This window comes from Heterodontus francisci, unplaced genomic scaffold, assembly GCF_036365525.1.
Source record: "Heterodontus francisci isolate sHetFra1 unplaced genomic scaffold, sHetFra1.hap1 HAP1_SCAFFOLD_52, whole genome shotgun sequence".
Classification (NCBI taxonomy): Eukaryota; Metazoa; Chordata; class Chondrichthyes; order Heterodontiformes; family Heterodontidae; genus Heterodontus; species Heterodontus francisci.
Window position 1 is genome coordinate 12,375,133 of NW_027141175.1, and position 72,089 is coordinate 12,447,221.

The 72,089-nt window shown below is 42.9% G+C and overlaps 1 protein-coding gene across 1 annotated transcript; it reads left to right on the top strand.

Moving 5' to 3' along the window:
* The first annotated feature begins 22,116 nt into the window (after positions 1 to 22,116).
* Positions 22,117 to 28,323, top strand: LOC137362412 (scavenger receptor cysteine-rich type 1 protein M130-like). Its single transcript, XM_068026818.1, has 4 exons — positions 22,117 to 22,474; positions 25,009 to 25,390; positions 26,798 to 26,851; positions 28,143 to 28,323. The coding sequence occupies exons 1-4, from the start codon at positions 22,117 to 22,119 to the stop codon at positions 28,321 to 28,323; spliced, it is 975 nt and encodes a 324-aa protein (XP_067882919.1).
* Positions 28,324 to 72,089: the final 43,766 nt, after the last annotated feature.

Sequence of the window (72,089 nt, forward strand, 5' to 3'; positions counted from 1 at the left end):
AAGTGTATTGCGTTTATCAAGCGCATTTCACGACGTCAGGACGTCCCAAGAGCTTTACAGTCAATTAGGTACTGTTTTGTAGTGTTGTCCATACTGTAATGTAGGAAACGTGGCAGCTAATTTACACACAGCAAGCTCCGAAAAACAGCAATGTGATAATGACCAGAATACTTTTTTTGTGTGTGTGATATTGATTGAGGGATGAACATTTGCCAGAGCACGAGGGATAATTCCCCTGCCCTTCCTCCAAATACTGCACCTGAAAGGGCCGACGGGGCCTCGGTTTAACTTCTCCTCCGATGGAAAGCAACTTGCACAGTGCAGCACACCTTCAGTACTGCACTGGGGTGGCAGCCTAGATTTTGCACACAAGTCCCTGGAATTAGACTTGAACCCACCCTCTCCTGACTCAGAGGCGAGAGTGCTAGCAATTGAGCTATTGCTGACAGGAATATTGTTTTGGTGACAGTAAACAAGTTTAGAATATTCTACAACTAAGTACCGGGTATTTTAAATTCCCACTTGAATTTGTGTCGAACACAAAGACCTCGGCAGTTTGTTTTATTTTTCCCCCTGCATTTCTTGAACTGACACAGCCAGCTGGAACTGAAATTCTAATCTGATTATTTAAAGCGAGCCTGATAGAAGTAGAGCGCTGTCTTTGTTTGAATAGAGTTTATCAGAGTCTGGGTGTAAGTTATCTCACTGAGTGTGGAACAGCCGTCAAAACTACATCTACTGCCGACATGAACCGCCACACACATTTCTGTCACAGCTATTTCTCAATACAAGTGTTGTATGCTCTCCCAGTGATACAGTTCATGAAACTAAATATTTTAGAATAATTTGTTCAATGTTGAAGTGTTACCTTCATTCTATAATAACCACTCAACTGGAGGTGGAACCAATATTTTTCAATTCGTTTTCATTATTAGTATAATTATCAAGTGCACTCTGCAAAAAATGATGTTACTAAAAGTTCCTAAATCGTTGAGCAATTTGCTCTGTATTGTTGATCAGTTAGTGATGATCTTCAAAATTAGTATCTTTTATATTAAATTCATAATTCTATTTCCTCCATTTTTTGTTCAGTGCCGAAAGATAGTTAAGTTTCCCCAATCACATATTTTCACACAGTGTCATGTTGTGTGTAAAGAGTTAGCGATATTGTTCTTTATGATTGTTCCAACGGCTCATGTTTGTTGTTTTATTCCATTGATGATTCCATTCTGTTTCTCACTATTTACCGTGTGTGTTTGGTTACATTTATTAATCTCTGTCTATTGGAACTTTATTGGTTTACTGCCAGGACAACTTAGTCCCAGTGTTATCAGATACTTAATGTATTTCACGAATTATATTTCCGTGAGTATTAACGAATTGGATAGTAAAACCCTATGTTGTGGGTTATTTAAATAACATTTTATTCAAGTCACAGAAAAGATAAACAATGAAGTGTACTTGACTCCCTTTTCCTTTTCTCCAATCGCCAGTTGCTCAGAATAACTTTTAAAAAGCAGGCATGCTTTATGACAAAAAAAACAATGTTATTCTTTGCTATCATATGAAGCGAATATTGAAATAGTTTATCTCATTTATGGAATTCACATTGAATACGGATCTTGGTCTGTTGGTTTGAGTTTACATTCCATCAATATTATAAAGGGAGCAATTATCCATTCTTCCGCTTTCAGAAAACATTGTTTTATAATATCTTCTGTCTGATTAACACGTCTACTAAATTCCCAGGTGGTACATGTGCGAAACTTTGATTTAAATCCAAAATTGTAAACAAACACCTTGGCAATTTGTTTTATTTGGTCCTCAGCGGCTCTTGTACCGATGCAATTGACTGGAGTGGAAATTCTAAGCAGATAATTTAAACACAGCAATCTAGCAGTGGAACGTGATCACTGTGAGAGTAGAAGGCCTCGCAGTTTGGGGTCTGGGGTCGATGGTAATGCAGGGATGAGAGAACAGTAGTCAAAGCTAAATCTACTGCTGACTGAACCCACACGGGAATTTCTGTCCCAGTTTTTTCACAGCAGAATTGCTGTCTGACCCTGTGTGGTATACTGAATGGAGCTGAAATAATTTCAATAGTTTGTTCCACGTTACAATGTGGTACATGATCCATAAATATTGTATAATATATTAACGAGAGGCGGAACCAATATTATTTCAATGAGCATTAATTATTACTGCAATTGTGAAGTGCCTCTCCAAAAGATAATGTTACCGAATATGCCAATATCTCTGGAGGATTTTCCATTTATTATTATTTACTTAATGATGACCTTGAAAATTTTGAACTTTGTATTGGAAATTCTCAACTTACTTCACATATTCATATGTGCAGCGTCAAGTAATAATTAATGTGACAAAGTCTCCTTCCACATGCTCCTTTGATGTTTAGCATCGTGAAGTGTTTCTTGAGATGTCATGAATAGTCTCCTTCCACCTGCTCGATATTGTTGCAGAGTTTTTCGCTCGGTGATTCGATTCAGTTTGTCACTGTTTCCAGTGCGGGTTTGGTTACATTTGTTAATGTCTGTCGACAACAAATGCTGGTTCACGACTGGGAAACCCACCCTTAATGTTATTGGATACTTCCATGATGAATTTTCGTTTGTTTTTGTGAAAGGGATTGTATTGTAAAATGCTGATTTTGAAGGTAATTTAAGAATATTTTCTACAAACCATAGAAAGTATGGAATGTAGAAGACTCCCTGAATTTTCTTTTTTTAGCAATCGGCCACTGATCAAAATCAATTTATAGCAAATGTGCATATTTATTTTAATTTGTCATTTATTGAGATCGTATAAAGTGAATATTGAAACAGTTTCCTTAATATATAAATGTTTAATTTAATACATTTAGTAATTTTTGATTTTAAGTTTATCAACTTCAACTAGGGAACTGCTGTCCATTTCTGTCGCATACAGCAAAAACGGATCTAATATTTGTCATCTGATTAACATGTAATTGCTTTTCCAGAGGAAATTTGAGTTAAATTTAGTTTCCTTACCAAAATTGAACATAAATGCAGCAAGATTTGGTTTTATGTTGTTTCCTATAGCTCTCGTACAAATCCAACAGACTGGAGTCAAAATTCTAATCAGGCATTTATAACGGAGACTCCTGGAAGTGGAAAGTAGTCAGTGTTACAATCGAGTGTATGGGAATCCGAACTACAGAATACTGGGATCTGTATCTAGTGGAATCATCCCACATTGTCGCCTGGATTTCTCAGTGAAGTGCCCTGTGATACAGTGAATTAGATGAAATAGTTTTTACAGCATTTGTAATATTCAGAAATGACAATAAAAGTTGTATAATATATTAACTGGAGGTGGAAGCAATATTGCTTCATGTTTACTGATTATGAATAGAATTATCAATTACACCCTCCAGAAATGATGCTACTGCTTTCAGGGGGATTCGCTGTCAGAACAGTTTTATTTAGTCATCGACATTCTTCAAAACTATGCCTTTTGACATCAAATCATGTGTTCTATTTCATACATTTATGTGCACGGTGTTGTGTAGTAATTAGTGTTTCTCAGTATCATTCCACATGGTTCATACATTTGATGCAGTATTTAACATCCAGAAGTGTTTCGGAATCTCTTTCCACATGTCCCATACTTTTTATATGGTGCGATGCGGTGCTTAATGAAAGATCCGGAGTTGTTTCCCAATCTCTGGGGAAAGGTGGTAAAGTGGATCTGGGGCAGAAGATCAGCCATGATCTTATTGAACGGTGGAGTAGTCTGTGTAGGTAGTATGGCCTAATACTACACCTATTAAATGCATCAATGTCCTTCCACATGTCCCATACTCTGGTTACCTTGTGGAACAACTCCTGAATTCGTTTGCATATTTCAATTCAACAGACAATGCCCAGAACAATTAATCTCAGTATTGTAGATGTTTGATGCGGGTTTGGTTATTTCAAACCGCGGTAACGTTTCTTCAGGCACTAGCTCATGCCTTGTAGACATAGATTCTTAAAAGTTTCTGATAATGTTGTTGGCACACAGAATCCGGATTTGTGGTTTTAACCTACAATAACTGTAATTTTATCAATTAATTTGTTTCTGAAATCCACAAGAGCTCACTTAATTGCGAAAGTTGTTCAAATTGGGCCTACAATCGTTTGATATAACATAATCATTTAGAACCTTGACCCAGCTAATAATCTGCCACGAGAATCATGGACTGATAAACTCTCTGTATTGACTGTATATTGTAACACCTAAACCACCGCTCTCCCTGGTCTTGTAACTCATTCAAGAGGTTAAATTCTGGGCTTTGAATATCCCACATATGTCCCGTTTCAGTTCACCTCCTCTGAGTTTAATATTTTTTTATAATTAATGTTTCTTTATTACTCGTTGTGGCAATACGGTTCAATAGCAGGTTAACGTAGGTATAAAATATTAAAATAACTTAACAGTTTGGCACCAAGACCATTAGTCCAAACATCAGGAAGGTAATGGTGCGACTAATGAAATCAGAGGTGTTGGGAAGCGGGAGTCATCATAGACAGTGAGAGCAGGGGAAATGGGCGAACGGGACTGTCCGTGCCAAGATAACAGCGGCAGCAGAGTTTTAGCTCAGTTGACGTTTACCTGGGGTAGGAGGGTATAGTGGGTATATTCCCTGTATATATAGGTGATTTGGATCACGGTTCAAAAAGAAATGCATTCAAACTTTTTAAAGAACAACAATGAGAGCAGTTAGAAATTGTGAGGAAGCAAATGAGAGTGAATGGAGGAATCAGTAGACATGAGGAGTACTGTAGATAAATGGAAACATAGTAATGATTGAGAAATGGGAACGAATGATCATTTCTCTGAGACCGCAAGAGATAAACTTGATGAATAGGCAAGCATGGGATTATCAGTAACAAATTGTTTAGATTTATTTTCGGGTCCTGAGCTCGCTAGACAGGTGGAATTTACTGAACTAACCTACTTAGCCAGAGAGGATGGCGGGGTGGTTTCCTGAACAACTGTCGTCATTTTGGCGATATTGTTCTGCACCAGTGTATTGTCCATCCCTAGTTTCCCGAAGAAGGTGTGCATCAGTTTACTCCTTGAACCACTGGATTATCAGGAAAAAAAAATCCGGCGTAGCATGTGTGGATCCAGGCTGAAATGGTAAATGCAGGAAGTGTACAATAAAAGACTGAGTGGATTGAAGAGGATTCACGGACCCGACAGAAGCACTGAGGTTGGTCACTGGGAAAGGGGAATTTGTGCGAGCTCACTATTATCAGGGAAAGTTGGCAGGAATGCTGAGGCTCCAGGACTGGGAAGAAGTCGCACACTATTTACATTGCATAACTCGGAGCCGAAAGAGACCAGTGAGATTACAGTTGGGAAACTGTAACTCATTCCAGATTACTCGGTAAACACAGCTGAGGACAGCAATCGGTATCCCGTTGTCTATAATATATCAGCAGAGTATATAAAGAGACAATCGTACATGGGAGACATATTATCACCTGGGAGATGGGGAGCAGGTCAACACACCGTCTATAGTATATAATGTTGTGAATAGAAGAACACCTGGAAATCTGTGAGACATATTATCATCAGGGAGATTGGGTAAAGGTCAACGGACTGACAGCATTTTTAAAAAGCTTACCAGTAAACGGGAGGACCATTGATCGAACATCATTAACGGGTAAAAGAATAGGGCACGACGGCGAGGGCAGGTGACAAGAGAATCAGAACCGCAGGAACTTTTTAAGACACAGTCAGCACGGAGTTAGGAGACTGACAGACCATTCATCTTGTTTTGTTTTGTTTGAGGAAGCTATATATTTTATTGAACAGCAGAAAGGCCCAATTACACCTTTATAGAAACTTTGAAAGTTACAGGTTTAAGACTTTGCAGTAAAGTAAAAGGCGTCAAAATTTACCACAAGATCGGAAAATCTTTAATTTAATTTAAATGTTCCCATTCGTTCTCGAACTTTCGATCGGAATGCTCAATTCACTGAGAGTTTAAAAGCAGATCCATCACCACCCTCTTCTTACGGCACCTACACACGGGTCATCAATGGTCAGAGCACCGTCAGCACAAATTTACAGGGCGAAGGGGAAAAGAAGTGGGACAAATTAGACAGCTCTTACAAAGAGACAGCATCGGCAGCATGGGCCGAATGGCATCCCTCTGTGCTGTTTCATTGTAAGATTCTATAAGGGAGAGGACCATCACCACTGCCTTCTCAGAGCACCTTCACACTGGTAATACATGGAGCCCACCCACCGTCACCACAATGGGAGAGTGTATCCGAGTGTCAGTGTGTGTATATGTGAAAACAATGCTGGATACATTTTGGCCCATAACCAATATTAATTTGTTGCAGAAACTGTATTTTCTGTTTTAAGAAATGAAATCACAGATCCTAATATAATTTATTCAGCAAAGGCACGGGAATAATGACCCTGCAGTTCGTTGTATTCGTGTTTTTGCTTTCTGACAGTTTCATTCATTTCTTGTCCCAGTGAACTCTAATTGTCAATTTCTCATTTCAGGCAGACCAGGGAACAGTCAGGCTGACCCGTCAGGTAATCGCCCTTTATTTCCACACTATCTGCTATCTCTCTGCTCTGATCTATCCCATTAAATATTAAGCTTGGACGACACTCTCAGTACTTTTTTTGATCACGGATTAACCCACTGCCCGGTTGCTAGTCAGAAAGGGAGTGTGTCCCTCATTGTGTTAATAAAGACCTTTAATTCCAGCTGAGAGATGGCTGCGGCCTTCATGTGGAGGGACAATAACTGAGGGTCTCTGAAGAGCAGAGTGTGAAGGATCAGCTCCACTCACACTGTTGCCGGTCCAAAGGTCCACCTCACCAATCTGATGTGATCTCCAGTTCACATGACCATCCAGCCCTTTCTTTATTGGCTGTGGTGGTTGTGGCGGAAATTTCCTCTGCTCTTCCCTGTTGCTGGTATCTCACTGTGTTCGCCCAATCAGTACTGAAAACGTAACAATGTGATAATTACAGCCACGCTCCTCTCCCCACTTCTGCAGATTAAATATATTCTGAGCCTGAACACACCCCGTTCCCTTTGGAGCCGTTGTGTTGGTGGGAATATCCGGCTGTCTCCCGGCTCCCTGCTCCTTTGCACTGTGTATTAGCATTACCGTTTCTTTTTTATCATGTGTAATATTTCCACCGGGTTTTATTAGGGCTCTGAATGTAGACGGATGTTCCTATCAATTCATGCCTGGTTAATGGGGAGGGTCCGTGCGCTGGGAATCTGTGGGTTTAACGCAATATGAACGCTTGATAATATTTCTGATCTTTTACAGAGAAGGTGAAGCTGAGATTAGTGAATGGTGGCAGTCGGTGCGCTGGGAGAGTGGAGATTCACTACAGGGGACAGTGGGGGACTGTGTGGGATTCCTACTGGGACCTGCTGGACGCTGCTGTTGTGTGTCGGGAGCTGGGTTGCGGGACCGCGGTCTCTGCACCGGGTGAAGCTCACTTTGGGGAAGGGTCCGGACCCATTGTGACGGATGATGTGGAGTGCAGTGGGACTGAGGCCGCTCTGCGGGACTGCAAATCATATCAATGGGATCACTATTCCTGGTCACACGTCTATGATGCTGGCGTCATCTGCTCAGGTAAAATTCTTTCTCAGTTTCTCATCTCCCGCCGCAGCTAATGAATCCAGGAAGAAGTGAAAGTAAAGAAATCCGGGATGGGCCCTACCCGGAAAGTCAGATGATAATAATTCCATTAAACTCCGGTTGGAATTAATGTTAATATTCGGATCACTATTTAAAATAATATCATTAGTACTATATTGAAGAAACATTCTCCACTGGGAGCAACAAATACCTGATACTCAGCACATTTACAATACAGACAGAGCAGTTTGCATTGAGATTTTCCCTAAAGCCGCAGTGAATGATCTGAACCGCTGGAAATGTCACAATCTCAATCCAACTCTCCATTCATCAACCCAGCTGCCGCTACCGGGCATGTACTGTCAGCCCGGCTGTCCACCCGCAATGATCGCTTGGCCTCAGATCTGATATATTACACAGATTGCGAAGCTGAGACTGGGGAGCAGAGGAGGGAGGGAGGCAGAATTCTCAGCCTCGGGGAGCCAAAGTAATGGGTCCGCTGTTATTGTGGGTATCACAAGAGGAAACTGCTCTGTAACATCCCACGGCTGCCTGCGCATTGCCATTTAAATATTGAGAAAGTGAAATTCACAGAATATTAAACAAAAGAGCTAAGATAATTCAGGAAGCAGTTGCAACGATTAAACTCAACACAGTTGAACTATTTGAAGAAAAGCGGCGAGTTTTCCTGAATTCATGGCCAGTTACTGTAAGGAGGATAGTGATATCCTTCAAGAGGATAAAGAAAGGCTGGTGAAATGGGCGGACGGGTGGCAGATGAAATTTAACGCTGAGAACTGTGAACTGATACATTCTGGTTGGAACACGGAGGAGAGGCAATATCACAGAATCACTGAACTGTTACAGTGCAGAAGGGGGCTATGCGGCCCTTCATGTCTGCATGGGCTCTCTGAAAGAGAAGTTCACTCATTTCCATTCCCCTGCCTTCTGTCCATCACTCTGCACATTCTTCCATTTCATATAACTGCCTAATTCCCTTTTGAATGCTACAATTGAAGCAGCTTCTGCCACGATCTCAGACAATCATTCCAGATCTGAACCACTCGCTGCATGAAAAAGATTTTCCTCATGTCACTTTAGCTTCTTTCACCAAATACTTTAACTTGGTGCCCTCTTATTCTCGATCCTTTCACCAGTAGAAGAAGTTTCCTTCAAGCTTCACTGTCCAGAACCCTCATTATTATGAATAGCTCTATCAAATTACCTCTCCGCCTTCTCTTCTCCAAGGAAAACAGTCCTAACTTCTCCAATCTATCTTCATAACTGAAATTCCTCATCCCTGGAATCATTTCCATGAAAAGTCTCGGTACTCTATCCAATTCCCTCATATCTTTCCTCAAGTGTGGCGCCTAGAACTGGATGCAATTCTCCATCTGAGGCCGAACTAGCGTCTTATACAACTGCAATATGACTCCCTTGCTCTTGTATTCTATGCACTTATTTATAATGTCCAGGACAGTGTACGCTGTATTAAACGCTCTCTCGAGCTAGCCTGCCACCGTCAATGACTTCTGCACGATTAAACCAAGGTCCCTCTGCTCCTGTTACCCCTTTAGAATTGACCCTTCATTTTATATTTTATCTCCATGTTATTCCGACCAAAATGAAACACTTCGCATTTCTCTGCATTGAACTTCATCCGCCAACTGCCCGTTTCACCAACTTGTCAATGTCCTTTTGCAGATCTGCACTATCCTCCTCACAATTCACTATGCTTCCAAGTTTTGTATCATCTGCAAACTTTGAAATTGTGCCCTGTACACCAAGGTTTAGTTCATTTATATATATAGACTGGGACCTGAATATTGAAGGATACATGGCATTTAGGAAGGGCAGGAAGTTAGGAATAGGTGGAGGGGTAGCTCTGTTAATTAATGATGGTATTAGCACAATGGTGAGCGATGACCTAGGTTCAGGAGACCAGGATGTAGAAGCTGTTCCGGTAGAGATGAAAAATAATTCAGGCAAGAAGTCACTTGTCAGAAGTGGTGTCTCGGCCACCTAACATTAACCACACTGTGGGAGGGGGTATAAATGAATAAATAATGGCAGCCTGTCAGAAAGGTACAGTGATAATTAGGGGCGGATTTTCGCCTACATTTAGACTGGAAAAATCAGATGGGCAGAGATAGCCTAGATGAGAACTGCATGGAATATTTTCGGGATAATTTCTTGGAACAATAACTTGTGGAGCCAACCAGAGAGTAGGCTATACTCGACCTGGTATTGCGCAATGAGGTAGGAATAATTAATGGCCACACAGTTAAGGCGCCCCTTGGTAGCAGCGATCATGATATGATTGAATTTTACACTCAGTTTGAGGGAGAGTAGAGTGGGTCCAAGACTAATATTTTAAACTTAAATCAGGGCAATTATGAGGACATGAATGCAGAGCTAGCTAAAGTGAACTGGCAAATCCGGTTAAGGGATAGGTCAATAGAGATGCATTGGCAGATAGTTCAGGGAATATTTTAGATATTCACACAATTTCACATATTTCAACGGGAAATAAACATTCCAAGAGTGTGTCCCACCATCCGTGAGTAAGTAAAGCCAAAGGTCGTATCAAACTTCAAGAAGAAGCCTATAATTGCGCAAAGATGGGAGGCAGGTCAAAAGACTGGACAGAATATTTTTTAAAAAACCAAAGGATTACGAAAAGATTGATAAGGCAGGTAACATTAGAGGACGAGAGAAGGCGAGATAGATATATAAGGAGAGATAGTAAGAGTTTATATATATATATATTTTCTTTTGGGCCTCCTTATCTCGAGAGACAATGGATACGCGCCTGGAGGTGGTCAGTGGTTTGTGAAGCAGCGCCTGGAGTGGCTACAAAGGCCAATTCTGGAGTGACAGGCTACATATATATATGTATATATATATACATACATTTAAAAAAAAGAAAAGAAAAGAGGTAACAAAGTGAGCGTTGACCTTATTAAATGTGAGTCTGGGGAATTAATAATGGAAAATAAGGAGATGACAGATGTATTGACCAGATGTTTGGCATCGGTCTTCACTATTGAAGATAAAAGTAACATCCCAGTTTTAGCTGTAAGTCAGGAAATGGAAGGGAGGGAGGAACTCAAGAAGATTGCAAACACCAGGGAAAAGGAACTGAGCAAATTGTTGGAGCTGCAGGCTGACAAGTCCCCAGGACCTGATGTACTTCATCCTAAGGTGTTAAAAGAAGTAGCAAGTGAGGTAGTTGATGCGTTAATTTTAATTTTCCAACATTCCCTAGATTCGGGGAAGGTTCATTTAGATTGGAAAATAGCGAATGCAACTCCTTTAGTCAGAAAGGGAGGGAAACAGCAAGCAGGAAATTACAGGCCAATTAGTTTCCTTAGGGAAAATGTTACACGCTATTATTCAAGATGTTATAGCAGGGCATTTACAAACATTCAAGGTAATCAGGCATAGTCAACATGGTTTTGTGAAAGGCAGATCATGTTTAACCTATTGATTGGAGTTCTTTGAGGGAGTTACATGTGCTGTGGATAAAGGGGAACTGGGAGATGTATTGTACTTAGATTTCCAGAAGGCATTTGATAAGTTGCCACATCAAAGGCTATTGCAGAAAATAAAAGCTCATGGTGTAGGGGGTAACGTATTAACATGGATGGAAGATGGGTTCGCTCACAGGAAACAGAGAGTAGGCATAAATGGGTCATTTTTTTTGGTTGACAAGATGTAACGACTGGTGTGCCATAGGGATCTGAGCTGGGGCCTCAACGTTTCACAATTTATAGAAATGACTTTGATGCAGGGACCGACGGTATGCTTGCTAAATTTGCTAATGACACAAAGTTAGGTGAGAATGTAACTTGAGAAGAGGACATCAGGAGTCTGCAAACAGATATAATTAGGTTAATTGAGTGGGCAAAGACCTGGCAAATGGAGTATAATGTGTGAAAGTGGGAAATTGCCCACTTTGGCAGCAAGAATAGAAGGGAAGCATATTATCTAAATGCTGAGAGATTGCAGAGCTCTGAGATACAGAGGGATATGGGTGTCCTAGTGCATGAAACGCAAAACGTTGGCATGCAGGTACAGCACGTAATTAAGAAAGCTAGGAGAATGTTATCATTTATCGTGAGTGGAATTGAATACAAATGTAGGGAGGCTATGCTTCAGTGACACAGGGCATTGGTGAGACCACATCTGGAATATTGTGTCCAGTACTAGTCTCCTTATTTAAGGAATGATGTAAATGCGTTGGAGGCAGTACAGAGAAAGTTTACTGGTCTAATATCTGGAATGGGTGACCTGTTATACGAGGAAGGATTTGACAGGTTACGCTTGCATCCTCTGGAATTTAGAAGAGTAAGAGGCGACATGATTGAAACATAAAATTCTGAGGGGACTTGACAGGGTTGTTGTGGAAAAGATGTTTTCCCTTGTGTGAGAATCTCGAACTAGGGGTCACTGTTTAAAAATAAGGGGTCGCCCATTTAAGACAGAGATGAGGAGAATTTCTTTCTCTCAGAGGGTAGTGAGTCTTTGGAATTCTCATCCTCAAAAAGCAGTTGAAGCAGAGTCTTTGATTTGTTTTTTAAGGCAGAGGTAGGTAGATTCTTGATAACCAAGGGGGTGGAAGATTATCGGGAGCAGGTGGAAATGCAGAGTCATCAGTTCAACCGTCAACTTATTGAATGGTGGAGCAGGCTCGAGGGGTTGAGTGGCCTACTCCTGGTCCTAATTTGGATGTTCAAAGTGTAAGTTCATCTATAACAGGTTATATCTAATACATCCTCTTTATTAATTTTAAACCCCTCGAGTATCTGAATTACCTCCTCTTTAACCATTGCCTGTGTTGTATCTTCTTCCTTGGTAAAGACAGACGCAAAGACTCCAGTTAATACCTCAACTATACCCACTACCTCCATATGTAAATCCACTTTCTGATCCCTAATCGGCCCCACTCCTCCTTTTACCACCCTTTTACTATTTCTCTGTCTGGAGAAAACTTTGGGATTTATTTTAATGCTAGCTACCATTCTCTTTTCAAGGGTACAATTATAAAGTGACTGCAGCCAAGAATGACCTGGGAGTATTTCTAATCAAATCGTTGAAGGCAGCATGGCAGGTTGAGAAAGTGGTTAATAAGTCAAAGGGATGCCTTTTTAAATAGAGGCATCGAGTACAAAAGTTATTTAGTTATTATGAACATTTGTGAAACACTGGGTTCACCTCAAAAGGCGTATTGTGTACAATTCTGGGCACGACACTTCAGAAGAATGTGAATGCTTTAGAATGGGTGTAGCAAGGATTTACAAGGAAGGTTCAAGAGATGAAAGACTTCAGTTACATTGATAGGTTGGAGAAGCTGTGGTTGCTCTCCTTAGAACAGAGTACGCTACGAGTAAATTTGACAGCGGTGTTCAAAATCATGAGGGGTCAAGACAGAGTAGATAGGGAAGAAGAGTTCCTCTTGGCAGAAAGGTCAATAACCAGAGGACACAGTTATAAGGTGGATGGCAAAAGAACCAACCGTGACATGAGGAACAAGTTATTTATCCAGCGAGTGGTTAGGATCTGGAATGTGCTGCCTGCGAATCTGATGGAGACAGATTCAATTGTGGCTTTCAATATAGAATTGGACAAGCACCTGAAGAGAACATCTTTGCATGGCTATGGAGAAAGGGCAGAAGCATAGGACGAGCTGAGGTGCTCTTACAGAGGACCAGCATGGACACAACGGGCTGAATAGCCTCCTTCTGTGTTGTGAACATTCTATGATTATATGCTGACTGCTGCATCTTGCTGGTCATAAACTGTCTGTCCAGTTTTTAAACTTAAAACTGTGAATGTGGTTTCAAGATAATTAATTTTATATGAAGGGCTTTGAAGGGTGATCATGACAGACAGTAGAAAACTGGGTACAAAACAATCAACAAAGTGTGGTTAAAGGTAGTTATTCAGACTGACAAAAGGTGAGAAGTATTATGTGATAATTCATGTCAATGGGTTAGCGCTGTGCAAATGCGTTCAATTGTTTGGTCCATTCCGAAGATTACGGCACACAACATTAAGAAGCGGCTGAGCACACAACACAAAGCAAACGTTAAGGGCCCGATAATACTCCAGCTGTAGTACTGAAGATCAGTGCTCTGAAACGAGCGACAACTCTAACCAAGCTGATCCAGTACAGTTACAGCAGTTACAGCACTAGGATTCAACTGATATGGTGCAAAGTTGCTCAGTTACACACTGCCTGGAAAAGCAGGGAAACACTGACTAGTTAGCACCCAATCAACCTACTCCCAATCAACACCAAATCTTTCCTTGTGCTGGGTGTGACTCCCCTTTCAACATATCTCTCATAAATAAACAACAATCTTTTTTCTGTATTTCCTAGAGCTTTGTTAATCTGTATTGATATTTTATTAATTTTTGTATCTGTACCCCGAAGTCCCATTGCTCCTCGATGCAATTTAGATTATCATTGTCCAAGGAATATGGCTTCTCAGTCTTCCTACCCAAATGTGCACGTGTACATTTATCTGCATTAAAATTCATTTACAATTTCGTTAACGTAAAGTATTTTTCTCACAATCTGCCTTTGTATCAACTATTGATCCAAGTAGATGTCATTAGTGAATATTACAATTGTACATCCCCTTTCTGAGTCGAAATCATTTATGTTAAATATGAACAACTGTACTCCAAGCACCAGTTCTTGTCACACAATACTTCTTGCCCAGTTCTAACTGCTGATACAGTGCATGTTTCTCAGTTACAGTGACGGCGACTTGGGAAGTTATAAATAAATAATGGAACATTTTAAACATGATAGTTCTGTTACATTATAAGCAGTAGTGATACTGGAAATCCAGCATAATCAGTTTTGAACAGAATCTGAGAAGAATTTTGCCAGATCTGTGATTAAACAGCTGCGTATTGAAATATAAATATTTGTATTATTGTGATTATTAATGTATTATGCTAATTATGATATAATACGCTTATTCAGATCACAGATCTCCTAGACTAATATCCGGAGACTCCCCATGCTCAGGCAGACTGGAGATCCAGTACGTTGAAACCTGGGAAACAGTGTGTGACCTTGACTGGGATTTGAAAGACGCCAATGTGGTCTGTAGTCAGCTTCAGTGTGGAGTCGCCGTGTCTGTGCCAAGATATGCCCATTTTGGAGAGGGCACTGGGCTCGTACGGACTGATATCTTTAAATGCACTGGAAACGAATCCAGTTTATTGGACTGCCGCCTTTTTCAAGGAACTCAACAGGAGTGCAGCCACAGGAACGATGCCAGTGTGATCTGTTCCGGTGAGTACAGACTTACTGAAAAGCAGACAACTTCCTGCTTAATATTTGGAAAACTGAGAAAGGTGGCATTCCCATGTTTCTATCTGAAAGGTTCATATCGAAACTAGTCATTATAGTTTACTATTACTGCTGAAGGTCTGGTGCAATGTGGTCCAAAATACCCGCAATTACTGGTAAACAAGATGGTTCTAAATCTTAACATTTATTCTGCAAGAAGCAGAATTTTCACAAGTTTGTTTACCACTGCACCGAATGTATATTTAGAATTGAATATTGGCTGCAACAGTTGGGAGTTGACTAAATGAATATGCACTGGCCTGTTTCGATACTTTAATTTGAACACCACGAATGATCCGACATTACAATAGCCTTCTGACCCTCCCTGACCACGTTATTATTCTTATCATACAGCACTGAAACAGGTCCTTCGGCCCACCGAGTCTCTGCCGACCAACAACCACCCATTTATACTAATCCTGCATTACCTACCATTCTCCTAGCACCTACCCACAGTGGGTTTAATTCACAATGGTCTACTTATTTTCGACCTGCAAGTCTTTCGCTGTCGGGTGAAACGCGGCAGAATCCCACGCACTCACAGGGAGAACGTGCAAACTCCGCACAGACAGCACCCAGAACAGAACCCAGGTCACTGGAGCTGTGATGCAAACCACTGCTCCACTGTGCCCACGTTAACACTTACTGAACGGCAGGGTATAAAAGAACGGCTGTACTCTAGCACTGCTCAGTGCAATCAGGCCAGAAGTGAAAGGTTACAAAGTTATTTTATAGAATGTGTGCATTTTACCCGCTAAATATGACAGGATCGGACACATATCCACATTATCAGTACAGAGCTTTCAGTTGCACTAGCCTGTTCGATCATTCAGTTCGATCATACCTGATATGTTCTTCAAGTCTCTTTACCTGGCTTTGAACCAGATTCCTTGATACACCGAGCTTACAAAAAACTATCAATATTAGTCTTGAAAATTTAGATTAGATGTAACATCCACAGCTCTTTACTTTGGACGTTGTTAGGGAATGTTCCAGATTGCCGCTGTTGTTATAGAAAAATGTGTTTCGTAATTGTTCTTTGAGGCCCAACTATCTTCTGGTGCTTCGTCAGTTACCTTCCCACCATCAAAATGTCAGAAGTTGGGCTTTTTGCTGAGAATTGCATGGTCTTTAGTTCCATTCACAATTCCTTGGATTAAGAAACAGTTCATGCCCAATTACATCAAGAATCCAGACATTATTTAGACTTGGGCTGATAGGTAGAAAGTAACACACTCACCACCTCCGTGTCAGGTAATGACTATTTCCAACAAGAGAGACAATATCATCTCCCCTCGCTATTATAATCAGTGAATTCACTACCACCATCAAGTCCTACTGGGTGTTGTCATTGACAAGAAACTGAACTGGACCATTCACAATAATGTAGTGGCGAGTGGAGCAGGTCAGATGATCAGCATTCTGTGGCAAGTAGCTCACCTGCAGAATTCCCAAAGACTTTCCAGCATCTGGAAGACATTGGCTGAGAATGTGAAAGGACATGACTCATACAAATTTCAGGGAACCCAGCCACAGTTTGTGTAATCCTTCTTCATAATGAGGGGAGGCAATGGCGTGGTGCTAATGTCACTGGACTAGCAATCTAGAGTCCCAGGCTAATTCTGGGGACGCTGGTTCAATTCCCACCATCGCAGTTCGTGGAATTTAAATTCAGTTAACAAATCTGGAATTAAAAACTAGTCTCAGTAATGGCAACCATAAAACCATTGTCGATTGTTATTAAAAAAAAAATCTTGTTTAGTCATATCCTTAGGGGATGAAATCTACCATTGTTACCTGGTCTGGCCATACCTGTGACCAGAGACCTGCAGCAATGCTGTTGACTCTTAACTGCCCTCTTACATAGCCTAACAAGTCACCCAGTTGTGAAAGGTAACGAGGCAGGAACAATGAATGCTGGCCTTGCCTGCGACACCCACATCAAATGAATGAATAAAAAACAGAAACATTTGAAGCCAAAAAATCATTCTCGCATCTTTTAAGCTGCACACTCTCCTTGGTCAACATATCCTTCCCAACGCATATTGCCCATAGCTTAACATTGCAGCAGATGGGGCCTGACCAGTTTTTGTTAGCTGCAGCATCATTTCTACGCCCTTGTATTCCATTCCACTAGATATAAAGCACAGCATTCCATTGGCTGTTTTGCTTTTCGTTCCTGTACTTGCCCATGACCCTGAAGTCTCTTTTCCCTGTGCTGCGTCCGGCTTTTCACCATTTAGAAAGTACTGTAATCTTTTTAAGTCCAAATTGGACACCTCACACTCACCAATATTGAAATAGTCATGGAGTCTTTTTTTTTTTTGTTAAGTTATGCTTAAAATATACATGATTACAATATGGCTGATGGTTTCTTTCAATGGCAATACTGAGTATGTCAATTATGTGTGGCTTTCTATTCAGTCATCTAAATCAATAAAAAATATGGTGAATAGTTGAGGTTCCTGTGGGACGGCGCCATCACATCCTGCCAGTTAGAGGATCTGCCCATTCTCCCTGCTGTCTGTCTTCTGCCACGAAACTAACGTCCTAAGTAGGTCAATAATTTTCCCTAAATTCCATGAGCTTCAACTTTAGCCAACAATCAGTTACGAGGGATTTTGCTGAGTGCTTTCTGGAAGTTCATCTGAATAACATCCATTGAGGTTCCCCTGTCCTCTACTTTAGTTACCTCCACAAAATTTTTGATCATGTTCATCAAGCATGATCTACCTTTTACAAATCCACGCTGGCTCTCTCTGATTAGCTGTAACTTTTCAAGGTGATCAGATACTCCATCTTGAAATGTACACTCTAGTAATTTCCTGACAACAGCTGTTAGGCTAACCAGTCTATAATTCCCTCGGTTCACTCGATAACCCTCTTTAAATAGTAGTGTGACAATTGCAATTTTCTAATTACTGATCCAGCAGTTTGCTCTCTTTCATTAACAAAGTGATGGAAGGTGTTGTTTACAGCGCTATCAAGCAGTACTTACCAATAAACTACTCACTGACGCTCAGTTTGGGTTTGTTCAGACCACTCAGCTTCAGACCTCATCACACCCTTTGTACAAACATGTATGATATAGCTGTATTCCAGCTGAGAGTGACTGCCCTGAATGTCAGGGCAGCATTTGGCCGACTGCGGCAACAAAAAACCTTAATAAAAGTTGTGTCCATGCAAATACTGATGCAAAGTAATTATGTATAATTCCTGCCATTTCCTTATTTTCATTTATAATATCACAACTGTCATTGTAATGAGACCACATTGCTTTTAATGACAATATATTTCGAAGTTATTGTAAAAGATTTGTAGCTCTTGCGGTCTGTTTTGTCATCCTTTGCTATTATTTGTATCTTTGCCATTCACGAAGATCTGTGCATTTATTTTTTGCATTTTTGCATGTTTGTGGTCTCTTTTATACTCATGATGTCCATAACAGATGAGGTTGAGTTTGGAATTGGACCATTCAATGGGTGGTCTTTAAGTTGAGCTTGCTTGATGGCAAGCTTGTCCCATTCACTGTGTCAGGGACGCTATGGAGAGCGATAAACACCATATTGTCCCCCTATCAGTGATCTGCTCCTCAGTGAATATCTGGCTTTCTCTACTCAAGAAACGCACCATCACCTACTGTGTAGCCATCAGACCACGACCAGAACAGCAGTATGGATTGACTTGCCACGATAGCTGACCAATCAGTGACAAGAACAATGGCGTGCACTGTCTTATCATGGAATATAATTAAATGACCATTACAGCCAGAACAGGAACATGTAATGACCTATCACTGGTATGATCCTGCCCACATTTCCGTTCTGCACTACATATAAACCGACAGCTTCCATTAGTTCCAATTATTTCTCCAGTATTTGTGACAGTATTTCTAACAACTCTTTTTTCAAGAAAGCAACCACTGTTTTCAGCGCAAATGCACGTAATGTAAAACCGTAAATTGGTTTTACTCAAATGTTGCATCTTTCAATATTCCCTTCCCCTGTAGTGCCTAGATATGCTACAATTACAACTGTGCTCTACCCCCTCACCCCGGCACTCACCAGCCTCCCCTCACCCACTTACTAGATTAAGGTTCCTGTAACAACCCTATTTATCCTTTATTCTAGGACCCTGATCCCAACCGGATTCAGCTGAAACGCATTCCAACACCGCAGTTCTTTAATATCTCAGTACAGGTGCCAGGGTCCCATGAAATGTAACACCTCTTTCCAACATCATAACCTTCAACTACGTGTTCATCTCCCGAATCGTTTCTTTTCCGATGTCAATGTGCAAGCGGCTTGCAAAATAATCTAGAGATTATAATCCTTGAGATATTCTTTTATAATGCAGCTCCTGGTACGCTCTGAAAATAACCTCTTGCCTACTCTTTCGTATGCTGTTGGTCCCTACATGGTCCACAACGACTAGATATTTCCACTGTATTCTTGCAATCTGATCTGAAATATCCCTCACTTCGCACAAGTTGGGCAAATACTGTGTGGGACTCTTATTGCCCTAATTATTGAATCACTTAAAAGTATCACATTATGCTCCACTCCTCCTCCTTTTGAACAGCTTCCTAAACCAATATATCATGCTCAACACTCTGGCTGTTCTTCTGACAGTCTTCATCCTTATCATCACAAATAGCCAGTACATTGTTCCTGTTGGATAGATTCACTTTCTGCATATCCTCGTTCTCCATTACATCTGGAGTTCAATTACTGTGCACTATAAGCTGCAACAAACTCATTCTGATCCTCCCGCTCTCCACAAGGTGTGACTGAAATATGCAGCAAACTGTCCAATACTCCTATAATACAATCTGTCCTAATGCTTTGTCTTTCAACACACCATTAACAGATTGTTTGCCTTTGCTCCGTGACCTTTAGGTCAGCTATGTGGCCTGGTCCAATCTACACCTTCTCCTTTGTTATCTCTTGCCCCACCCCCACCTCACTTGCTTATAATCTGTGACTTTTCTAATATTTGTCAATTCCGAAGAAAGGTCACTGACCAGAAACGTTAACTCTGCTTCTCTTTCCACAGATGCTGCCAGACATGCTGAGTGATTCCAGCATTTCTTGTTTTTATGTCCAATACTCCTCTTACTCCCGTTGGATTTTCTCCAATTGCCACATCAGCTCTATGACCCTGAGCCAGAGAGTTTCTAGGTGGAGACATCTACTACAGACATGTTCTCTCGGGACAGTTCAGTTACCCACAAATTCCTATATCCAGAGAAAAAACTGCTGTGCCAGAACTTAGTCTGTCTTTATTTTAGAGGTAAAATTATGTGCAGTTGCTTTTTAGCTTGAAAGCTACTTTACTGGTTAGCTAACGCCAAAACACAAAGCACTCACCAATTAACTTAATACAGATTTGCAACTTCCCCACGCCCGCTCATACTCTGACAGAACAATTGCTTCACTGAATGAGTTTTCCCCTCTATTTGTCTGGTGTCTGCCTCTCTCAATAGGCTCTGCTGCTGCTGGCAGTGGTGCTGTTTTAAATCGGTGACTCCACTCACTTACTCAAGCTTAACAGGCAAAACAAAGCACCTCCATCCAACCCCAGGCCCTCTACTATCTAGTAGGACATGGACAGCAGGTGGATGGGAACACCAACACCTGCAAGTTCCCCTCCAAGGCAAACACCATCCTGACTTGGAACTATATCACCATTCCTTCCCTGTCGCTGGATCAAAATCATGGAACTCCCTTCTGTGGGTGGAGAAAGAGCACATGGACAGCAGCGGTAGAAGAAGATGGCTTACCACCATCGTTGCCACGACAATTAGGGATGGATAGTAAATGCCAGCCTCGCCAACACCCCATCCCCTGTGAAAGAATTTAAAAAAAATTCCCCCTCTGCACCTAATTCCTACTCTTAGCAAATTCCAACTTCCAAACGTTGTTCCTAATGAATTCAATCAACATTGTGAACAATGGTTACTCTCTGTGCCTTACCAGAAGTTTAATCTCATCGGTCTTTTCAGGCACATTCAAGTTGCAACGGTATCGACAGTTTCCAGCTCACAGTAATTATCTCCATTCGGACAATCACAGCTGATTGATTACTGACTACCAACCTGACTTGCACTGTTAACTGCTAATAGTGAACTGCCTTGCAACCTTTTTTGAATTTCAAGTTAAATTCTAAATGTCAAGGCTAAATTTCAGTCTTACCCACTAATTGCCACATTCTAAACTTCCCACTCTGTTTATAACAGATGCAGCTAAAGGTACAATCAATGCTTGCACACTTTGCCTTAACTCTAACTGCCTTACAGCGATGCAGAAGAACATTCCGTATGCGGACAAGTGCATTTCAAAATGAAGGGCCTGACAACGGTTACAAGGGCAAATAGCGTTGAGCAATAACTGCCACATCTGCCAGAGATGCCCACATCCCTCATAAAGAAAAGCAGCTCCTAAATGGCCTTGTTTTATATTCGTTCTTCTAGTCTTCTACAGCTCATCTATCAAACCCCTTAAACATTCTAAACACATCAACTAGATAAGCTGTACTTCTTCTAAACTCAATCTACTACAAACAAAGTTTATGCAACTTGCGTTCATAATGTAATGCTTTAAGCATTGTTGTCATTCTAGTGACTCTGTTCTGCACCACCTCCAAAGCCAATGGTTTTGTGAAGTGCGGTGCCCAAAAGCGACAACAGATACAACAGAAACATCACATCCTTCTGAGTTTTATATTCCAAGACAAAAGAGATAGAGACCAACAATCGATTAGCGTTTGCAAGAAGACCTGTTAATTGTTGAGTGTTCAGCCAACTTCTTCACGAGGCCCTGTAGTAAGTATTGCGATGAAAGGACACAGACCTGAAACATAACTCTCTTGCTCTCTCCACAGATGCTGCTAGCCCTGCTGAGTATTTCCAGCATTTTCTGTTTTGTTTCAGATTTCCAACATCCGTAGTATTTTGCTTTTGATCTGCTGTGGTAATTGTAATTGTTTTGAATAGATAATTTGTGTAAAGTATGGATAGATGATCGTGGTAGATAAGATTCAACCTTTTTACCCATTCTCTATTTTGCTGTTTCTATGCGGAGAATGATTTATAAATTACTTGGATCTGGATTTGTTTCCAATACAGGGAAATATGGACCTCGATTGGTTGATGAGATGAACAGATGCTCTGGCCGGGTGGAGGTGCTACATGGAGACCTGTGGTGGACTCTGTGTGACCTTTACTTCGATATGGAAGACGCCAAAGTGGTCTGTGAGCACCTTCAGTGTGGGGCAGTAAACTCAATCCCGAGAAGAGCTCACTTTGGAAAGGGAACCGGTCCAGTGTGGAAGGAAAATTACAGGTGTCGGGGGAACGAGACACGATTGTGGGATTGTCCTGTTTCTTCCTGGGAACAGTTTAGCTGCTCACATGAAAATGATGCCAGTGTCATCTGTACGGGTGAGTCATCTCAGTCAATTGAACTGAAATACACCAACTGTTCTACTGTCAAGCATCATTGACTATTTCCACAGGTCGCTGATTCACTAGTTTTTCTGATCGCATGCTTCCTTTGACACTAAGATCCAAAGACGTGTTTGTGGGTTTATTACAGATTACAAATAAATCCAAGAGTTTCACTCCAATAAACATTGAATACATACAATGTCCAGTTGTTAGTACTTCTCGTCATATAATATCTCTTTCCGGGTAAATCTGGGGCATTATTCAAGGGCTATAGAATCAGCAAGATGCTCTCAGGACCACTGCCATAGAATGGAGATGCTGCTGGAGCATTGAAACTGTTATCAATGTTGGCAGTTAAAATATGAATTATCATGGAATTCTCTGCAAAGATCAGCTGTACAATAGAAAACACTGTGAACTTGTTTCCAGATAAGTAATGAGATAAATTTGAATTTCTATTACACCAAGTGCAATAAAATGAGAGTGAGTGAAGTATCTCGTTATTTCACCAATGTGTTATTTCTTTGGTTATTTCACAAACTTGATGTAAATTACAATTCTCCCAGTTTCCAGGATTACATTTATCCACAATCAGCTTCCTCATATAACAGATTATCTGTTCAGTTATCAGATCACTGTACGTGGGACATACGTCAACACAAAAGTTCTCCCACGTTTCACAATTTAAAACATAGGTAATAAAAACAGTAAGTGCTGGAAATATTCAGCAGATCTGGCAGCATGTTTGTTGAGAGTAACAGTATCGATCTTTCAGTTTGCGGATCTTCCATCAGAACATAGAGATTTAACAGCTTATAATGAAAGGGGAAAACAAGGAAAGAACGAAAGGAACCGTCTGTGATATGGTAGATGACAGGAGAGATTAAATGGAAAAAGGGACAATGCAAGACAAAAAGGTATGGAATGGGTCAAGTAAAAAGCACATTTATAGAGGAGGTCTACATTGGAAGGCAAAATATCGTCCCAAAAGAAGGAAAAGGGGGAGGGAATCAGCCCTGAAATTGCTGAACACAGTGTTGAATCCAAACGCTGTAAAGAAGCCCGTGGAAAGATGATGTGCTGTTTCTCAAACTTATGTTAACCTTCATTGGAACTGTGTAGGAGAAAGCTGAGGGAGAGTTCAGTGTGGGAGTGGAATAAAGAATGAAAATGACAGGCAACCAGAAGCTGAAGGTAAAGATTGCAGAGTGAACAAAGGCGTTTTGCAAAGTAATCTCAACTGTGTTTGGTCTCCCGATGTAAAGGAGACAGCATTATGATCTGTCAATACAGTAAATGCAGTGAAAGTACAAGTAATCGCTGTTTCACTTGGAAGAGGTGCTTGGAGGCTTGGATGGTGAGAAAGGTAGCGGTAACAGGGCAGTGGCAGCACCTCCTGCGCTTTCATGGAATGCTCCTGTGGGAAAGGGTGTTGAGAATGATTGAAGAGTGCATCAGGGTACCACAGAGCGAATGGTCCCTTCAGAATGTTAAAAGTGGAGGGAAGGGGAAGATGTGCTTGCTCGTGGCATCACATTCAAGGTGATAGAAATGGTGGAAGATCATCTATTGAGTATGGAAGCTGGTGGAATGGAAGGTGAGGAGAAGCAGAATCCTATCATTGTTCTGGGAGGGGGGAAAGGGTGAAAGCAGAAGTATGGAAAATGGAATGGACGTGCTTGAGGGCCCAATCAACCATGGTGGGTGGATGATGAGGTGAGGAGAGTCCTTGTTTGAGGAAAAAGGAAGACATATCTGGAAGCACTGGTATGGAAGGTTGCATCACCAGACAGATACAATGCAGATCGAGAAAGTGGAAGAATGTGATAGTGTCATTAGAGGAATCGGGGTGTGTGGAATCATAGAAAAGGTAACTGTGAGGGTCACTGGAGTAACTATTTATACTGGTTAATAGCCTATCTCCAGAATCAGAGCCAGTGATGTTGAGGAAGGGAATGGAAGAGTTGAAGATGAACCATGTGAAGATAAGGAGGCGAAATTGGAAGAATCGTTGATGATATTTTCAGGTCCAGGGCGAGAGCAGGAAATATCAGTACATGTGGAGAGGGGAACGACCTTCAGTCCCTCGGGTCAGTCACCTGTCAGCATTAGTGACTACAAATCAAAAGTGTTTCATTGCTTGTGAGGTAATTTGAGACTTCATCGGATGCATTATGTCAACTTAAACTTGTCTGTTTCTCTCCATATGGAATAAAAGGAACTGTCATCTGTCAGGAGCCATTTAGAGCCCCTGCTCCTCCCTTCGGTCTCATCACTTATCAATAGGCGGTATTTGCCGCGCTCAACCACAGTTCATTTTACCTTTTTTGCTCAATTTAGTCAGTGCAAGATATGTCATTAAAATGTATTTACTGAGAAAACGTAATGGTGAAGAATATCTTCTGACAAGCCGTCTGAACAATGATGACAGAAACAGTAACCATTAAAATTAATAACTATTCTGGTGGCAGTAAGTTATGAGATATTTTGCTTCAGTTTCATCATTCTCAATGTGTTTCATACTGTAGATGAAAATTGGTCACTGAGGCTGACTAACGGGGCAAGCCATTGTGATGGGCGAGTGGAGATTTACTGCACCGGCAGCTGGGGGAGATTGCAGGATAGACACTGGACCCTGAATGATGCCAACGTGGTCTGTACAAAGCTGGGCTGCGGTGAAGCGACAGCCAGTTATAACTATTCAAAGGATGGAAAGAGTGAAGGACCCGTCTGGGTGAATGATGTCCAATGTGAAGGAAACGAATTGCAGCTCCAGAACTGCAGCTTATTCACATTGAATTCGTCTCTGACTGACAGTGTGGATGTCGGGGTCCTGTGTGCAGGTGAACAAATTCTTCACCGTTTTTACAAAAACATAAAAGTGAAATGTCTAATCTGCTCAGAAAAGTGGTAATATAGGTCATTTGTTCCTGGGTGTCTCAAACCAGTAATTTCATTCAGGTAGTGGGGGTGAGGATGGTGGGCGCTGAGGGATCTGGGGCTGGATGGGGGTGGTGTGCAGAGAGAGAGAGGACACGGGCACAATTAAGCAACAAGAACTTTTTATGACATAACTTTCAGTAAACACCTACATTACAAAGAGATTATCAGGAGTGTAATCGGACAGAAAACTGACACAGAGCCAAACAAAGAGATGTTGGAGTGAGTGACTAAATTCTTTGGCAGAAGGTTGGATTTGAAGAGCCGGAGACACAGAGATATTTCGGGTGGAAATTCTGACCTGGGGGGTTAGATGGTTAAAGGCAAGACTGAAAGTTGTGGAGATGGAAGTGGGTGATGGACAAGAAGCTGGATTCAGAGAAAAGCAGAGCTCTTGAAATGATTCAAGCTGGAGGAGGTTATACTGATGGCAGGAGGAGAGCATGAAGGGTCTGAACATGAAGATCATAATTGAAAACTCGAGGCATTGGTGGCAGGGAAACCAGTCTACATCAGTGAGTACAGTGGCGCTCCTGAGAGAGGCGTCATGTAGGACAGGCAACAATGCTTCGGATGAGCTGATGTTTATGGAGGGTGCAGGACGGGTGATGGCCCAGGAGAACATGAAAATAGTCAGTTCTGCAGGCAACAAAGCATGGGTGAGCATTTCTGCAGCAGATGGGCTGAGGCAGGAATGGAGCTGAAGGATGATAGAGGTGAAAGATAACGGCCTTGTGATAAATAGAATATGGAATTGGAATCTCAGCTCTGGTATCAAATCCGGCGCCGAGCTTGCAATCAGTTCCATTGTACAGTATATAAGTGGAGGTAGCTGTGTGGGATTTGAGCTGGTGTAAGTTTCATAAGGACGTGTATAAAAGTAGACAGATGTTTCAGACTCGACGCTTGAAAGTTCCATTGTGCAGCATGTCAATGCGGGCGTATGTTCCAGGGATGTTGCATTATGCAGAATGTAAGTATGGACATATGCTTTGGGGTTGTTCCAACGAACATTTATTTACCAATGACAGAGTGGAACTTACAACATCTGAGATAGTTAATGATTCAGATTTGATACCGATTGTTTACAGTAAGTATTTGCTTCGGACACAGCGGAAATCAATGTAGTCCAGCGTTTCACGTCAGAGGTTTACAGTGCCAAATGGTTATTACACACTCAGTCACTGGACACAGTGGAGTATTTCATCTTGTTCTTCAGTTAGGTAGCTGTTCAGCTCCACCCAGCATTTATGTCCACCTACAGAAGCCATGTGCCTTCTCCTTGTCTTCTACTTCTCTATCTGATGGGTCACATCGCTGATTTTTATTCTCCAAAGTACCTGACGCAATTAGTCCAATCATTTTTCTCCACGCCAGTTCAAATACTGGTTTGCTGCTCAACCAGAAGGTCTACACATCTGGAGTTCAATCGTACATCGGCATTTCCTGATCCTGTCCGATATTTTGCAGAGCGATCCTGTTTTCTACCCTCTTTGGTCCGGTCCAACAGTCATATATTGTTATAATTAGTAGTTTAGTACATTGATCTTTTACAGACAATTACAATTGCTAATGTGCCTCACAAGTTTTGTTTGCTCATTGAACATAATAGCACCAGCCTGTCTGGACAGAGAGGTCTGCATATTCTCTGTTCAGACATGCAGTTTACGTTTCTCAAATTACTCAAATATCTTCATTGTCAAAGGCAGATTCCCATCCTTGCAAAAGTAAGTGATTCTTTTATGCAATTAATATTAAATTGATCTATGATAATGTTACAATCAACACAACCCTAGAACATAGTTCTTCACGAAGATACTGCATATTGGAAGGCTGATGTTCAAGGGTAGTACTTGTGGACGTTACATTCTCCAGTATGAAGTGAAAGAAATATATAGGGTGGATTAAACAAATTCTGGCCTTGCCAGTGGCACCCACATCCCCTGAAAGAATTAAATAAAAAACCAGAAAGGCACGGTGACATCTGGTGAACTATCTGGTAATATAATACTGAATGGATCAATTGCATAAAGCATCATCGGGTCCTACCGTTCTTCACTAAAACCACGCGTTAGTCAAAGATCATCCAGGAAGGCAAAGAAAACGCAAATCATATCTTCTCCATCACAAATCTTCCTCCTGAACCACTCCCCTGCCTCGTCCACCCTCAACTCCAAAAATAAGTGAGAGGAGCTCGTGGAATTTATTTTACAAAGTTCAAAAATGTCTGTCTAGTCGCCTTCCACTGCTTCCCTTTCTTCCCCAACCCACCAGGCCTAACTTCCTATCAATTCCCCACCCCCACCCCATACCATCACCCTGATTTGGCATTTCTTGTTTCTCTCCTAGAGTCCTTCACGCTCTCTCTGTATCTGTGCTGTTGCTGAAATCCACATATTGCTGCCTACACCTTATTTCTACTAAACTACCGAACACACACATTCACTTCCTGGTCCCCATGTTAGCTGACAATATTAACGATTCTCTCTCTCTCTCTCTCTTTCTCTTCATTTTCAGCCCCATGTCCTTCAAATCAGCAGTCATCACACCTCCCCTCAAAAAGGAGCCATTGACCACCTGTCCATGCAAATTACTGCCCCGGCTCCAACTGTTCATACCTCACCAAAGTCTTTGAATGTGTTGACGCCACCCAAATCCATGCTCATCTTTTATGGAGTTGCATGTTTCAATTTCTCAAATCAGATTTCTATCCACACCACAGGACCAAAACACCTCTTACCAAAATCACAAATGACCTCCTAAGTGATTGTAACAAATATAACCGGTGCCTTCTGCTCATTCTTGACTTGCATACAGCTTTTGATATGAGTGATCATGAAATTCTGCTCCAAGCCCTCTCCATTAACACCCGGCTGGTTCCAGTCTTATCTACACGGTCATAGTCAGAAAGTTATCTGCAATGGCTTCTCTTCCCGCTCCTGCAAAGTCGCCTATAGTGTCACCAAAGGATCTATCCTTCGACAACTCATTTCTCATTTACATGCTGCCTTTCAGTGACATCCGCAAACACAGCCTCAGTTTCCACATGTAACTCACAGTATCCAACTCGACCTCACATCCAACTCTCGTGATCCCTCCACAGCCTATACACTGTCAGAATTCCAGTCTGGCTTTCAGTACTGCATCAGCAAAAAATTCCTCCAACTCAGTATTGAAAAGATACAAGCCATCAGTCCCCATCGCATCTCTTCCCTTGCCACAAACTCCATTCCTCTCCATACCAACAGTGTGCTACTCAGCCAGACTGCTTGTGACCTTTGTATTATATTTGACCCCGAGGTGAGTTCTCTATCACATATCCATACCATGATTAACACTGTCTATTTTCACCTCCATAACATCACCCTACTTTGCCCTTATCTAGTATTGTCGATTGCTTTGTTCCCTCTAAGCTCGATGATTCTAATGCACTCCTGGCTGGCTTCCCTAGTTACAACCTCTGCAAAATCTGCTGTCTCGACCATGTGCCACTTAGCCATCTGCCCTGTGCTGACTGACCTACATTGTTCAGCAATGCCCGATTTTAAAATTCTCATCCCTATTTTCAAATCCTTTCTTGACCTCACAGCTCCTGTCTTTGCAATCGGTTCCAGTCTGACAGCTCTTAGTTCTGTCTTCTTGAGCATTCCTGAGTTTAATAGCACAGCATCTTCGGCCCTGTCTCTAGCTGCGGAGGTGATACGCTGTAGAATTAATTCCTTAAATCTCTCTGCCTGGCAACCGCTCTTTCCTGCTTTAAGACGCCCCCTAAAAACTAACTCTTTGACTTAGCTTTTGGTCATCTGACTTAAATATATTCTTCGGCGTTCCATGTTAAAATTTCTTTGACATCACTCCTGTATCGTGCCTTGAGATGTTTTATCACAATCACGGCGCTAGATAAATGCAATTCACTTGTTATTCGAAATAAAGGAAATAGGAGATGGCAGTAAATGTCCGTCTCAGGTACCAAATAAGGGCAACATACATGGACCAGGAACAGATACAGTTATAGTACATGAGTATAAATTGACTGTTAATCATGTGAGTGATTGCCTGTACAACAACGCACATAATGTTTAAAACATAAAAGGGGAACTGGAGGCCATAACTTGTAAAGCCAGATGTAGAAGGTTAACTGAACCATTTCTGTTCTTTACAATCAATGTAAGAAGTAAGTGTAAACAATTCAGTTGAAAAGTTTTATTTACCTGTCAACGGCACATTTAACTAGTTCTTTTTTTCTGCTGGTGATGGTACAATGAGTTGTATTGAGTGATGAGGTGAATGTGTATTGAAAGTATAATCCTCCTGTACTATTGTCCAACAGAACACGCGCAGTTAAGGCTGTCTGACGGTGGAAGCCCATGTACTGGCCGAGTGGAGATTTATTACAATGGGACCTGGGGCTCAGTTTGCGATGATTCCTGGGATCTGACGGACGCTGACGTGGTTTGCAAACAGCTGGGTTGTGGAAAGGCATTGGACATGGCACTTCCTACATCTTGTGGACCAGGCTCAGGGCCAGTTTGGTTGGATGAAGTGAAGTGTTCCGGTAACGAATCATTTCTCTGGGAATGTCCCTCAGCATCGTGGGGTAACCAGGACTGTTCTCATAAGGAAGATGTGAGGATCATGTGTTCAGGTAAGGGTGCTTCCATATACCCATTTTCCGTAGTGTTGTGCACGTGGCTTCACAGGGAAGATATTACATCGAACGATATGCAATGGACAGCACAGAATCTGGCCATTCGGCATAACTGGTCAATGTGGTGTTTATGTTACCCACGAGTATCACCCCACATTACTGCATCTAACCCTCTTTGCATATCCACCTACTTCTTTTTCCGTCATGTACCAATACAGCTTTACCTGAAAGGCATCAGTGCTAATCACCTCAACAATTGCATGTGTTCGGAATTCAAAATTCAAACCACTCCCTGGGTAAAAATAAAAAAGTTCTCCTGAATTTCTTATTAGATGTATTCATGATTATCCTATATTTATGATCACTAGCTTCGATCTCTGTCAGTTAACTAGTGATTAGTGTCTCTTATCCCGAGATCTCTTTGCTGCTCGACATCATTTTCACTCTTATTTTGCATGAAGTACGTGGCCTCTTTATTCTTCCTATCAACACTGACCACCTTAGGCTTATCTGTATTCAACTCATTTGGCAATTGTATGCCCATTCGACCTGCTTATTAACGTATTCCCATATTTTGTCTGTCTTACTTAGTGTTAACTATATCCCCAAATTGCTGTCATCTTAACTTTTGAAATGATGTCTCCCTTTTCTAAATCCACATCTTTCATGTAAATATTAAGCAGCAATAATCCCAGCCCTGTGTAACACCACTTCCCACCTTCCGCCATTCTGGGTTACCAGCTTTAACAATGACAGTGTGCTTTGCAGCTAGTTTTCTCCCATTCTTCCACTGATCTCTTGACTCCACATGCTCTGTCCCCAGTCATGATCCTACTATATGCTACCTTGTCAGAGGCCTTTTGGAAAAAAAAAGAACATGAATATTGCGTCGACTGAATTATCACCATTATCTTTCTGTAATTACTTCAAAGCATTCAATAATGTTGTTTGTCCTTCTGTTGCGAAATCTATGTTGATTATTCTTTATTACATTATGGGCTGTCGGTGTATTTCTGTCACTTTTCTTAAATACGTACCGGCAATCAGTGAACACAACCGGAACAGCATGTGTTGAGTTGTGCAGTATGAACATACAACGAGTTATCAATCTAAACAACGGGATATTTATTGTGTCATTGACAGAGCACAAAGAGCTGCGGCTGGTGAATGGGAAGCATCGCTGTGAGGGGAGAGTGGAAGTGTTCTACAATGGCACCTGGGGAACAGTGTGCTCGGATACACTTGATAGAGCTGATGCAGAAGTGATCTGTAAACAGTTAGAGTGCGGTCCCCTCAGTTCTATCGATTATTCCGCTCAGTCATTCGGAGAAGGATCCGGACCCATTTGGCTCGATCGAATCGAGTGTATTTCACACGAATCGTTCCTTTGGCACTGTCAAACAAAACCGTGGGGTAAACACAACTGTGAAGACAGGGAGGATGCTGGCGTTGTTTGTTCAGGTAACACAACAAACCTCTCAATGTGCCAGTGTCATTTAAAACATTGGTGTCTGATACAGTCAGCATGTTTCTCTTCTCAACAGAAGCAAAAGTAACTAAAGAGCAGCCCCACAGATCAAAGGACTGCATTCGAGAATATGATTGTAAACGTGTGCTTTCACCAGGTGCTACTTCCTCTTCATTATACCAACTATCTGACTTGTACTCCTGTCTTATACTACATCAGTAATAATAATTGATTCTCTTTGACAGATTCGGGGTAATGGTTGCGCCTGTTTGGAGGTAACACCAACTGCTCCGGGAGAGTGGAGATATTGTGCAATAACAGCTGGGGCACGGTGTGTGATGACTCCTGGAACATGGCCGATGCCAATGTTGTCTGCAGACAGCTGGATTTTGGTCACGCTCTATTGGCGCCAGGAGGTGCTACTTTTTCCCAGGGTGACGGTGTTATCTGGCTGGATGAGGTGAAGTGCACTGGAAGCGAATCTTTCTGGCCAACTGTCCTTCCTCATCGCCGGCTCAATCTGACTGCGATCATGAGGAAGATGCCAGTGTGATTTGTTCTGGTGAGGGTGGCAGGGTTTGGAGAGTGGGGTTAGGGTTCCTTGTATGGCTAAATTGATTCATTAATTCGGGAAATTAAAAACAGTATTTATCGTTTAAATGGAAAGTGCTGAAATTTCATCTTCCTGAACGTTTTGTACAATATATTCCACAGGGCTCGATGTGCCTCCAAATGCTTTCCCATCCACATCTGCAGGTACTTACCATTATTACTATTCCAGCTCGTGTTAGGGTTTGCATTCGTTGAATTGCTATTGTTGTCACTGTCTGACGATACTATGAGCACGTTCTCACTGACGGGAACATTTGTTTTCCTCACCGCATATTTCAAATGATCCATTTGAAATTCCGCTAATCCCAGTCTCTGGCTGTACCTGAACTGCCCTGTACTCATCAGAAACATGGGGGCACTGTCTCTGTAATTTAGGTTGGCTCACACTTTCCTCTTGTGCAATGTACAACACACATACTGGGGAATCTTCAGCCCGACTCATTGCCCGGACGCAATGGATATAATTATTAAATACGTACTGTAAATACTGTATCATGCAAGCCAGACTTTGTCTGTGTTAAACCTTTCTGCATTGTTGTCATTAAGAACAGGGATATAAAACTACTTCCATCCTAGTTGCGGTCTTCTTCGGAGTTCTGCTAATCTGTGTGTTGATCTCACTGATGGTGATTATACAGAAAACGTCAATCAGCAGAGGTGAGGCTTATATCTTACCGCGGATCCAACACAAAATCCCAGATATTGTGTCATATACTTGCAAAACTCTATGTCCATTGCAGCTTTCTGTGGACTGTCAAGTGGCCTTCTTGGAAATACATTGTATTTCTTTCTGTTTTTTGCTGACTTTCTCCATTCAATGTGCTGCGGAATTAGTAAAATCTGACATTTAAAAGGGAGAGTGATTTGAAGTGTCGACATTCACTGAAGAGTTGAGCACATAATACATGAAACTTTGGAAGAATTTACTTCTTGTAACAATGGATCAGGAAGTTTAATTGACATTCTAGGGCTGTGCATTCAAGCTATTTATTGGACTGTTAATCTTCCTTCATCCATTGGGCAGCAATTCCAGCCCTTCAGATTCTGGCTCTGGGCATCCAATCACGAGCTGTCTAACCGGGTCTGTCTGTTATTTTGACAGATGATACTTGTGTAGGATCTTCTGCATCCAAAACAACGCTTCCAGTCATATTTCACCCACCCTACTCACTCCTGATTTATTATAAGTAATGGGCCTCTTAATAAAAAACACTTTTAGAACAACAAAGAACAAAGAACAGTAAAGCACAGGAACAGGTCATTCAGCCCTCCAAGCCTGCGCCGATCTTGATGCCTGTCTAAATTACAACCTTCTGCGCTTACGAGGACCATACTCCTCTATTCCCATCCTATTCATGTTTTTTCAAGATGATTCGTAATATTATAGAGTTTTTTTTTCTAGAAATAGCACTCTCTCTCTCTTATTAAGAAAGATTCTGTAGCGAGGACAGCATAGGCCTGGTATCTCTGCCAAGGACCCAACCAGAACAGGCTCTGAAACAAGACAGTCCTAAACTGGATAAATCCCCAGACCCAGATGAGATGTGAACCAGGCAGCTATGTGAGACAAGGGATGAGATAACAGGGGATTTGGCACACATTTTCAAATCCTATCTGGTCACAGGAGATGTACCAGAGGACTGAAGGACAGTGAATGTGGTACCATTATTCAAGAGGGGTAGGAGGGATATACCAGGTAATTGCAGGCCGGTGAATCTAACATCAGCAGTAGGGAAACTATTGGAAAAAATCCGGAGGAACAGGATTAATCTCTACATGGAGAGGCAGGCATTACTCAGGGATAGTCAGCATGGCTTTGTCAGAGGGAGATCGTTTCTAACAAACTTGATTGAACTTTTCCTCAGTGAACACGTTTCTCCCCAGTCTGCTGCAGGTGAACATATGAGTATGTAGAAAAATAGACACATAGACAAAAACAAAAATACGCACAACAAAACTACTCCACATTCACAATACCTGGCATTGTCTCTTTACTGTCACTATCTCTGCGATTTGGATGTGTTGGCAGATAATTTACTGTTAAACGCTCGTGGGTTGCAACTAAACTTTAATCTCCCGACCCTCCATCTGACAGGTTCTGTCACTAGCGGCAAGGGTTCACCGGCTGGTTTGTACCAAGCAATTTATGAAGAGATTGGGAATGTTCCACCTGGCAAGGATTCCTATCAGGTCCAGCGTTCAGGTCTGTGCTTTTCATTTCATACCGAATTTTCACGAGACAAATGTCATTTCCACTTAAACATCGCATTTTAATGGTCAGTTTCCTGACTGAACACTGTCAGAAATCCGCTCATTATCCCCATGTGAAGGAGTCCTATCACAGTGCGAGTGTGCCTATATCTGTGTGTAAACTAAAATGAGCAATGGGTTTGGGAAGATTCCCACTCGTCGTTGATGCTTAAATAACGTGATTTATGTTTGTTTGTAATTTGGGCTGCCATTTATCTTTTGAAGTAGTCCAGACCATGACCCAGGCCTAGAGCATTCCTGTGGGCCTCATTTATTACATTTCACTCAACTGGATTCTGGTACCTGACCAGGATTCAGTTTCTTTGGGGATGAGGAGAAAGGAGTTCCAGTGCACAGTACCATCCACCAATCCCACAATATATTCGTATGCAAAGCTTTTATTCCATTTAAACTAGACCATAAATAGTCACTGCTCTCAGGAGGAGACAGTCACATTGACTCAGATTTTATTTCTCGAGGTGACTGGATTTCTGGGTCAGAAACACGTTCTCATCAGGAACTCCTGATCTGAACTTGGTGGTTTCTAGAAAATACTTATTCTAACAATTTGTATTCTGAAGTTTAACATGAAATCTGCAAATTCTGCACCTTGATACTGGGGCAGCAACACTACCAAACCTATATAAGTTCTGTCCTGAGATATATTTGGAGGGCGATTTGACCATTGATATAAATTACTCAGGTTACAACAAAACACACAAAGATGATTTCCCTGGCAGATAAGATAAAGGAGAATCCTAAAAGATTATATAAGTATATTAAGAATAAAATGGTAACTCGGGAGAGAGCAGGTCCCCTTAAGGATCAATGTGGCAATTGATGTTTGGAGCTACAGAAATGGGCAAGGTCTTAAATGAATACGTTTCATCTGTGTTTACCATGCAGAAGGTCATGGAAGGTAATGAGTTCAAGAGAGGAAACACCGATATCCTGAAGCACATCAACATTACAAAGGAGGAGGTTTTGTAGGTTTCAAAGCTCATTAAGGTGGATAAATCTCCAGGGTCTGACCAGGTGTATCCTAGGATGCTATAGGAAGCAAGGCAGGATGTTGCTGGGGCCCTGGCAGAAATTTTAGTATCATCGTTAGCCACAGGTGAGGTACCAGAAGACTGGAGGATAGCTATTGTTGTGCGTTTATTTAAGAACGGAAGCAGAAATATGCCAGCGAACTGCAGGCTGGTGAGCCTTACATCAGTGGTGGGAAAGTTATTGGAAGGGATTCTGAGAGACAGGATTTATATGCATCTGGAAAGGCATGGCATCATTCGGGCCAGTCAGAATGGCTTTGTGCGTGGGAAATCATGTCTCACGAATTTGATTGAGGTTTTTGAGGAGGTGACCAAGAGATTGACGAGGGCAGGGCGATGGACGTTGTCTACATGGAATTTAGCAAGGCCTTTGACAAGGTTCTGCATGGTAGGTTGATCGGGAACGTTCAAACACATGGGGTGCAGGGTGAGGTAGCCAATTGGATACAAAATTGGCTTGGTGATAGGAGGCAGAGGGTAGTGGTAGTGATTTGTTTATCAGATTGGAGGCTGGTGACCACTGGTGTGCCGCAGGGATCGGTGCTGGACCCTCTGTTGTTCGTTATATATATTCATGACTTGGATGAGAATGTCTGGGGGAAGATTAGTAACTTTGCAGATGACACAAAAATTAGTGGTATTGTGGACAGTGAAGAAGGTTGTCTAAGGTTACAGCAGGATATAGATCAACTGGAGAAATGTGCAAGGAAAAGATTGGCAAATGGAAATTAATGCAGACAATTGCAAAGAGATGCATTTTGGGAAGTTAAACCAGGGCAGGCCATATATAGGTAATGGCAGTGCCCTGGGGAGTGTTGCTGAGCATAGAGACCTTGGTGTGCAAGTACATAGTTCCCTGAAAGTGGCAACACTGGTAGGCAGGCTGGTGAAGAAGGCGTGTGGCATGCTTGCCTACATTAACCGAGGCATTGAGTACAAGAGTTGGGACGTAATTTTACAGTTGTACATATCATTGGTTTGTACTGTGTGCAGTTCTGTTCGCTGCACGACAGGAAAGATGTGATTAAGCTCAAGAGGGTGCAGAAAAGATTCAGAAGGATGTTACCTGGTTTGGAGGGCTTGAGGTATAAAGAGAGATTGGATAGGCTGGGTCTGCTTTCCCTGGAGCGAAGGAGGCTAAGACGGGGCATGACAGAGGTATATAAAATTATGAGAGGCATAGATAAGGTCGACAGCCAGAGTCTGTTTCCCATGTTAAGGGTGACAAAAACTAGAGGGCATCTATTTAAGGTGAGAGGGAGGAGGTTGAAAGGAGATAAAATGAGTAAATGTTTCACTCCAAGAATAGTGGGTATCTGGAATGAACTGCCTGCGGAGGTGTAACAGTAGCAACATTTAATAGGCATCTGGACAGGCACTTGAATGAGCAAGGCATAAAGGGATATGGAATTAATGCAAGCAGGTGGGATTAGTATAGATCGGCATTATGGTCGGCATGGACGCGGTGGGCCAAAGGGCCTATTTCTGTGCCTTATGACTCTATGACTCAAAGAACAAATCCGTTATTAGCCTCCTTGCACTCTTTCCTGCCCCATTATCTGGGGTGGGGTTCGGTTTTGGAGCCACCACCGGCCGTTTGAGACTCTGAAAGGGAAAGAGACGGGGCAGGGTGGACAGGTTCTTCATGTAGAAACTGTGCTGACCGACTATGTTTTACATTATTGTCTCTGCTCTGATGTCTGAAATCTAACCCACCAGCTGTACTGTGTATTGTTTTAACTGCTCGCTTTATGAGCCAACATTTATGGTCCATCCCTAGTTGCTCTTGAACCACTGCAGTCTTTGTGATGAATGTTCCACAATCGTGTCAGTTACAAAGCCCAGGACATTGTCTCCAGATGATGTTGGTATTATGTTATTTACTCGAACGTCACAATTAATCTCTCCAATAACCATCGATGTTTGCGTTTAACAGTTGCTGATTCCATTGAGTCCCTCAATCAGATTGAATATTACACCAGTCACAGTTTGGGTGACACGGATCCTGGATCAGAAATTCCTGAAGGGAACTCCTCCAGTATTGAGGGTGGGTGCAGTTTTACTTGTTGCCATCACGTTTTTTAATCCATAACGCAATCTGCTATCGAAAATTAACAATGAAATATATCCGAACTTACTCGCTGTAAAATGATGCTGCTGAAGACATGGAGATTTGCTGACTGATTTTAGTTTTAAAAATTGAGAAATAATTTGGATTTCTCAAAATCATGTCGATTTAACCCAGTCGTATAATGGAATGAAACTTACAGTTCATGATGTTTTCTGACACTGTTGTCTGGGCGGTGAAATGCGAAATTTGTGTGCATGTTGGATAGGTGATTCAATGGGATACATGTGACTTTAAAAAGGAGGCCAGAATTTTCTCACACAGTGACCACAGACTGCAAGGGAAAATGCTGCTGGATAGCGGTGCAAAGGAAGCTCGACGTCTTTACACTGTTCGGTGATGTTCCCTGAGTCGGCAGAGCTGGTGGGTGGAGGCTGCAGTTTAACGCTCTGGGCAGGTAACTGAGCCTCTTTAACAGGAAATGCATGGCAATTTACCAAGCTATTAACAATTTAGTGAAGGTGCATCAAAAGGGCGGCACAGTGGCGCAGTGGTTAGCACCGCACCCTCACAGCTCCAGCAATCCGGGTTCAATTCTGGGTACTGTCTGTGTGGAGTTTGCTAGTTCTTCCTGTGTCTGCGTGGATTTCCTTCGGGTGCTCCGGTTTCTTCCCACAGCCAAAAGACTTGCAGGTTGATAGGCAGAAGGGCCTGTTTCAGTGCTGGATATCTAAATAAACAACAGTTTTCACAGATTCACCATCTGTAAGCAAGGGGAAGGTCAGTTTTGGCTGTGAAAAGCATTGTGGTACTGGAGAGCGATACTGACTCGCGATATTGGCAATCTGGAGGCTGACCAATCTTGGCGATCACAACAGAAGTATTCAGGATGAGCATCCACTCCGAATGGCAACATACTTATACAAAGTAAAAAGAATGGAGACCTTGAGCAGTGAGTGCAGCAATTTACAATTGGTGTCAGCCACTCCTGTTTTGAGGTCTCTTTGAGAGTGACAAGAATCATGAGACTGGAAGAGAGTGTGGATGAACAGGGCGCACAGTCGCACGCAAGCAGCTTCTTGAGTGAAGAAGATGCTACCCACCAGAGAGGGTTTACCATCAGAGGCTCTGATTCCTGCAAATGATAGAGCAGCAGTGTCACTGAAGATTGTGCCTCTCCAGGGAGGCGGTCACTGAGCTGTGCACTATGATGGAGGAGGATCTGAACCAATGAGTGGGGGCATCCATCCTGCAATTACATTTTCATCTTTTGTGACATTTAAGACTGTGAGCTTAATGTTAGGCACTGCACTCACCTTGCCATACTACATCCGGGCATTGATCCTGTTCCTGCACTGAAGCCTCTTACATGGGACCACCTCACGTCTGCTCACCTCCACATCAGTCTCCTGCCAGGCCCTCTCTGCCTGCCTAGCCGGCCTCCTTCAGCCATCCCAATGGGAAATGCACTTCCCTCCTTGACCTTGCAGCCTGGAGGATCACTTCCAGGGTGGCATGAGAAAACCTGAGCGCCACACTTGATCTGAGTGCTGTCATCTAACAAACACACCAGTTGTCAGTCCTCCCATCCAATGTCCTACAGTGCTCCTGTCTTTCAATCGATTGCTGGATGCGTTTAGAATAGCATGGGCCTATAGAGACTCAACTACCGTGACACGACATGGTCCTACCATTCTCCAGCCTCTAATCTCACTACAGCTGAACATCACAGTGAAACCTGGCAGGCCCGGGTAGATTGACGTCTAATGATATCATTCTAAATATTCAGTTTTACAATGTGATTTTTGTGAAAAATTTTACAATGTGATTATTTCCTGTCAGGTCTGGTTCTGGGTGATTATGATGATGTTCAGACTGGAGCCACTGACACTCAGGATGGTCACTTGTTGCTGGACAGTGGTCCTGATGATCTCTTCACACTGACAAGTGCCAGCGGTGATCTCTCCACTCTCGGTGAGTTAAACTCCCACTGTCACCAGCTCTCTGTCACTACTTTGACTTTCATTCCAATCGGTGTTTTCATAGACCGCTGGTTGATTTAAATTCATGTTGTGATGAAAGGAAATTTATCTAATTAATGCTTGACTTAATTTAAAAAGTACTTCCTGATGTTATTCCTTTTGTAATATCTCTCTTATTAATACTCCCACTGGAAATCCTTCAAGTGCTCAATCTGAACACCCTGATTCAGGCTCAGAAGATCCACTTCATCTGCTATCATCCAGCGGGAAAATAACAACACGGTGAATGGAGCTGAAAAACATTCAAACACCAGTCCCCATCACCTCATTGACACTTATATAGATGACCCGAACTGAACTCGATTTCAGTTCCATCATTAATACATAATCCTTCTCCCCACAGTATACAGCTCTCACACCTGCACTGAACTCGCTTTTAGTCCAATCATTTATCTATCATCTTTCTCTCCGCAGTATACAGCTCTCAGACCCGCACTGAACCAGCTTTACTGGTTCCCTCCAATCTTGAAGACAATGAGGATGTTCACTGTGATAGGTACACAATAGCAGACATTCCACCAACGATGGGCAGTGACTGTCTGGTTAAGCATTTTATGTCGACATCAACCCAGTAAGAGCAATGCTGTATGATTTGTTCCATGTGTACAGTCCCGGCTGGTTCTGATAGTAATGTGATAATCAGTGGTGTTTTCAGCAGTCAGTGATTCTAAAGTATCAGAGAGAACATTCTGTGTACTTAATCTTGAAATAGGAGGCTTATAGAAACAGGAATATTCCTAGGAGATCATATACTGTGTTTGATGTGTTTGTTTGATGGTTTGCATTGTTGTAACCCTCTCAAGTCGTGTCTGCTGTCCTTTCAGCTAAAAGTCAGCCTCAAATCCTACAAATGATGTCTGAAGGTGGACCACAGACTGGTGGAAAATATTCTGTGTAAATATTCTGAGAGAATGGCATGAACTTTTCCAACAGTGTGAACATGCTGAATGTGCTTCACTTCACGATTTAAACATCACTTTATCTTCATCAATCACCAGATTACTTGGTGTTGAAATAACTAGATTTGGCTTTTCTCCACATTTTGTCTGAAAGTGTGTGTGTTCAGTTTAATTAAAATACAAAAGAGAATTTATTTTGGATCATTTCTCTGTCTGTACAAATACTGAGATATGTTACTCCGCATGTAATTACCAACATTGCCACAGAGATTAAAGCCATTGCTTATTCAAAAAGAGTTTATACGAAGTTCGTTCTGTAACTGCTTCATATATTCATATCTTATTAAAGAAGGTTTAGAATACGTCAGGCCACAAATAAATGGTCTGTCTCTTTTATCTGCATTTATTGTAACTGTTTCCTGCACCGCGATATACTCGATGTGGACACATTACTGCAGTTTATCGTGTAAGTGTTGATGTGCAATGGAAATAACATAAAATTAAAAAACATTTATTTCCTGTTTTAATTGGAATGTGTGCCTTTGTCAATATTAATTCCTATATTATGGTTCAAGTGCTAAATATGCACCAATTCCTAGATACAATACAATGTGGTTTTACTGTGCTGCACTCCCGTAGCGTATGGCGGGTCAGTCAGAGAATCTGATCAGAAATTAATGTGTTTTTGCACTTTAATGATTAATATTTCAGTTAGTCATCACTGGAGTGCAATTGTTACTCAGTCAGGGGAAGACTACACCGTGCACTACTCTCCAGCAGATTGTGAGGTTTCTGATTGGGAGGCTTACCGAAACACCGTATCCACCAGCAGAGGGCGACATTATTAGAATTGAAAGCATACAATGCTGGAAACACTTAACAGGTCAGGTATCATCTGTGGAGAGAGACACAGAACTAGGTTTGCATGTTCATGCGATTTCTTCAGAAATAGAACATTGAACATAGAACATAGAACAGTACAGCACGGTACAGGCCCTTCGGCCCACGATGTTGTGCCGAACCTTTAAACTACTCCAGGATCAAACTGCCTACATACCCTTCATACTACTATCATCCATGTACCTATCCAAGAGTCGGTTAACTGCCCCTAACGTATCTGATTCTACTACCACCGCTGGCTATGTATTCCACGCACCCATCACTCTCTGTGCAAGGAACCTACCTCTGACATCTCCCTGAAACCTTCCACCAATCACCTTAAAATTATGCCCCCTGGTGATTGCCCTTTCCGCCCTGGAAATATGTCTCTGGCTATCCACTCTATCTAAGCCTCTCATCATCTTGTACCCCTCTATCAAGTCACCTCTCATCCTTCTTCACTCCAATGAGAAAAACCCTAGCTCTCTCAACCTTTCTTCGTTAAACATGCCCACCAGTCCAGGCAGCATCCTGGTAAATCTCCTCTGCACCCTGTCTAAAGCTTCCACATCCTTCCTATAATGAGGCCACCAGAACTGAACACAATATTCCAAATGTGGTCTAACCAGGGCTTTATAGAGCTGCAGCATAAGCTCGCGGCTCTTAAACTCAATCCCCCTGTTAATGAAAGCGAACACACCATACTCTTTCTTAACAACCCTATCAACTTGGGTGGCAACGTTGAGCGATCTATGGACATGGACCCCAAGATCCCTCTGTTCCTCCACACTACCAAGAATCCTGTCTTTAAGCCTGTATTCTGCATTCAAATTCGACCTTCCAAAATGAATCACTTCACACTTTTTCAGGTTGAACTCCATCTGCACTTCTCAGCCCAGCTCTGCATCCTGGTCAATGTCCCGTTGCAACCTACAACAGCCTTTTACACTATCCAAAACTCCAGCAATCTTCGTGTCATCGGCAAACTTGCTAACCCAGCCTTCCACTTCCTCATCCAAGTCATTTATAAACATCACAAAGAGCAGAGGTCCCAGAGCAAATCCCTGCGGAACACCACTGGTCACCGAGCTCCAGGCTGAATACTTTCCATCTACTACCACCCTCTGTCTTCTATGGGCCAGCCAATTCTGTATCCAGACAGCCAACTTTCCTTGAATCCCATGCCTCCTTACTTTCTGAATGAGCCTACCATGGGGAGCCTTATCAAACGCCTTACTAAAATCCATATACACCACATCCACTGCTCTTCCTTCATCAACGTGTTTTGTCTCATCTTCAAAGAATTCAATAAAGCTTGTGAGCAATGACCTACCCCTCACAAAGCCATGCTGACTGTCTCTAATCAAACTATGCCTATCCAAATAATCATAAATCCTGTCTCTCGGAATCCTCTCCAATAATTTGCCCACTACCGACGTAAGACGTTAATTATATAATGATAGATATTAACTACTTTTAACAAATACAGAACCAGGGAAAATGAGGCTTGGAGAGAGTAAAAGAGTGAACTTTTATGTTAATATGGAAGTAGGTGTGATTAAATGAAACCTGTCCCCTTTACTCTCTCTGATCTTTGTCCCTGTGATCTGCAACAATTAATTCCCTCAACCCTGACACAGCACCGTGGGTCAGAGTGCCATTCAAGTGGGGGCAGAAAAGAAATGTAATAGCAATAGAGAATCGCATAGTTTGGGGAATAGATACTGTTCTTTGCAGCAAAGACAGGGAGTCCGGAAGGCTGTGTTGCCTACCTGGTGCCAAGGTTAACGAGATCTCTTCTGGGCTAGAGAGGAACTTGAAGTGGGAGTGGAAGGTTCCAGTTGTCGTGGTCCACGTAGGTACCAATGACATAGTTAGGACTTGGAAAGAGGTTCTGCTGAGCGACTATAGCAGCTCGGGGCTAAATTAAAAAGCAGAACCACAAAGGTAATAATCTCGGCATTACAACCTCAGCAACGTGCAAATTGGCGGAGGGTAAATAAGATTAGAGAGGTAAATGCGTGGCTCAAAGATTGGTGTGTGAGAAATGGATTCCGATTCATGGGGCACTGGCATCAGTACTGAGGAAGGAGAGAGGTGTTCCTTTGGAACGGCCCTCATTTGAACCAAGTTGGGACCAGTGACCTGCCGAATGGTATAACTAGGGTTGTAGATAGGACTTTGAACTAATTAGATGGGGGAGGGTACGATTGAAGGGAAGTTTATAAAAAATCAAAAGGAAACGAGAGATCAGAGATGCAGGGTAGTGAAGAGGCGAACAGTAATCAAAGTGTGACAGGAAGGGGCAGAAAATATAAGCAGAATACAGCAGCAGAAATTAGAACCAAAATGAGTAACAATGGTAAAAAGTCTAAGATTAAGGCTCTTTATCTGTATGGACGCAGGATTTATAACAAGATAGCTGATTTGACCGCACAAATAGAAATAAATGAATATGATTTGATAGCAACTACAGAGACAAGGTTGCAGAATGACCAAGACTGGGAACACGAAACTCAAGGCATCTGATATTCTGGATAGAAAAGGCAAAAGGGAAAGGAGGTGAGATAACTTTGCTCATAAATCAGTGCGATGTGTTGGGCTGATTGATGCTTATTCGCACTATACCAGCTCCGCATGGCGATCAGTATCCTGGGCTGGTAACCCATATTTACACTGTACCAGCTCGGCATTGTGATCAGTATCCTGGGCTGGTTGACCCATATACACACTGTCCCAGCTCGGGATGGCGATCTCTAAACTGGGTTGGTTGGCCTATTTCGGACGGAACTGGCTGGACATGGAAATCAGTATCCTGGGCTGGGTGTCCCATGTTCACACAGTACCAGCTCGGCATGGTGATTCGTGTCCTGGGCTGGGAGACCCATGTTCTCACTGTACCAGCTCGGCATGGTGATCAGTATGCTCGGCTGGTTAACCCGTATTCACACTGTACCAGCTCAGCATGGCAATATATAAACTTGTTTGGTTGACCCATATTCGGACTGTACCAGCTCAACATGCTGATCAGTATCCTGGGCTGCTTGAACCATAATCACACTGTACCACCTCGGCATGTTGATCAGTATCCTGGGCTGGTTGAGCCAAATTCATAATCTACCAGCTCAGCATGGCGATCAGTATCCTGGGCTGGTTGACCCATGTTCACACTGTACCAGCTCGGCATGGTGTTCAGTATCCGGGGCTGTTTGACCCAGATTCACACTGTACCAGCTCAGCATGGTGATCAGTATCCGGGGCTGGTTGACCCATATTCACACTGTACCAGCTCGGCATGCTGATCAGTATCCAGGGCTGGTTGACCCATATTCACACTGTACCAGCTCGGCATGCCTAATCAACATCCTAGGCTGGTTGGCACATTTTCAAACTTTTCTTTCACGGCCTGGTGATCAGCATTCCAGGCTGGTTGACCCACATTCACACGACCAGCTCGACATGGTGATCACCTCCGCTCTGTCCGTAAGCATGATGCCGAGCAGCCGGTTTCAGACCATTTCAACACACCACCCCCTGCTTTCATGCTCACACCTCTGTCCTGGGATGGCTGCAGTGTTCCAGCGAACATCAACACAAGCTCATGGAACAACATCTCATTTAGTGATTCAGCACTCAACAGCCTGCGGGACTGAACATTGAGTGCAATCATTTCTGGACTGCACCAGAAGGGTACCAATATCCTGGGGGGGAGATTTGCTAGTGCTCTTCGGGGGGCTTTAAACTAATTCAGCAAGGGAATGGAAACCTAAATTGTAGTTCCATTGGACAGGATGTTGAGAGTAGTGAGGTCAGGGATAAGGATACAAGGACGCAAGAGGGCACTGGCAAGCAAGAACTTGGTTTAAAGTGTGTCTACTTCAACGCCAGGAGCATCCAGAATAAGGTGGGTGAGCTTGCAGCATGGGTTGGTACAAGGGATCTCGATGTAGTGGCCATTTTGGAGACATGGGTAGAGCAGGGGCAGGAACTGATGTTGCAGGTTCCGGGATTTAGATGTTTCAGTAAGTCAGAGAAGATGGTTAAAGAGGGTGGGGGGGGGGGGGGGGCGGTGGCATTGTTAATCAAGGAGAGTATTACAGCGGCAGAAAGGATGTTTGAGGACTCGTCTACTGAGGCTGTATGGGCCGAGGTTAGAAACAGGAGAGGAAAGGTCACCCTGTTGGGAGTCTTCTAAAGACCTCCGAATAGTTCCAGAGATGTAGAGGAAAGGATAGCGAAGATGATTCTCGACAGGGGCGGGAGTAACAGGGTAGTTGTTATGGGGGACTTTAGCTTTCCAAATATTGACTGGAAATATTTCGAGTACTTTAGATGGGTCAGTCTTTGTCCAGTGTGTGCGGGAGGGTTTTCTGACACAGTATGTAGACAGGCCAACCAGGGGCGATGCCACATTGGATTTGGTACAGGGTAATGAACCCGGCCAGGTGTTAGATTTAGATGTAGGTGAGCACTTTGGTGATAGTGATCACAATTCGGTTAGGTTTACCTTAGCGATGGGCAGGGACAGGTATATACCGCAGGGCAAGAATTATAGCTGGGGGAAAGGAAATTATGGTGCGATTAGGCAAGATTTAGGATGCGGAGGATGGGGAAGGATACGGCAAGAGATGGGCACTATCGAAATGTGGAGCTTATTCAAGGAGCAGCTACTGCGTGTTCTTGATAAGTATGTACCTGTCAGGCAGGGAGGAAGTTGTCGAGCGAGGGAGCCGTGGTTTACTAAAGAAGTTGAAGCATTTGTCAAGAGGAAGAAGAAGGCTTATGTTAGGATGAGACGTGAAGGCTCAGTTAGGACGCTTGAGAGTTGCAAGCCAGCCAGGAAGGATCTAAAGGGAGAGCTAAGAAGAACAAGGAGAGGACACGAGAAGTCATTGGAGGATAGGATCAGGGAAAACCCTAAGGCTTTCTATAGGTATATCAGCAATAAAAGAATGACCAGAGTTAGATTAGGTCCAATCAAGGATAGTAGTGGGAAGTTGTGTGTGGAATCAGAGCAGATCGGGGAAGCGTTAAATGAATATTTTTCGTCAGTATTTACAGTAGGGAAAGAAAATGTTGTCGAGGAGAATATTGAGATTTAGACTACTAGGCTAGATGGGATTGAGGTTCACAAGGAGGAGGTGTTAGCAATTTTGGAAAGTGTGAAAATAGATAAGTCCCCGGGGCCAGATGGGATTTATCCTAGGATTCTCTGAGAACCCAGGGAGGAGATTGCAGAGCCTTTGTCCTTGATCGTTATGTCGTCATTGTCGACAGGAATAGTGCCGGAAGACTGGAGGATTGCAAATGTTGTCCCCTTGTTCAAGAAGGGGAGTAGCGACAGACCTGGTAATTATAGACCTGTGAGCCTTACTTCGGTTGCGGTTAACATGTTGGAAAAGGTTATACGAGACAGGATTTATAATCATCTTGAAAAGAATAAGTTCATTAGCGATCGTCAGCACGGTTTTGTGAAGGGTAGGTCGTGCCTCACAAACCTTATTGAGTTTTTCGAGAAGGTGACCAAACAGGTGGATGAGGGTAAAGCAGTGGGTGTGGTGTATATGGATTTCAGTAAGGCGTTTGATAAGGTTCCCTACGGTCGGCTATTGCAGAAAATACAGAAGTATGGGGTTGAAGGTGATTTAGAGCTTTGGATCAGAAATTGGCTAGCTGAAAGAAGACAGAGGGTGGTGGTTGATGGCAAAGGTTCATCCTGGAGTTTAGTTACTAGTGGTGTACCGCAAGGATCTGTTTTGGGGCCACTGCTGTTTGTCATTTTTATAAATGACCTGGAAGAGGGTGTAGAAGGGTGGGTTAGTAAATTTGCGGATGGCACGAAGGTCGGTGGAGCTGTGGACAGTGCCTAAGGATGTTGTCGGGTACAGAGGGACATAGATGGGCTGCAGAGCTGGGCTGAGAGATGGCAAATGGAGTTTAATGTGGAAAAGTGCGAGGTGATTCACTTTGGAAGGAGTAACAGGAATGCAGAGTACTGGGCTAATGGGAAGATTGTTGGTAGTGTAGATGAGCAGAGAGATCTTGGTGTCCAGGTACATAAATCCCTGAAAGTTGCCACCCAGGTTAATAGGGCTGTTAAGAAGGCATATGGTGTGTTAGCTTTTATTAGTAGGGGGATCGAGTTTCGGAGCCACGAGGTCATGCTGCAGCTGTACAAAACTCTGGTGCGGCCGCACCTGGAGTATTGCGTGCAGTTCTGGTCACCGCATTATAGCAAGGATGTGGATGCTTTGGAAAGGGAGCAGAGGAGATTTACTAGGATGTTGCCTGGTATGGAGGGAAGGTCTTTCGAGGATAGGCTGAGGGACTTGATGTTGTTTTCGTTAGAGAGGAGGAGGCGGAGATCTGACTTAATAGAGACATATAAGATAATCAGAGGGTTAGATAGGGTGGATAGTGAGAGTATTTTTCCTCGGATGGTGATTGCAAACACGGGGGGACATAGCTTTTAGTTGATGGGTGATAGATATAGGACAGATGTCAGAGGTAGTTTCTTTACTCAGAGAGTAGTAGGGGCGTGGAACGTCCTGCCTGCAACAGTAGTAGACTCGCCAACTTTAAGGGCATTTAAGTGGTCTTTGGATAGCCATATGGATGAAAATGGAATAGTGTAGGTCAGATGATTTCACAGGTCGGCGCAACATCGAGGGCCGAAGGCCTGTACTGCGCTGTAATGTTCTATGTTCTATGTACCTTATTTTATCATTATCTTGATTTGATTTGCCCAATTTGGTTTTCCCACTCGTCTTTTCCTTTTCATTGAAATCTGTAATGACAAGATACAAAGACAGTGAGAGCGTTTTGTGATGAGGCAGGTTATTAGACAGGATCTTCTCCTCGTTGGACAGAGGCCTTCACCCTGAGGCAGCATCCAATAGGAATCTGTGTGTGTGTGTGTGTGTGTGTATGTGTGTCTGTTTGTTACTTTGGGGGTGAATTGCCTCTCCAGGACCCTGGTTTCTGATGCTTTGGTTAAACTTGTGACAGTTGGTTTGCAGCCCTTGAGTTTTAAAGCTTTTTGAAGTTTATTCAATTTCTTACTAGTCTTTCAATGTGACACAGACATGTTATCCACGATACTGGAAATGGACTGTTCGTCCTCAGAGAGGATACTGAATCCTTCAATGAGAACCCGTGTGAAGGTTTCTTATAATTCCAGAATAATGCTTCTGTTTCAAGCGATGACATGAACTCAATGGTTTAGAGATATGCACGGCATCCTTTTTTAAATTGAGCTCGATATGTAGTGGTCACGTTCAGTGATATGTGTTCTTGGACGTGATTTTATGTGATATACAGACCTGCCATTTTAAGTGGCATGCACTGCGGACATTTGAAGTGATATTTTTTGCTGGCTTTTTTCGTTATGTTCACTGCAGTGAATTTACGTGGTGTTCATGGCAGGTATGTTCACTCATAAGCACTGTGGCCAATTTAAGTGATCTGTGCTGTCGCCATTTAAGTGGTATTTGCTGTGACTATTTAAAGTTATATTCATGTTGTCGAGTGCAAGAGATATTTGCTGTCGCCATTTTCAGCGATATGTGCAGAGGCCATTTTATCTCATATACACAGCGACCATTTTAAATGGCATTTATTGTGGCCATTCTAGAAGAAATGTTGCTGTGGCTGGTTTAAATCAAATTTTCTGCAGCCATTTAAATAATATGAAAGAATTATATTAAGGAAAGCCATGCATTTAGATTGCCACTTCACAACTACTGAACGTCCCAAAGAGTTTTACAGCCAATGAAGCATTTCTGAAGTGGGGTCACTATTGCAATGTGGAAAACACAGTTGCCAATTTGAGCACCGCAACATATTACAAACAGCAATATGGAAATGACCAGATCATCTTTTTGTGTCATGCTGATTCAGGAACAAATATTGGCCAGGACATGGTGGCGAACTGCTCTGTTCTTTCATAAAATAATGCCATGGGATTTTTCACCCGTAGCTGAGATTGAAATATCGGGGGGAGGGGGGCGGGGCTGTTTAAAGTCTCATTTGATCAAAGGTATATTCGATCATGCAGCTGTCCCTCAGTAATGTTCCAATAACAGTATAGCGCTCCCTCAGTACTGGCCCTCGTTAAGTGCGCTCTGTCAGACTGCACTGGAATGTCAGCCTTTATTTTCGTGCTCAGGTCCCCCTATATATTGATGGCATATGTAGCCCAGAGCTGTGCACACTCCTTATCCAGCCTGCGTCCCTCTCAATATCCAGTATCTGGAGCCTGGAGTTGCATGCAAGCCTTACCCAGCTTCCCTCCTTCTTGGTTTATATCTGGCATCTGGATTGTAACCGATATTATTGGACTTTCAAGCCTTATAAAAGTTTATAACAATGTTCTAAAGGATTCTAACGTATAGTAATGAATTTTAAACGTTTTCGAAGTTTTATGAAGTAGCATAAATTTCCATAAGGACTGTAAAGGATTGTAATATGTAATGAAAAATGGTAATGATTAAAAGCCGGAACAAAACATTATAAAGGATGATTAAGGATTATAAAAATGTATAAAGAATTATAAAGTTTTATAAAATATTATAACATTTTATTAGGGTATGAAAGGTATTTAGATATTATCAAAGGTTATCAAAATGTAAGCAATTTATGAAGCGCTTCAAAGGGTTATAATGTATTATAAGGAATTATGAATATTTTGAAATAATTATAAATGGTTAAATGCATTATTCAGTGCGATAAAGTGTTAGAACGTGCGATAAATATTTATAACATATTATTAAGGGTTACAGAAGGTGATAAAGGATTATTAAATGTTATAAGGGGTAATTAAGCGTTGTAATGATCCCACGTTGCAATAAATTATTATAAAGGCTAACCACGTGCTATAAGGCATTTTAAAGGTTTTTATGAATTTATTCTTTCACAGGATGTGGGTGTCGCTGACAAGGACAGCATTTATTACCCTTCCATAATTTCCCTTGAGAAGGTGGTGATGAGCCACCTTCTTGAAATGCTGCAGTCCGTGTAGTGTACGTACACTCACACTGCTGTTATAATGGAAGTTCCACCGTTTTGACCCAGCGACAGTGAGGTATTGGCGATGCAGTTCCAAGTCAGCAGAATGTGTGGCTAGGAGGGAAGTTGCAGGTGGTTTTCTTCCCATGCATCTGCTGCCCTTGTCCTTCTAGTTGGTAGTGGTCGCTCGTTTGGAATGCGCTGGTGAAGCAGCCTTGGGGAGTGGCTGCAGTGCAACTTATATATGGTGCACACTGCTGCCACTGTGCATCGCTACTGGAGGGAGTAATGGCGAAGGTGGTGGATGGTCTGCCAATCAAGGGGCCTGCTCTGTCCTGGATGGCGTGGAACTTCTTGAGTATTGTTGGAGCTGCACTCTTTCAGGCAGGTGGGAAATATTCCATCACACTCCTGATTTGTGCCTTGCAGTTGTGGGTAGGATTTGTGGAGACAGGAGGTAAGTTATTGGCCGCAGAAGTTATAGACTGTGCCCGGCTTTGTTGTCACAGTACTTATATGACTGGTCCAGTTTAATTTCCAGTCAATAGAAACTGGGAGTAGTTGACAGCGGGGGTTTCAGCAAAGGTAATGCCATTGTACGTCATGGGGACATGACTGAATTCTCTCTTGTTGGAGATGGTCATTGCCTGGAACTCATGTGGCACTTATGTGTCCCTTATCAGCCCAAGCCTAAATGTTGTCCAGGTCTTGTTGCATGTGGGCCTAGACTGCTTTAGTATCTGAGGAGTCCAGAATGTTGCGGAAAATCATGCAATAATCAGAGTACCTCCCCACTTCTGACGTTATAGTGGAAGGAATGTATTTTATGAATCAGCAGAAGATATTTCGACTCAGGGCAATACCCTGAGTAAATCCTGCAGTGATATCCTGGGACTGAGATGATTGACGTCTCACAGCCAGAACCATCTTCATTTGTGTTAGCTATGACTCCAAACAGTGCAGAGTTTCCCCCTGATTCCCATTTACACATGTTTTGCTAAGGCTCCTCTATGCCACAGTCGGTAAAATGCTACCTTGATCCCAAGACTTTGTTAAGGATATTAAGGAGGTGGAACTCCCCACTCTCGACAGGGACCCAGTGAGTGAGGACATTACAGCTCACCAAATGGGAAACATTAGACCCACATAATCCGCTGTCCAGCTCCCTATTTAAAGTTCCCAACCGATCTCCTTGACCGTCTCTAGCGCTACTCTACATTTTACGTTCCAGATAGTCACCCAGTACGATGAGGGCAGTGCTGCTGATTGTGGTTTGTGTTTTATTCACACGATAGCACAGAAAAATCTCACAAGGTCCTACCTAGATTGCTGCTCAAAGAAAGGCTGATACAATGTGGAAGGACATGGTTGGAGGGTATCCAGAGCTTGTTTCACAGTTTGCTTAAGGAGCGTCTGAAAGGAGGAGAAGCAAAAAAGAGGCCGAGAGATTAAAGGAGGTCGACAGCTTGGCGGCTGGGTATACAACATTTTTGGAATCAGAGGAAAATAAAGAGTTGGATAGTGCACCTGAAGTTGAAAAACAGATATAGCGAGGTGCTTGGGCATGGAAGGATATGAACAGGAGGATGACAATTATACAGTACAGATGTTTGCCAACTGTGAACCTATATAGCTCAGCGCAGAAATGGGATATCCATTAATGTTTCAGGTACGATACATTTATTATACTGTACTTGCCGCAATTGGAGTTCCTGGTAAGCCTGTTTCTTAGCTGTTAATGGTGTAAATCGATGTTAACTGTGCTGCCGCACTCGGTATTATTTTTCACTGTTTGTTTTAGACAGCTGGCTTTTCTTTTCCAGCAATTTACAAATGGAATATCCTCACTATCTACCCTTTCAGTCTTGCAGGAACTGCATTATGCCTTGAATGGTTTTGGTTTAAATAACACTGGTATTGTTACTAGCTTGATATTGTTACTGCGGCACAGTGGCACAGTGGTTAGCACCGCAGCCTCACAGCTCCAGCGACCCGTGTTTTATTCTGGGTACTGCCTAGTGGAGTTTGAAAGTTCTCCCTGTGTCTGCGTGGGTTTCCTCCAGGTGCTTCGGTTTCCTCCCACATGCCAAAGACTTGCAGGTTGATAGGTTAATTGGACATTATAAATTGCCCTGGTATAGATGGGTGGTAGGGAAATGTGGGGACAGGTTGGGATATGGTCGGGATAGGGGGTTGGTGTAGGATAAGTATGGGTGGGTGGTTGATGGTCGGCACAAACTCGGTGGGCCGAAGGGCCTGTTTCAGTATTGTATCTCTAAACTAATCTAAACTAAACTTATTCTCTGTATTGAATGTACTTAAATGAGATGCCTCAGCGAGGATCAATAATCAGACCTTCAGGAGCTTTAAAGAGTGGCATAATGTGGAACTAACCTCGAATATTTTGTTATGGATGTTTTCTCGGTGATTGATAATGGACTTCTCACGGTCTTAGTGTTGCAAGGGACCAGCACAATATCCTCGCTCCCTAATAACATGGTTCAATTTAACTTGGAGGCCAATGTGTTTATTGGTTATTACTGTTGTAAATATTTTTCACATTCTGTGTGTGTCTGACGCTGCTTCAGAGGTCTAGCCAATGAACTGTGTTTGCTGCTGACTCTTTCACATCTCCTTCTCTGCTTCACTGTGGAGCCTTCACTTTCACTGGATTACTTTGTAAAATAGAAAACATTGATATGATGTTTTATTGCTTTATCTTCTATCAGTTGGAATCAAGAATCTCCCATTAATCTGTAGATTATCAGCTGCACACTGATTTTGGTGTTTGGTAAGTAAACAATCACACATTCCAGCGGTGTACTTTATAATTTCAGGAGAAGGCAATTCAATGATTGTGAGGTTTTTCTGAAAGAAGCTTTTCATCCTTATTATTCAATGCATTGCAGATGAGATGAAGATTGTAGCTGAACAGGTGGAAACTTCAGTGTTCTGTAGACACATTGATATTCACAGCGATTTCACAATTTAACAAACTGATTCTGCTAATATAATCATTGGGAAACAGAACACATGCATAGAATGTTATGAATAAAACGTAAGTGAAAAGTATCATGAGGTTACAGTTTGCAGGATGTGAGTACTCCAGAGAGATAGGGAGAGCGACTGTGAGAAGGAAGGGGGAAAGGAGCAGGGGGAACGAAACCGAGGAAAAGAGATAAGCAGAAGTAAAGAGAAAGAGAAAGAAGCAGCAGTGTGAATACTTCACGATCATAAAGTTCTGGAATATCCAGAACAATTAGTGACAGAAACTGTGAGTTGAAGTTGTCTGTTGTCAGATTGTTCATTTTACTGTTGAACTTGATTCACTGTGTCTACTTCTGTCAGGTCCTCATTTTTTTTGTAGGCAGTTCCTATTCCTTACTGATTGACTGAATAAACAAAATAGAATCAGTTCTTCACAGATGGTTATTTATTATCTAAATACTGAACTTTAAAATCGCTGTGACTGCTGAAATAAATGAAAAGTGAGGCTGATATCAGAAATCTCTTTCAATTTATATCTAATTGTCTTTAAAAACTAAATGTATTGACTATATTGTATAAACAATGAACTGTTCTCCAACACCAATAACCACAGGGATTATTGTTTGAATGTATTAATTGAGTTATGTCACTGGGAGCTATAAATACGATTTCCTCTAACACTCTGCTGCAGTCTCTACCTGTGAATCTCTGCCTCTCCTCTCACTGTTTTGAATCCTCTGTCTCCTCATCCACTGCTTCAGTTTATCCAATTTCCCGAACCATCTGCACCTGTCTCCCTTCCGGATCCAACAGGTCCTTTTCCCTCTCTCCCTCCCAATCTCATTCACTGGCTCGACCTCCAGCTGCCACATCCAACCTAATAGGAACATAGGAACATAAGAGCAGGAGTAGGCCATTCAGCCCTTCGAGCCTGCCTGCCATTCGAGATCATGGCTGATACGAGCACTCAAAATCAGCACTACAGTTTTCAGTATTTTCCCACTTGGCACCAGTCCCAGTCGGTTCTCTGAACCCAGAGCAACAAATCAGCTGTATTTCCCGCAGTCCCCAAACCCTCCCGAACAACAATCTGGAGCCAAATTCCGAATTAACCCTTGGATTCCATCTCTGTAAAACCCCTTTCTCATTTCCCTACCGGCCCTGCATCCTCACTCAGTACTTCCAGTCGATCCAGTGCTAAGTTTATTCACTTTCTGTATCAATTTCCCAATTCATTATTAATAATTGTCTTTCACAAATTTCACTGCGGCAAAGCACTTCCCAGGTCAATGATTCAGTTTTAACTGCTGGATGCAGCAACAAAGCTGGAAATTTCAGATGGTGAGACAGAATAGTAACTACAGTGAGAGAGGGACACCAGCAGATGAAGATGGTGAGCAGGCCTGTAGCTGCAGTGAGACAGGGACACCAGCAGATGGAGATGGTGAGAGGAGGCAGTAACTGCAGTAAGACAGGGGCACCAGCAGGTGGAGATGCTGAACCATTGCTGATGGGGACATTCCATGTTGCTGAGAGTTTGAATGTTTGCTCTATTGAGAGGAACTTAAGTTTGTGTGACACTTGCGTTACCCTTCATGTCATCCTGAGATGCTTAATAAAACTATTTAAATACAATTTGTGTTAAATGGCTATGTTACAACTTATAAACGCTTGTAAGGTTCTTGTTTGGAAAATTATTTTGAGTGATTGAAAGCTAATGCAGAAATACAACACCAAATAAAGTCCAAACAATCTGTTACAAATAGAAATAACTCTCTCAATAAGCTGTGTTGATTTTTTCATCACTAAAGATATGACATCTCTCACTTATCTTTCTTCTGCTGCTATCTTCTTTATGATCAGCGAGAGGAATTGAAACAAAAATGTAATTGAATTTTGATAGTGAATATTAAATCTGCTTCCACCAACTTGTCAGACAGTGGATTCCAGACAATAACAACTTGCTGTGGATAGTTTCCCCTGGTTCTCTCCTTGTATCGATCTCATATTATTATTCACCTTCATTCTGTGTTCTCTGCTTCGAGACCCCCGCACCCCGCACCCCCCACCCCCACCCCCCACCCTGCTGTTGGAAACATTCCTTCCCAATTTAACTCCAAACTGAGTGAAATAATTGTTATCTCTCCATGGCAGCTGCAGAGTCGCTGGTAGCTCCTGAATTTGGACAGTGATCAACATGTTGAAAACATCCCTCGGAATCCTGCAAGAAAGCAGAGGACAGAAGAGTCAGGATGGAAAGTTAAACAAGTGATACATTTTTGCAGCAGCAAAAACTCTGCCAGAATTTCGAGGTAGCTATTGTTCAACTTGATAAGAACTGGAGGTGAAAAGTGATCCATGCAATTTGTGGTCAGTGGTCGTTTTCCAACTTTGTAAACCTTTGGAACATTAAACTGGTAGATGTCAAGAAAATTATTTTGAATGATTCCAGGCTTATGCATAAATGCAATAACATCAAATAAATTGCAAATAATCATTTACAGATACAACTGTACAAAGAATAAAGAACAAAGAAAATGACAGCACAGGAACAGGCCCTTCGGCCCTCCAAGCCTACGCCGATCCAAATCCTCTATCTAAACCTGTCGCCTATTTTCTAAGGGTCTGTATCTCTTTACTTCCTGCCCATTCATGTATCTGTCCAGATACATCTTAAAAGACGCTATCGTGCCCGCGTCTACCACCTCCGCTGGAAATGCGTTCCATGCTCCCACCACCCTCTGCGTAAAGAACTTTCCACGCATATCCCCCCCTAAACTTTTCCCCTTTCACTTTGAACTCCTGTCCCCTTGTAATTGAATCCCACACTCTGGGAAAAAGATTCTTGCTATCCACCCTGTCTATACCTCTCATGATTTTGTACACCTCAATCAGGTCCCCCCTCAACCTCCTTCTTTCTAATGAAAATAATTCTAATCTACTCAACCTCTCTTCATAGCTAGCGCCCTCCATACCAGGCAATATCCTGGTGAACCTCCTCTGCACTCTCTCCAAAGCATCCACATCCTTTTGGTAATGTGGCGACCAGAACTGCACGCAGTATTCCAAATGTGGCCGAACCAAAGTCCTATACAACTGTAACATGACCTGCCAACTCTTGTACTCAATACCCCGTCCGATGAAGGAAAGCATGCCGTATGCCTTCTTGACCACTCTATTGACCTGCGTTGCCACCTTCAGGGAACAATGGACCTGAACACCCAAATCTCTCTGTACATCAATTTTCCCCAGGACTTTTCCATTTACTGTATAGTTCACTCTTGAATTGGATCTTCCAAAATGCATCACCTCGCATTTGCCCTGATTGAACTCCATCTGCCATTTCTCTGCCCAACTCTCCAATCTATCTATATTCTGCTGTATTCTCTGACAGTCCCCTTCACTATCTGCGACTCCACCAATCTTAGTGTCGTCTGCAAACTTGCTAATCAGACCACCTATACTTTCCTCCAAATCATTTATGTATATCACAAACAACAGTGGTCCCAGCACGGATCCCTATGGAACACCACTGGTCACACGTCTCCATTTTGAGAAACTCCCTTCCACTGCTACTCTCTGTCTCCTGTTGCCCAGCCAGTTCTTTGTCCATCTAGCTAGTACACCTTGGACCCCATGCGCCTTCACTTTCTCCATCAGCCTACCATGGGGAAACTTATCAAACGCCTTACTGAAGTCCATGTATACGACATCTACAGCCCTTCCCTCATCAATCAACTTTGTCACTTCCTCAAATAATTCTATTAAGTTGGTAAGACATGACCTTCCCTGCACAAAACCATGTTGCCTATCACTGATAAGCCCATTTTCTTCCAGATGGGAATAGATCCTATCCCTCAGTATCTTCTCCAGCAGCTTCCCTACCACTGACATCAGGCTCACCGGTCTATAATTACCTGGATTATCCCTGCTACCCTTCTTAAACAAGGGGACAACATTAGCAATTCTCCAGTCCTCCGGGACCTCCCCCGTGTTTAAGGATGTTGCAAAGATATCTGTTAAGGCCCCAACTATTTCCTCTCTCGCTTCCCACAGTAAACTGGGATAGATCCCATCCGGACCTGGGGACTTGTCCACCTTAATGCCTTTTAGAATACCCAACACTTCCTTCCTACTTTTGCCAACTTGACCTGGAGTAATCAAACATCTGTCCCTAACCTCAACATCCGTCATGTCCCTCTCCTCGGTGAATACCGATGCAAAGTACTCATTTAGAATCTCATCCATTTTCTCTGACTCCACGCATAACTTTCCTCCTTTGTCCTTGAGTGGGCCAATCCTTTCTCTAGTTACCCTCTTGCTCCTTATATATGAATAAAAGGCTTTGGGATTTTCCTTACCCCTGTTTGCTAAAAATATTTCATGACCCCTTTTAGCCCTCTTAATTCCTCGTTTCAGATTGCGCCTACCATCCCGATATTCTTCCACAGCTTCGTCTTTCTTCAGCCGCCTAGACCTTATGTATGCTTCCTGTTTCCTCTTAGCTAGTCTCACAATTTCACCTGTCATCCATGGATCCCTAATCTTGTCATTTCTACCCCTCATTTTCACAGGAACATGTCTCTCCTGCACGCTAATCAACCTCTCTTTAAAAGCCTCCCACATATCAAATGTGGATTTACCTTCAAACAGCTGCTCCCAATCTACATTCCCCAGCTCCTGCCGAATTTTGGTATAGTTGGCCTTCCCCCAATTGTGCACTCTGTCTTTAGGACCACTCTCGCCTTTGTCCATGAGTATTCTAAAGCTTACGGAATTGTGATCACTGTTCCCAAAGTTTTCCCCTACTGAAACGTCAACCAACTGTCCCGGCTCATTCCCCAACACCAGGTCCAGTATGGCCCCTTCCCGAGTTGGACTATTAACAACTGCTCTCGAAAACGCTCCTGGATGCTCCTTCCAAATTCTGCTCCATTTAGACCTCTAACACTAAGTGAATCCCAGTCAATGTTGGGAAAATTAAAATCTCCTATCACCACCACCCTGTTGCTCCTACAGCTTTCCATAATCTGTTTACATATTTGTACCTCTATCTCACGCTCGCTGTTGGGAGGCCTGTAGTACAGCCTCAACATTGTTACCGCACCCTTCCTATTTCTGAGTTCTGCCCATATTGCCTCACAGGTCGAGTACTCCATAGTGCATTCCTTCAGCACAGCTGTGATATCCTCTTTGACCAGTAATGCAACTCCTCCACCCCTTTTACCTCCCTCTCTATCCCGCCTGAAGCATCGGTATCCTGGGATATTTAATTGCAATCATGCCCTTCCCTTAACCAAGTCTCAGTAATAGCAATAACATCATACTCCCAGGTACTAATCCAAGCCCTAAGTTCATCTGCCTTACCTATTACACTTCTTGCATTAAAACAAATACACCTCAGACCACCAGTCCCTTTGCTTTCATCATCTGCTCCCTGCCTACTCTTTCCCTTAGCCACGCTGACTTCATTATCTAGTTCCTTACAGGCTTTAGTTACTACATCCTTACTCTCCACTGACCTCATTTGGTTCCCATCTCCCTGCCACATTAGTTTAAACCCTCCCCAACAGCGTTAGCAAAAGCACCCCCAAGGACATTGGTTCCAGTCTGGCCCAGGTGTAACCGCCCAATTTGTAATAGTCCCACCTCCCCCAGAACCGGTCCCAGTGTACCAGAAATCTGAACCCCTACCTCCTGCACCATCTCTCATGCCACGCATTTATCCTGACTGTTATATGGATCCGAATTGTTTTATGCAATGTCACCAATTGTACATTTTCTCTAGGCTGCATCATTTACCTGGGACTGGTTTGACGAATTGTCAGGCATTGGAAATGAGAATCCGAATAGAAACTATCTGTTCCTCAAACTGCAGCAAATCGGCCTCTCCAGCAAAAAAAAAAACAATTTGCCAGAATTTCGAGGTAGTTATTGCTGCACCTTCTGTAAAGTGGAGGTGACTGGTGAAAGACATTTAATAAAATTTGTGTTAAATGGCCATTTTCCAAGTAGGACCCTCCACGTTTACGTGGCCGCAGTTTTTTTTTCTGAATTCACTTATTCCTGAGGTTTTGGGGGAGGGAGAAAGATACACAGAGACAGACAGAGTCCTGGGTTGTATCATTTACGACATTGGTTAAAATATCCCTCCTCTATGTCCTGTTTACACAGGGACTCACCTTGGACTGTACCATATCTGGGAGGAAGTGTCCAAGTGGAGGGGGCTGAGAGCTGGTTGGATGAGCTGAACATTGGGAGGACTTGGTGGTTGAGTGATAGGTTCTGGGATATTTGAGGACAACGTCAAGTCACATTCTATTCATTTCCATGCGGTGTCCGAAATTGCCTTTCTGTATCTCAGTCTTTGTGGCTCTGTGCCCAGGTAGATTGGAGCTGACTACAGTGTGTGTGTGTGTGTGTGTGTGTGTGTGTGTGTGTGTGTGTGTGTGTGTGTGTGTGTGTGTGTGTGTGTGTGTGTGTGTGTGTGTGTGTGTGTGTGATTCCAGCCTGAATTACCCTCTCTCTCTCTGGCCTACTCTCACCTTTTAACCTAACTCCCACCCTATTGCCACCCTGGCCCATGGTTCTGCTCCCCCCACTTCCACCATGGAAGGACTGATGGCGGGAAAGGTTGAGAGTCCAACGATGGAGCACAGACTGTGTGTATTAAATCTTTAATGTCCCTCACTTCCTTTCTCCCTCCCTCATCTCAATCTCTCTCTCTCATAGTGTGTCTCTCTCTCACTGTCTTAGTCACTCTCTCTCTCTCCCGCTCATGCTTTCCTTTCTTTTTCTTTGGCCCGCTCTCTCTCTCTCTCCCTTTTCTCTCTCTCCCTCTTTGTGTGTCTCGCTCTTTCGCTTTATTTCATTCTCTCACTCTCAGGCTACCCTTTCTCTCTCATTCTTTGGCTCTCTCTTTCTTCCTCTGGCTTTCCCGCTTTCTATCTCTTTCTCGCTCACTCTCAGTCTCTCTCTCAGACTTTATTTCCTCTCTGGTTGGCTCTTTCACTCTTTCTTTCTCTGCGTTTCTTTATTTCTCTGTCACAGTCACAGGCTCTCTGTCTCGCATTCTCAGGCTTTTCTTTGTCTCTCTTTCTCTTTATTTCTCTCTCACTCTCACTCTCACTATCACTCTCTCTCTCTAAGTCTCAGCCTCTCTCTCTCTCTCTCTCTGCCTCTCTCTCTATCTCTCTCTCTCTCTCTCTTTCGCAGGAATTGTATCTCTCCCTTGCTCTCTCTTTCTCTAACTTTTTTTTCTCTGTTTTTCCACTCTTCTTTGCCTCTTTCACTTCTCTGGCTTTCTATCTACATATTTCTCCCCCTAACTCTTTTTCTCTCTTCTCAGCTTTGTCTTCACCGCTTCTTTCTCTTTTTCTCAGTATTTATTTCTCAGCATTTTTTGTTCCCTCTTTGTTGCTTTTTTCCTTTCTTTGGCTCCTTCTCTCTTTCATTTCCTTTTTTAATCTCTTTCTCTCTCACTCTCTCTCTCTCAGTCTCAGCCTCTCTCTCTCTCTCTCTCTCTCTCTTTCTCTCTTTCTCAGGATTTTTATCTCTCCCTTGCTCTCTCTTTCTCTAACTTTTTTTCCTCTGTTTTTCCCCTCTTCTTTGCCTCTTTCACTTCTCTGGCTTTCTATCTCCTTATTTCTCCCCCTAACTCTTTTTCTCTCTTCTCAGCTTTGTCTTCACCGCTTCTTTATCTTTTTCTCAGTATTTATTTCACAGCCTTTTTTGTTCCCTCTTTGTTGCTTTTTTCCTTTCTTTGGCTCCTTCCCTCTTTCTTTTCCTTTTTTATTCTCTTTCTCTCTCTCTCTCTGTCTCTGACGTTCTCTTTTACTCACTCTCTGTGGCTTCCTGTCTGGCTCTTTATTTGTCTCAATGTCTTTCTCTTGAGTTGTTTCTGTGACTTTCTTTCTCTTTGCCTCTTTTTCTTACTCTCTTGCTCAGGATTTTTATCTCTCTCCAGCTCTTTCTTTCTCTAACTTTCGTTTTCTCTGGTTTGCTTTTCCCCTCTTCTTTGCCTCGCTCACTTCTCCTGCTTTCTCTCTCCTATTTTTCACCCTAACTGTTTTGCTCTCTTCCCAGCTTTGTCTTCGACGCTTTTTCTCTCCTCAGTATTTCTTTCTTTCTCTGCATTTTTTGTTCCCTCTTTGTCGCTTTTGTTTTTCTGTCTTTGGCTCCTTCTCTCTTTCTTTGACTCTCCCGCTTTTTTTGTTTTGCTTTTTTTGCTCTCCTCCTCTCTCTCTCTGACTTTCTCTTTTTCTCACTCTCTGCGGCTTCCTTGTTGGCTCTTTATCTTTCTCAATGGCTTTCTCTTTAGTTGTTTCTTTGACTCTCTTTCTTTGTGCCTCTCTCTCTCTCTCTCTCTCTCTCTGGTCTTCTCTGCAGCTGTTTCTCTGAGTTCTTTTCTCTCTGGCTCTTTCTGTCTCTCTCTCTCTATATATATCTTTCTGTGTGGCTTTCCCAGTCTTTCTAGATTTCTTCCAACACCCTCACCCCCCGGAAAATGTTGATGCCCCCCCAAATCTCCCCCACAAATTCCCCCTTCCCCAGCCACCATCACTGCCCCGCTCCCCCCACCCACCCCCCACCCCGCGCCCCCGCAAATTTCCATCTGCAAATTTCTCCTTGGCAAATTTCACTCACGCAAATTTCCCACACCCGCAAATTTCCACCTGGGATTCAGAAAGAAACAGAGAGCGAGAGACTGGGATTCAGAGGGTACAGTTTTTATTTCAGATTTCCAGCATCCGCAGTAACAAACATGGACGAAAATAGTAGTAGACTTCAGGATGATCGAGAAAGTCTGGTGAAATGGTCAGACACATGGCAGGTTAACTTCAATGCTGAGAAATGTAAAATGATGCATTTTGGAAGGAAGGCTGAAGAGAAGCGATATAAGCCAAATGGTACAATGATAAAATGGGTGCAGGGACAGAGAGATCTTGGATTTCATTTGCGTCAACTTTTATATCTTAAAGATTTAATGTTAGGCTTCAAACCTTTCGGCTGGATCTAGCTTCATCCTGAAAAGTGTTAGCAAACGTGTTGGGAAATGTGTCAAAAGCTGTTCCCATTCAGATAATCCTGCATTGTGGAAGTGTCAGCTATCGTTGCAGAGACAGGAAATAGGGGTGTTTGAATGGACCTGCAGGTTTTAGTTGATGCAATAAGGTGAGAATTGGAATTGTGTCCCTTGCAGATCCATAGAATTGAAGGCATTTAAAGAACACCATATGAAGTAGCTAACCAATGTCTGATAAACTTCAAAGACTTCAGACACATGGAAGAAGAGGAGAAGGGAATAATATACAAAACTTGAGACAGACAGACAACAGCAGTAGGCAAATTAATCTCTTGATATGGGTTTTGATATGAAGGCCTGAGCTGATGATTGAAAAGCAGGAGGTCAAATCCTACACTGGGCTGTTGTGAATTTACATTCTGATTTTTCTTTATAAAAAACGTAAATCTGGAATTTAAAAACAAAACCTCGAGGATGGAATGATTCCCTTCTGTCTACGAATGCAAAGCCCGTGTGTGGCTCAGTTTTGCTGTATTTATTAACGATATAATATAATGAGGTGGATTGTCAAATACCAATGTTGCAAATGACACAAAAATAGGCAACGGTGTACGCAGTGTAGCTGGAAGCATAAAATTGCAACGAGATACTAATATCTTATGTGAATGGGCAAAGCTGTGATAGATGGATTTCAATATCAGCGCAAAAGACTCGAACATAGTACTTTACAAATGATGAAAGGCTAGAAACTTTGGACATGCAAAGAGACTTGGTAGGTCCATGCACATTTGAGTGCACTGTAGATTTACCAGCGTGATAAGTGGACTCCAAGGGTTAAATTACGAGGTGATATTACACAAACGTGTGATGCATTCCATGGAATTTAAGAGGATCAAGATGATTTGATCAAAGTTGTTGAGACATTAAGGGAAACTGATTGGGTAGTTTGGGAGAAACTATTTCAGCAGTTTGGGAACATAGGAACAGGAGTAGGCCATTCAGCCCATCAAGCCTGCTCCGCCATTCAATACTATCATGGCTGATCATACACTTCAATGCACTTTTCCCACACTATCCAGATATCCCTTGATATCATTGGTATTTAGAAATCTGTCAATCTCTGCTTTCAACATAATAAATGACTGAGCTTCCACGACCCTCTGGGCTAGAGAATTCCAAAGATACACAACCCTCTGAGTAAAGAAATGTCTTCTCATTTCAGTCCTAAGTGGCTTCGCCCTTATTTTGAAATTGTGTCTATTGTTTCTAGACACCTGAACCAGGGGAAACATCTTACTGGCATCTACCCTGTCCATCCCTTTAAGCATTTTATAGGTTTCAATAAGATCACCTCTCATTCTTCTAAACTCCAATGAGTACAGGCCCAACCTGTGCAACCTTTCCTCAGAGGACAGCCCCTTCATCCCAGTAATCAGCTAATGAACATTTTCTGAACTGATTCCAATGCATCCAGGCCTCACCATTTATACACTTGCAAAGATGCCAAACACCTTAATATTTCCCCTCTCACTCTGTTTATCCCATCCAATATTTCACACTCCTCCTCTTTAACTACAATGTCTGCATCGTTCCCCCGCTTTTATGAAGACAGACACAAAGTATTCATTACGAACCATGCCCACATCTCCCACCTCCATTCAGACATTCCCTTTTTGGTCCCTAATACTCTATCCTTAGTTATCCTCTTGCTCATCGTGTATTTATAAAACATATTTGCATTTTCCTTGCTTTCACTTGGTAATATTATTTTCCGACTATCTCTTAGCTTTCCTAATTGTCCTTTTAATTTAACCCCTGAACTTCCTTCACTCCTCTCGGCATTCTGTGGTATTGAACTGTCGGTATCTGACATAAGCTTCCCTTTTGTCCCTATCCAAAGGGCTCTGGATTTGGGAGTCCCGCCCTATTTGTCTTTGTGTGAAAATATTTGTTCTTAACCCTGACTCACTCTCACTGCATTGACACCTTCAGGTAGCTGTCTTCAGTCCACTTTGCTAAATCCAAAGAAGGGTCACTGACCCGAAACGTTAACTCTGCTTCTCTTTCCACAGATGCTGACAGACCTGCTGAGTGGTTCCAGCATTTCTTGTTTTTATTGCTAAATCCTCCCCTCCCTGGAACTACCATTTCCTCTGATCCCCCTGATGAACCCTCACATCCTTCCAAATGTGTGGTGACCAGAACTGGATGCAATATTCTAGTTGTGGACTAACCAGAGCGTTGTCAAGGTTCAGCATAACTTCCGTGCTTTTGCACTCACAATTATTTATGAAGCCCAAACTCCCCTATACTTAGCTGACGATTCTCTCAATATGATCTTTCACCTTCAAAGATGTAAGTACATGTACACCCCGGTCCCTCTGTCTCTGCACACTTCCTAGAACTGTGCTATTAAGGCTACATAGCCTTTCCCCGTCTCTTCTGCGAGAAGGAGAGCTGGGGCAGGGGGTGGGGCGAGGGGCAGAGAGAGAGCTGGGGAGGAGAGAGTGTGGGGGAGAGACAGCGAGTTGATGAGAGCGAGACGGGGGCAAGGAATAGGGACACAGGATGAGAGAGTGTGAGAGAGAGGGGGAATAGAGGGAGAAAGAAAAGGACGAGAGGGGGAGTGGAGGAGAGCGAGAGAGGGGGCAGAGAGTGAGAGAGAGAGATGGGGGAGAGAAAGCATGGGGGAGCGAGGGCGAGAGAAAGGGGTGCTATGGTCGTATGAGAAAGGTGTCTACTGGCCTGTTACTGTCTTCACCTGGTCTTATAGTAACAGCGTTTTATTTTAAATGCACTGTCTTGTGAGATCCCCCTTGGTGAATCCTTGTTCACCGCTTTCCAATTATAAGGCGACGGATGAGCACAAACAGGCTTTCTTAGGTTTGAAGTAGAAAGATGAAATTTATTAAACCTTATACTTAAACTCTAATACGGTTAACGCCTACGGACTAACGACTCGCCCACGCCGGCATGCACACGCAATATAACATGCGATTAGGGACAAAAAAGAGCAGACGGAAAGATAAGTAGAGTAGTTAGAGACAATATCTTCCTATTGTTTCTCGAGCTCGCTGCAGTCCTTGTTTGAAGAAATGGCCTTGCATTTCATTGGAGCCTTTTAAACCTGTTTCACGTAGGAGACTTTTTTCTCTTTGAGTTTACGTGTCTTCAATGGTTTCCGAAGCTCGTGTCAGCGAGATAAGGGCAGACAGGAGAGAAGTCTTATCAAAACAGGCGCCAGGAGTTTTCTCAGTTCGAATCCTTTGTTGGAAGTTCAAATCTCAGCAGCCAACTAGTAACATGACTATGTTCAGTATGGAGAAATACGATGTAGATGTAAAGTTCAGGGAGGCAGATTGTGATATACTTCAGCAAATTAGCAATGAAAGGTGGTGGGGTGGGGGAGATATTGGCGGTTTGTGCGAGCTTAAAAGTGGATAAATGCCCAGGCCTAGATGAGATGTATCCCAGGCAAGGGAGGAGATAGCAGGGGCTCTGACACAAATTTTCAAATTCTCTCTGGCCACAGGAGAGGTGCTAGAGGACTGGAGGACTGCGAATGTGGTACCATTAGTCTATGGCACCAGAGTTAAACCAGGTAATTACAGGCCAGTGATCAGACCAACATCAGTGATAGGCAAATCATTGGAAAAAATATGAGGGACAGGAATAACCTCACTTGGAGAAGCAGGGATTAATCAAGGATAATCAGCATGGCTTGGTCAGAGGGGGATCATGTCTAACTAACTTGTTTGAATTTTTCGATGTGAGTAGGTGTCTAGATAATGGCAAAGCAGTTGTTGTAGTCCACATGGACTTCAGTGTGGCTTTTGATAAGGTCCCATATGGGAGATTGTCAAGAAGGTAAGAGCCCATGGGATCCAGTGCAATTTGGCAAATTGAATTCCAAATTGGCTTAGTGGCAGGAGGCAGAGGGTGATGGTCGAAGGTTGATTTTGTGATTGGAAGCCTGTGACCATCAGTGTACCACAGAGATCTGTGCTTGTTGTGGTGCACATTAATTAACATAAAGGAGGTATGATCAGTAAGTTCGCAGATGACACGAAAATTGATGGTGCCATAAATAGTGTGGAGGAAAGCCTTAGACTGCAGGACGATATTGATGGGCCGGAAAGATGGGCAGAACAGTGAAAAACAGAATTTAATCCTGAGAAGTGTGAGGTGATGCATTTTGGAAGGACTAACAAGGCAAGGGAAAATACAATGGATGGTAGGACCCTATGAATTACAGAAGTTCGGAGGAACCTGGTGTACTTGTCCATGGATCACTTAAAGCAGCAGCACAGTTAGACGAGGTGGTCAGGATATTTGCCTTTCTTAGCCGAGGCATAGAATATAAGAGCATGGAAGTTATGATGGAGTTGTATAAAATGACATTTCAGCCACAGCTGGAGTACTGTATACAGTTCCAGTCGCCAAACTATAGGAAGGATGTGATTGCACTGGAGAGGGTGCAGAGGAGATTCACTATGATGTTGCCTGGGATGGAGCACTTCAGCTGTGAAGCGAGACTGAAAAGGCTAGGGTTGTTTTCCTTAGAGCAGAGCAGGTTGATGGGGGAGCTGAGTGCTGTATACAAAATTATGAGGGGCATAGATAGGGTAGATGGCAAGAAACGTTTCCCTTAAGAGAGGTAGCAATAACCAGGAGGTATAGATTTAAGGTAAGTGGCAGAAGGTTTAGAGGGGATTTGAGGAAATAATCTTTTCACTCAGAGAGTGTTTGGAATCAGGAACGCATTGCCTGAAGGGGTGGCAGAGGCCTGAACCCACACAACATTTAAGAAGTATTTAGATGAGCACTTGAAATGCCATAGCAGACAAGACTGCGGTCGAAGTACTGCAAAAGGGGATTAGAATAGATAGGTGCTGAATGGCCTGCACAAACACGATAGGCTGAAAGGCCTCTTTCTGTGCTGTATATCTCTATGACTAAAACTGCTTTGTTCCGACCACTTCTTCTGTGTATTCGGGAAGCAACTCCTGGATTTCATTTGTTCCAACACTGCGAGTACTATGCAAATAGCCTTCCTGTCAGGGGCTTGCAATTTTAAGTGTTAATGTTCATGTGACGAAATCATGTGTGCCTCAGTCTTGGCAGGTGGGAGTTTGCCTGACAGGTGGGAACAGGGAGCGAGAGAAGGGGCCGCGGAAGATGTACAGAGAGAGAGAGTGAGAGAGAGAAAGAGGGGAGGAGACAGAGAAGGAGGTGGAAAAGAGAAAAAGAACGAGTGGAGCAGACAGAGAAAGTGAGGGGGGCAGAGAGAGAGTGGCGGTTGGATATGGAGATAGAGGTAAGGGGGAGGGAGAGGTGAGGGGGAGAGATGCAGAGAGAGAGAGGGGAGCAGTGACAGCAAAAACGGAGGAGGGAGAGAGGGGAGAGTGAACGGGGAGAAAAGCGGGAGCAGAAAAAGAAAGAGAGGGAGAGAGAGAGAGCACATCACAGAGTGGGGCAGAGAGAGAGGAAGGCAGAGAGTGAAAGAGGGGGAAAGAGAGAGGGAAGAGAGTGAAAAACAGAGAGGGAGAGAGAGGGTGAGAGAGGGGGCAGAGAGAGAGAGTTAGTGGGGACAGAGAGAAAGAGAGGTACACAGAGAGCGAGGACGACACAGAGGGGAGGAGAACAGCACAGAGAGGGGGGAGCAACACAGAGAAGGGGTACATAGAGATAGAGAGAGAGGGAAAGAGTGATCAAGATCACTCCTGACTTTCCCTCCACCGTAAGTTCAGAAGTGGGGATGTTCACTGATGATTGCACAATGCTCAGCACCATTTACGACTCCTCAGATACTGAAGCAGGCCTTGTCCAGATGCATCAGTGCATGGAGAACATTCACAGTTGGGCTGATATGTGGCAAGTGACATTTGCACCACACAAGTGCCAGATAATGACCATCTCCAAAAAGGGAGAATTCAAACATCTATCCTTGACATTCACTGGCATTACCATTTCTGAAACCCCTCTATCAGCATCCTGGAGGATACCATTGACCAGATACTGAACTGGACCAGCCACATAAATTCCGTAGCTACAAGAGCATGTCAGAGACTCGGAATTCTGCAGCATGTAACTCATCACATGTCTCCCGAATGCCTGTCCACCATCTATAAGGAAAAATTCAGGGTTGTGATGGAATACTCTCCCCTTGCCCTGATGGGTGCAGGTATAAAACACTAAAGAAGCTCACCACCATCCAGGACAACGCACTCCTCTTGATCGACAACCCATCCACCAAACATTCACTCCCTCCACCACCAATGCCCTGTGGCAACAGTGTGTACCATATGCAAGATGCACTGCAGCAACGAACTAAGGCTCCTAAAACAGCACTTTCTAACCCCGCGACCAGAAGATTATACAAGTTCGGAGCAGAAGTAGGCCATTCAGTAAAATCATAGATGATCGATTTCTATCTCGAATTTCATGCTTCCATCTACAGTCGATAATCGTTCATTCCCTTGTCTAACACGAATCTCCCTGGGCCCGCTTTAAAAATATTCAATGACCAAACCTCCACCAGCTTCTGAGGCATCGAATTTCAAAGTCACAAAACCCTGTGAGAGAAAAAACAATCTCCTTGCCTCCGTCTTTTTAGGGTGACCCCTAATTTTAAAACAGTGCCCTCTTGTTCTGGGCTCACCCACAAGAGGAAACATCCTTTCCACATCTATCTTGTCAAGACCGTTCAGGATCTTCTATACTTCAATCAAGTCTGCCCTCACTCTTCTAATCTCCAGTGAAAACAAGCCCAGTTCCTCATACGATAACCCGCTCATTCCCAGTATCAATCTCGTAAACCTCCTCTTAACCGCCTCCAACGCATTCACATCCTTCCTCAAATATGGAGACCAAAACTGCACACAATATTCGAGATGTGATCGCACCAATGCCCTGTATAACTGAATCATGACATCCTTACCTTTACCTCAATTCCTCTCGTAATAAAGGATATCACTCCACTGGCATTCTTTATTACTTGCTGTACCCACAAACTATCTTTTTGCGACTCATGCACTAGAACACCTCGATCCCTCTGCACCTCGGAATTCTGCAGTACTTCCGCGTTTAAGACACACTTTGTGTTTTGATCTTCCTGCCAAAGTGAAGAACTTCACATTTTACCACATTTTACTCCATCTGCCAGATTGTTTGCCTACTCGCTGAACCTATCCATAACGGTCTGCAAGCTCTATATGCCCTCTTCACAACTTCCTTTCCACCTATATTTATGTCATCTGCAAATTTAGCTACTATGCCATCGCTCCCCTCATCGAAGTGATTGATATAAATTGAAAATTGTTGAGGCCCGAACACAGACCCCTGCGGGTCTCCACTCATCACATCCTGCCAATCAGAAAATGACCCATTTATGCATGCTCTATGATTTTATGCCAGCCAGCTAATCTTCTATCCATGCTAATATATTACCCCCTACACCGTGAGCTCCCACTTTGCGCAATAACCTTTTATGTGGCACCTTTTCAAATGCCTTCTGCTACTCCAAGTACAGTATCCACAGCACATGTCACTCATTCAAAGAACTGCAATAAATTGTTTAAACATAATGTCCCTTTCAAAAATCCATGCTGACTATTCACGATTACCTTGATGTTTTTCTAAGGGCACAGCTATAACCTTCTTAACGATCGATTCAAACAGCTTCCCCACGACAGACGTCAACCTAACGGGCCTCTCGTTACTCGTTTTCTGCCTCCCCACCCTCTTGAATAGAGGGGTGATATTTGCTACTTTCCAATCTGATGGAACCTTTCCATCAAGTGAATTTTGCAAAATTAACACCAACACATCTACTACCTCTTTAGCACCTCTTTTAAGACCCTCAGATGAAGCCCATTAGGATCCTGGGACTTGCCAGCCCGCAGCTCCATCACTTTGCTCAGTACTGCTTTCCTGGTGATTGTAATTTCAGCAGTTCCTCTCTTCCTTCCACCTCCTGATTTGCAGCTGTTACTGGAATGTTTTTTGTATCCTCGATAGTGAATGTAAAAGTAAAATATTTGTTCATTTCATCCGCTATTTCCTCATTGTCTACTATTAACACTCACTTCTCACTCTCTGGCGCAACAACACTCACTTTACTTATTCTTTTCATTTTAAATACCCGCAGAAACTCTTGGTATTCGTTTTTATATTTCTAGCTAGCCTCCTTTCATGCTCTAATTTCTTCCTCTGCCATTCTTGGTATTTTGACCTGCCACTCATCTTTGCACACTGATATGCTTTTTCATTAATTTTTATGGTTTCCTTAACTTCCTCAGTTAAACACGGATGGTGGGTCCTCCCCTTAGAATCTTTCTTTACAGTAGGCATATACATATTCTGAGTGTTCTGAAATATCCCCTTAAATATCTGCCACTGCTTCTCTATTGATCTGTCAGCTAGCCTAGTTCATTCAGCCAGTTCAGCGTATATGCAAACATAGTTGTCCTTCATTAAGTTTACAGTACTAGTCTTCGACCAACTTCTCTCTCTTTCAAACTGGATGCAAAATTCAATCATTTTATAGTTACTGCGAGCTAGATGTGCCTTTATTCTGCGGTCATTATTAATCATGTCACATTACACAATGCCAAGTCTAATATAACCTGCTCTCTGGTTGGTTCCAGATAGATAGGTAGAGAGACAGATAGACAGAAAGCTAGACAGACAGACAGATAGATAGATAGATAGATAGATAGATAGATAGATAGATAGATAGATAGATAGATAGATATTTAGATAGATAGATTGATAGATACATGGATAATAAAAACAAAACACTGCAGTTGCCGGAAATCTGGAATAAAAACAAGAAATGCTCGAAATACTCAGCAGGACTCGCAGCATCAGTGCCGAGCGAAGCAGAGTTAACGTTTCAGGTCAGGTACTCAGCAAAGTGCTCAATTCTATCCCCTTATGCCCCTATCTCATTGAATTCCCTGCTCGGCAGGGAACTCGAGCCCCCCGGGCACACATCTTTTAGCAGGAGTCCTCCCCCAGATCAGCGGACCCATTCAAGCACCTCCAGCATTCCGCCTGTAGCTGGACCCGTCCCTTTGGCTTCTTACCTGCTCTTGATCTTTTCATTGAAACCTGTCGGCGAGATATCGGCTGTCTCAATTTCTCTGCCCCCTCACTCACTCTAAACTTCCCCCCTCTAAACTTGGCGCATTCCGGTTTCTCACATCTAACCCCGACATGGTCATCAAACCTACAGATAAGGGTGGTGATGTTGTTGTCTGACGCACCGTCCTCGACCTTGCCGAGGCTCAGCGCCAACTCTCAGACACTTCTTCCTGCCTCCCTAGGACCATGACCCCACCACCGAACATCAGGCTACTGTCACTGATCTCATCTCCTCTGGACATCTTCCCTCTACAGCTTCCAGCCTCATAATCCCGCAACCCCGGAGAGCCCACTGCTATTTCCTTCTCAAAATCAACAAACAGGGCTGTCTCGGCAGACCCATTGTTTCAGCCTGTTCCTGCCCCACTGAATTTATTTCTTCCTGTCTTGACTCTATCTTTTCTCTGCTGGTCCAGCCTTTTCCCACCGACATCTGTGACTCTTTTGACGCCCTACGTCATTTTGACAATTTCCAGTTTCCTGGCCCTAACCGCCTCCTCTTCACTATGGACATCCAATCTCTCTACATCTCCATTCCCAACCAGGACGGTTTGGGGGCGCTCCGCTTCTTCCTTGAATAGAGGC

What these genes read in the sequence shown, in the direction of transcription:
- LOC137362412 (XM_068026818.1), top strand. Translation starts at nt 22,117, where the DNA reads ATGATTTATAAATTACTTGGATCTGGATTTGTTTCCAATACAGGGAAA. An exon ending in CTAATCTGCTCAGAAAAGTG is followed by an intron (nt 25,391 to 26,797) that starts GTAATATAGGTC and finishes TCTCCACGCCAG; the next exon opens with TTCAAATACTGGTTTGCTGC. An exon ending in TACACATCTGGAGTTCAATC is followed by an intron (nt 26,852 to 28,142) that starts GTACATCGGCAT and finishes TCCACACCACAG; the next exon opens with GACCAAAACACCTCTTACCA.